The sequence below is a fragment of the Engraulis encrasicolus genome, chromosome 5 (assembly GCF_034702125.1).
Source record: "Engraulis encrasicolus isolate BLACKSEA-1 chromosome 5, IST_EnEncr_1.0, whole genome shotgun sequence".
Lineage (NCBI taxonomy): Eukaryota > Metazoa > Chordata > Actinopteri > Clupeiformes > Engraulidae > Engraulis > Engraulis encrasicolus.
In genome coordinates, this window is record NC_085861.1 from 23,539,132 (window position 1) to 23,611,220 (window position 72,089).

The 72,089-nt window shown below is 44.2% G+C and overlaps 8 protein-coding genes across 8 annotated transcripts in view; 7 read left to right on the plus strand and 1 right to left on the minus strand.

Moving 5' to 3' along the window:
* Positions 1-5,318: 5,318 nt before the first annotated feature.
* LOC134449738 (integumentary mucin C.1-like) lies at positions 5,319-11,361 on the plus strand (the record flags this gene model as incomplete). The annotated part of the gene is made up of 2 exons (XM_063199847.1): positions 5,319-5,536; positions 10,605-11,361. Coding segments are annotated over exons 1-2 (975 nt in total), but the record flags the coding sequence as incomplete, so codon positions are not given.
* Positions 11,362-13,275: 1,914 nt separating this feature from the next.
* LOC134448413 (uncharacterized) lies at positions 13,276-14,542 on the plus strand (the record flags this gene model as incomplete). Its single annotated transcript, XM_063198088.1, has 2 exons — positions 13,276-13,402; positions 14,076-14,542. Coding segments are annotated over 2 exons (594 nt in total), but the record flags the coding sequence as incomplete, so codon positions are not given.
* Positions 14,543-15,622: 1,080 nt separating this feature from the next.
* On the plus strand, positions 15,623-16,174 carry LOC134448414 (integumentary mucin C.1-like; the record flags this gene model as incomplete). Its single annotated transcript, XM_063198090.1, has 1 exon — positions 15,623-16,174. A coding segment is annotated over one exon (552 nt), but the record flags the coding sequence as incomplete, so codon positions are not given.
* An 11,350-nt stretch (positions 16,175-27,524) lies between these two features.
* On the plus strand, positions 27,525-33,544 carry klhl38b (kelch-like family member 38b). Its single transcript, XM_063198091.1, has 4 exons — positions 27,525-27,719; positions 28,618-29,998; positions 30,794-30,899; positions 31,107-33,544. Exons 1-4 carry the CDS (start codon positions 27,703-27,705, stop codon positions 31,391-31,393), a joined length of 1,791 nt encoding a protein of 596 aa, XP_063054161.1. The 5' UTR covers positions 27,525-27,702; the 3' UTR covers positions 31,394-33,544.
* A 10,088-nt stretch (positions 33,545-43,632) lies between these two features.
* On the plus strand, positions 43,633-54,401 carry fbxo32 (F-box protein 32). The gene is made up of 9 exons (XM_063198963.1): positions 43,633-43,886; positions 44,491-44,603; positions 44,693-44,742; positions 44,872-44,964; positions 48,944-49,037; positions 51,007-51,191; positions 52,376-52,558; positions 53,301-53,444; positions 54,232-54,401. The coding sequence occupies exons 1-9, from the start codon at positions 43,768-43,770 to the stop codon at positions 54,319-54,321; spliced, it is 1,071 nt and encodes a 356-aa protein (XP_063055033.1). The 5' UTR covers positions 43,633-43,767; the 3' UTR covers positions 54,322-54,401.
* A 47-nt stretch (positions 54,402-54,448) lies between these two features.
* prelid3a (PRELI domain containing 3A) lies at positions 54,449-65,043 on the minus strand. The gene is made up of 7 exons (XM_063198964.1): positions 64,927-65,043; positions 63,650-63,818; positions 62,938-63,027; positions 62,617-62,687; positions 62,358-62,460; positions 59,601-59,678; positions 54,449-59,224 (listed from the first exon to the last, which is right to left on the minus strand). Exons 1-6 carry the CDS (start codon positions 64,956-64,958, stop codon positions 59,607-59,609), a joined length of 537 nt encoding a protein of 178 aa, XP_063055034.1. The 5' UTR covers positions 64,959-65,043; the 3' UTR covers positions 54,449-59,224; positions 59,601-59,606.
* Positions 65,044-65,378: 335 nt separating this feature from the next.
* Positions 65,379-68,231, plus strand: si:dkey-29h14.10 (uncharacterized). The gene is made up of 5 exons (XM_063198092.1): positions 65,379-65,448; positions 65,587-65,841; positions 66,046-66,129; positions 66,316-66,516; positions 67,443-68,231. The coding sequence occupies exons 1-5, from the start codon at positions 65,415-65,417 to the stop codon at positions 67,670-67,672; spliced, it is 804 nt and encodes a 267-aa protein (XP_063054162.1). The 5' UTR covers positions 65,379-65,414; the 3' UTR covers positions 67,673-68,231.
* Positions 68,232-69,893: 1,662 nt separating this feature from the next.
* The window catches only part of LOC134448417 (zinc finger protein 706), an 8,655-nt gene continuing 6,459 nt past the window's right edge, over positions 69,894-72,089 (plus strand). Inside the window, exons 1-2 of the mRNA XM_063198093.1 lie at positions 69,894-70,060; positions 71,176-71,322. Coding sequence (XP_063054163.1) covers positions 71,188-71,322 — 135 coding nt within the window. The 5' untranslated portion in view covers positions 69,894-70,060; positions 71,176-71,187. The remainder of the gene's footprint in view (positions 70,061-71,175; positions 71,323-72,089) is intronic.

The following is a 72,089-nucleotide window of genomic DNA, read 5'->3' on the forward strand; positions in this document are numbered from 1 at the left end:
TTATGTGCAAGCAATTGAACAAAACTGTAAACTAGGTGGTGGAATTGAGTGAGGTTATTGTCTGAACATGAGATGGATTTCATTTAGAAGAATTCAATGCAATTAACAATTTACACCTTTTTTATACGCTCATTTAAGATTGGGACAATGCTGGTGCCATTTTTGATGGTGCTGAATGCACTGGGAGCATTCAGTCTGGTAGGAACTATTTTTATTGATATTTCCTCTAATGGCATAACTTAATATGTTTGCTCTGTGCTTTTAAATCTTCTACTGCTAGGTGATATATCTAAATCATTTGAATAATACTCTCCTCTTCCTCCTTCTCTCCCTCTCTCTTAGCCAATTACTGGGGTCCTAAGTAAGTACTACAGTTTTAATCCCAAGTTAAGTTAAAGTGATACTGTACCATTTTTTGGAAATTTTGGAAGTTAAATGATTGCTTTTTACCTTTCTCTGTAATATGAGCTTATTTCCAAAATGGTACTGTACACTTTAAAATAAATTCGGTAGATTCAGAAAAAAATAGGGATGAGAATACAGTAAATGTGTGCCATTTATCCAGATTCATACAGATTGGAACATTTACTAATAAATGTATGGACTAACCATTATTATGATCATGAATGAATGGCTCTTTAATGACCACTCTGCAGGCAGGTGGAGTTTGACTCCAGTACAGCTTGGTGCCGGTTCTAACATGCCATAATGACGTTAAAACTAGAGGCACAAACACAAACTGAGACCATTAGGACACGACAGCTGGGCCTACAACATTTTCTAGTCCGTGATCAGGGGTGAATTTCTCAAAAGCAAAGTTGCTTACTATAGCTACTTTGTTGTTTTCAATGCATTTCCCCATTGGCAACTACCGAAGTTGCTAACAGGCTAACAACTTCTCTTTTGAGAAACTCACCCCAGGGTTGTCTGCACGAATTGAGAAGGTTTATGGCAGTGGGGGATAAAAAACTGTTCTCAAACAGCATGTGGTTAGGACCTGAAAACGTCACAGGTATGAATCCATTGAACCGGTATTTCATTCCACTGAAGATGAATCTGAATCCGCATTCTGTCTACAGCAGATGAAGATGCCGCTGGGAGCCGTCATGATCCCCTTCAGCTGGAAGGCAGTCATGGTGAGTAGGCTACTGTAGACAATGACTACAGCCTGCACCACAACTTCAATTTGTGTTTTTGGACAATTTTGTCAAAACAGCCGCTGTTTTTCTGAACGATTACCCTTCGGAAACCTTCGAGGACACACTGTAATGCTCTTCCTTAACATTCTTTTCCGATCTTTCTTTATTCTTCAAGTGCTTATTTATGGCTTAATAAATCCTTAATACCCTTTCTTGATGTCTTTTTCAGATATTAGGCCTCAGTCCTCAAGCCACTTTCTGCCCTGCCCCACCATTTCTCTGGACATGGTCACGTCAGAGATCAGTGATTATTCATGTTCAAGGTACACATAGCTGCTCATTCACTCATTCATTCATTCTACCACTCAGAAATGTATAGAAATGAAGTAGAACAACTTACCCCATGCAGCACAAAAATGCCGAAGGCCTACCTGTCCTTTTATGGAGTTTAATTTTAGTCCTGTTTTTTCTTAGTTAGCCGTGCCTAACAATTCACCCCTTGACATTTTTAACATTTTGCCATGTCATGACCACAAACTTAAAGGTACACTGTGTATGGTTTTTAGTTTATTTCCAGAATTCATACTACCCATTCACTAATGTTACCTTTTTCATGAATACTTACCACCACCACCAAATTCTAAGTATTAATTGTGACTAGGAAAATATTCTTCTCCATGGCCGGAATTCATGCTACCCATTCACTAATGTTACCTTTTTCATGAATACTTACCACCACCACCAAATTCTAAGTATTAATTATGACTGGGAAAATTGTCTTCTCCATGGCCGGCCATTTTTAATTTCCAGAAATAGACATTTTTAGCTGCAAAAGTGACTGCACTTGGGCCATACTAGATACTATTAGTTTATTACTTAGTAAACTTTCACGAAAAGATCAAATTTGGCAATAGGCAACCCAGTTTCAATGAGCAGCATAGTTGGACTTTATTGACCATTTCTTGCACAGTGCTCCTTTAAGTATATTTAATTGATGTTAAAAGTATTTAATAAGTTAAATACAGTAACACGTAAGTTGAGATGGAATGAAAATGTTAAACTTTTTATATTTATAGGCCTCCAAACTGAAAAATATGGTTGGCACAAGTATTCAGCCTGCTTAATGTTTAATGTTTTCCACAATGACATTTTGGTGAAACTCTATCTCCAAGATTTTTTGGAATAGGCTACTGTATTCCCATAACTAGCCTACATGTGGAGACTGAAATTCTAGCCCATTTCTCTTTGGAGAACAACTTCAATTCAGTTAGGTTCGATGGTGAGCGTGTGTGAACAGCAATTTTCAGATCTCTCCACAGGATTTGGATCAGTGCTTTGACTTGGTCCTTCTTTTTACCTGAATATGTTTTAGTTTTTACAAATCTATTGCAGCCTTAAAGGTTGCAAGTGCACTATTTTGAACATTAAAGGGGTATGCCACTATTTTGGGGCTTAATACAGTTAAAATCGTTGGCCAGGGTTTATAAAGGTGGTAAAGTGTCTTATTTTTTATGTAAGCCGTTGTCTTGCTTTAAGACAAGTTAAAAGAGGGAGCATGTCGCTAAGCTAGTGAAAGTCAATGGATCCGTGTAGCATGCAATGTTCTTAAAACCACCATAAACATTTGTTTTAAAGAATGTGCAACTCACCTAGTGTTAAGTGGAATTCACTTGTATTCCATAAGGATTTTTGTAGTGAAATATGGCTTCTGTAATGTTTTATGTGGGATTTTGTAAATACCGGTACTTTTTTTGTTTCTTTCACAAAATGCAAAATAAAAAGTGACACAAAGACTTACTTTGCTATCAAACTATCATACATTTTAAATATGTTATCATAGGCCTACATTTTTAATAATAGACCATTACATTTAAAAATGTATGATAATAACATATTTAACATTCATGATAATGATAATATAGCCATATATTATATTATATTATATTATATTATTGCCCTGATGCCACCCCCACACCATCCGCACAACACTTGCCCCCCAAAATGTGCACGCCACTGCATGAACCAACCATTCTCCTATCAAATTACAGTGAAAGTCTTAGTACCCGGAACAGTGGCACTTCTGCACCACTGATGCCACTTCTCCACAACCAGTCAGACAAAAGGGAAAGACGTGCTGTGGACTTGAGGACCGGGTAAGTTACACGTGTATATGATGATGTTTTTCAGATTGCACTGGTTTGTGTGGTTAAAGTCACCTGTGATAACGCACACTACATCAGGGTGCCTGCTCTGTCGGCTGCTAACATTATTATTTAAAAGGCTAAAGAAATATGTCAGTGTTTGCATAAATAGCCGTGATTCAGGACAATGTTTACCTCTCTGGCCAGGTAGATGGAGAAAACGGCCCTCTTCTGAGGACCTGTGCAGTACCCTGTGCAGTACTGCTGAAAGTATGAGGATTGCTTAATTTCCTTGTACTTGTTACAATAATAAATAAAAACGATTTTCTATTATAGATATTCTATATTCTGTTGCTTGAAAACACTATTTAATCACAATACTTTGTCAACTCCACAAGTTAAATGAAAGCTATCAATTGTGATTGGGAAAGAGATCTGATATTTTTAAAAAGACAATCATTTTAGACAGGAAAAGGTCATCTACATTACAGAGGACCCTTTTCAAACCTTCAGCTCTACTGCATGCTTCACCACAAGTTTATTATTTTCTCTTCATCTTGTTTATGGGTTTGGACATGGCTACTGTCACAATGAATATCTCAACACAGTAACTTTTGTATAAAAAATATTATGTTACATTATAACATTAAAGGAGTCATCCGGTGTGAAATGACTTACGTTGGGATAAAACGTGATGCTTCCGAGCGCTACTCAGAATCCAAGAGCTTGGTAAAATGTAGCTTCAGCTGTGATGGACAGGCACCTGTTTAGCCATCGTTATAAATCTCTACTTTCCTCTCATTTACAAGGCTCAAAGTTGCCCAATACTTCATTCCGCAGAGTCGCATGGTTGTTGACATGTAAAACGAGGCATAGAGAACTTTGCTAGTGTACAGTTCATTTAGAAACAGGGCCGTTTGTAGAGGCTGCGTCACAGCCCGGCTACAGCCTGCACCACAGAAGGTCTACAGTACAGGTACAGACACTTCACTCACCACATTTCCGGGTGGTACTGCACTCTAGGGGCGCCAACGGGTGAGTGCGGACTCCATTCGGAATGAATTGACTGTGCTCTCATGACAGCACTCTCTAGGTGAACTGCAGGCATGGATCGAGTGAGTGAAGTGTGTGTAACTGTAGACCTTCTGTGGTGCAGGCTGTAGCCGGCTGTGACGCAACCCCTACAAACAGCCCTGTTTGTAAACTAACTGTGCAAGGCTAGGACACTTCACTTAGTAGGAGGAAGGGTGGTCCATTCAGAGATTTTTGTCCCGGACCCAGTGTTCCCTACACAGTGCACCTTTAAAAACATGGAGCTCTTGTGTAGCATGTGCTAGTCTGTAGCAGGTTTGTAGCGCTCAGTTGACTTGAAAAAGGAATGTTGTCTTTTGTAGCAGGAGTAGGCCATCTAGCAGAACGGCAAAAGGCAATGAACATTTGTTTAACTTGTCCTTCCAGGCGTGAAACTTTGCACTGCAAACCACCGTGCACCGTCACCCTAAAATTTGGAGATGATTCCGTGGAGTGGTGTGGGAGTTTTGCGTGGAACTGACAGAACAGACATACATTTCTTGAATTATTAGATACGATAGATTGGAAAAAAGCTAAGCCCCTTTGCGTCAGATAGCCTACTACGCAAAGTGTGTGTGTTGTATATGTGCGTAGCTGCCTGTTGTGTGTGTATTGCACTTTTACGGTACATGCACACAGGGACGGCACGTTTCCTTAACGTCTCCTTGAGCAGTGCGAGTCCGAGAGGTTCACGGGCTGCCTTTCACACTGCACAGTTAACGTCCACGTTCTATCCGCTGGTAGCAGCCATTCATTTTCAATGGGAGCTGCGCATTGAACGCGGCAGTCCGCGCAGGAAAATAGACTCGAGTTCTATTTTCAAGGAGCAACCACATGCACCATGCTTACACCGCGTTCCTGTGTGCAAGGCATGATTTGTTTTCATGCATTGTAACCGTTTCAGACTGATAATGGACACGTTCTGTGGACGTGCTGTCGATGTCTGCGCCGTTGGTTTGCATGTACCATGAGACTAAAGGGGTCTCTACACCAACCCGACAGTTGGATATTGTCACGCGTCGGGAGTAGTTGGGACAGAGTTGGCTCGGTGCGTCTGGGGGAGTTGGAGGACGTTGGTGGTCGTGGGTCTCCGTCGGGTGACTTTGAGCATGTTCACAGTTGGGTTGTGGAGAGCGTCGGAGGTCGGGCTCCATGCAGGACTCTGATTAGTTTTGCAAGCATGAGGTGAGAGGGCTATCGAACTCACGTCTACTTGAGTTTCATTACAACATACACTGGCCCTCATTTATCAAACTTGTGTAGAAACCATCGCAGAAATGAGCGCAGATCTTGTCGTACGACGAGGCTCACGTGAGATTTACTAAACATGTGTACCTCTCCAATCTCATCGTAAGAGCGAGCGGCTGTTGATAAATCCAGCGTCTGAAAACCATCGTAATTAGAATAATCACACCTTCTCTAAACTGGCGGGAAGGAGACCGCACCCCTGAGTTTGCGACATGGAGAGACGCAAACCGGCTAAAACATCCACGTTTCTGGTTGATTGACAGCTTGAAATTAGGCTTTACGCGAGGTAGACAACAAAATAACACGTGGAAATAATCAACAGCAGTAGTCAACACTGTTTCGGTTCTCAATATGGAAGGGGTAGAGGTTGATTTCCAAATAATGATGGTTAGCCCTCAATGAAATGTTTGATTGACTGTAGACATAATGAAGATATTTTTAATGAATATTATTTAAATATATGAAAATTAAATATGATTATCTTTTGTAAACGAGGTCAAGAAAAGGGTCCTACGTGAAACTGGCCAACAAACAGTGCCCAAACAATTGGTTGGGGAAGGAGAGTTGTACATGTCCAGTGCGCTACATCCTTCTCGCGCTCATGTGCGCCCTGCTTCTCTCCAGCGCTCCAGTCCTTCGACCGGATAGCCCTTTTACCACCTATGGAGTGGACGACTATAAAATGTTATAGGACACACACGTGGTGTAGCCTATATTCGGATAGTAGTTGTGTGCGATCAAACGTTGAAACTCAACCGGGAGATTATTAGGCTACTGTCTGTAGGTTATTGATTGATGTGCGCATGAACTCCCAGCTGTTAAAAAGAACGGACGTTGGTTATTCATCCCACGACTGAAGGCACATTCCGCGGCTGTAGGCCTAGAATTGCACAAATATTCACACATCACGTCAAATCACAAATTAGAAGTCTCTTGTTCCTATGCCAAATTAACGCAGCGCTCTCAGGAAGGGTGCACCAATTCAAACAGGTAGACGTTGGCTTATAGCCAAAATATATACAATGTAAAAACATTTTGTAATTATGTAGGCCACATATTTATGATAATGAGTTGTTGCGCTACAACTGCTGCTGAAGTTGGTGATCATAGTCATCTCAAGTCCAACTTGAAAACGGCGTACACCGTCTGAGAGCAGTCGTAGGATTTCATCTTTCCTGCGCTTACGATGAGATTTGATAAATGCCAACTGGTCGTAGAAAAAGAACGTACGCACGACGTACGTATGATTCTCATCGTACGCTGCTTTGATAAATGAGGGCCACTGTGTTTGATTGACAGCTTCTAACACAATGCACAGTATGTCTTTTTCCTCTTTAGTGAACTAGGTTGCAGTGAGAGAAATTAAGTCTAGGTTACAGTGAAGTAATGAAACCGTGAAAGGCATAGCATTTTGTGAGCAAGAGACCGAGATAGAATGTCTTGATGGATAAATTCTGAATGGGAGGGGGGCTTTTGACCATGAGCATCGCAGGATAGCCATTTAGAGTCATTAGTAGTGTGTCCTTCTACTATCAAGGCTACTCGTGAAAAGTAGAGTTGACTTCGCAAAAACATGAAAACATCTGGCTACTACAACAGGGCCAGCCGAACCGCAGGCTCTCAAACGCGGAAGTTACTATAACAAAATTCCTTCGGTGCTGCTTGGGGGAGTGGCCACGGTGGGTGAAGTCATCTTGCTGTGTTCGGGGAGCGAAGTGAATGAAAATGAACCAAAACTGACTCAAACTCGGGTCTCCTGCAGATGGTACCCCAGAGTGTCTTAGCGTGCTGCACGTGACTGTATAATTTACTGTAATTTGCTATTTCATGTACCACCATGTAACATTGCTCACACTTTTTAGCATATTCAGCAAAGGCCTACTTAGCATTGCTTGCATGATTAGCATAATTGTTAGCATGCATGCTAACCTTGCTTAACAAAGTGAAAATGAAATCACAGTGACAAATGTAATATTAACGGCAAATTAGCATATCAACATGTAAGCATTGCTGGCATGTCTGCTAGCTTAAGTATCCTTAGGCTTGTTCTTGATGGAGCAGTGCTGCTTTTGCTCTGCAGCGCGCATGCACACTGCCATTATAAGTGCATGCAAACTTTGGCACACTGATGCAGCACTGCTTCATCAAAAAATAGCTCCCTGGTTAAGGTTCAATGACCTCTAGAGGTCAACAGTGGCCAGATAGAGCTCCGCATATGGCAGATTGAAATTCAGCACACCCAAATTGACAATATAAGACTATTTGCTGACTTTGTCTCAAATGCTTTTAACTCCTTAAATGAGCCCTTTTTTAAATTATTGTCTTAGTCTAATGATGACAGATTATTTATCCAATCACATGCAAGGGTTTTCGATAGGGAGTATCACTCACAAATGTGTAATTTATGGGCGATACCCAAGTGGTATTTTGAAGACGAAATTGAAACATACCAGCTGGAGAGTGTCAGGTTGACTGGTTCTAATTTTTTTCCAGGATTTTCAAAGGGCTCTACTTTCCATATATGAACCATTCAATGAATTCAAGCCAATTAAATGATTTAAAAAACTATTTTATTTGACTTTGTCAGGAATTCAACAAATCTGTAGATACAGAGTCAAACCTAAATCTAAAGAATACTGCCTATGGCGTTTGATTTTTTATTTTTCTGAAATACTATAAGAACATGCAATGACTCTAAATTCTGTTACCACCAGCACCGCCACCACCGGCACCGCCACCACCACCACAACCACCGGCACCACCGCAACCACCACCACCACCACCACCACAACCACCGGCACTGCAACCACCACTACAACCACTCCAACCACCACTACTACCACCCCAACCACCACTACAACCACTCCAACCACCACTACTACAACCCCAACAACCACCACTACAACCACTACAACCACCACTACAACCACTCCAACCACCACTACTACCACTCCAACCACCACTACTACCACTACTACCACTCCAACCACCACTACTACCACCCCAACCACCACTACAACCACCCCAACCACCACTACAACCACTCCAACCACCACTACTACAACCCCAACAACCACCACTACTACCACCACAACCACTACTACTACCACTCCAACCACCACTACAACCACTCCAACCACCACTACTACAACCCCAACCACCACTACAACTACTCCAACAACCACTACTACCACCCCAACCACCACTACAACCACTCCAACCACCACTACTACCACTCCAACCACCACTACAACCACTCCAACCACCACTACTACCACCACAACCACCACCCCAACCACCACTACAACTACTCCAACCACCACTACTACAACCCCAACAACCACTACCACCACCCCAACCACCACTACAACCACCCCAACCACCACTACAACCACTCCAACCACCACTACAACCACTCCAACCACCACTACTACCACCCCAACCACCACTACAACCACTCCAACCACCACTACAACCACTACTACCACCACAACCACCACCCCAACCACCACTACAACTACTCCAACCACCACTACAACCACTCCAACCACCACTACTACCACCCCAACCACCACTACTACCACTCCAACCACCACTACTACCACCCCAACCACCACTACTACCACTCCAACCACCACTACAACCACTCCAACCACCACTACTACAACCCCAACCACCACTACAACCACCCCAACCACCACTACAACCACTCCAACCACCAACCACCACTACCACCACCACTACCACCACTACCACCAACCACACAACCACCCCAACCACCACTACCACCACCCCAACCACCACTACCAACCACTACCACCACCAACCACCCCACTACACCACTACAACCACTCCAACCACCACTACTACCACCCCAACCACCAACCACCACTACCACCACCACCACTACAACCACCACTACAACCACTCCAACCACCACTACTACCACTACTACCACTCCAACCACCACTACAACCACCCCAACCACCACTACAACCACCACTACAACCACCCCAACCACCACTACAACCACTCCAACCACCACTACAACCACCACTACTACCACCCCAACCACCACTACAACCACTACAACCACTCCAACCACCACTACAACCACTCCAACCACCACTACTACCACTACTACCACTCCAACCACCACCACCCACCACTACACCACCAACCCCCACTACTACCACAACAACCACCACTCCAACCACAACTACTACCACTCCAACCACCACTACTACCTCTCCAACCACCACTACCACCACTCCAACCACCACTACTACCACCCCAACCACCACTCCAACAACCACAACTACCACCACTCCAACCACCACTACTACCACCCCAACCACCAGTACAACCACTACAACCACCTCGACGACCACTCCAACCACCACTACCACCACTACTACCACCCCAACCACCACTACAACCACTACAACCACCACAAACCACCACTACAACCACTCCAACCACCACCACAACCACCACTACAACCACCCAACCACAACCACCACTACTACCACCCCAACCACCACTACAACCACTCCAACCACCACCACTACTACCACCCCAACAACCACACAACCACCACCCCAACCACCACTACCACCCCACCACTACAACCCCAACAACCACCACTACTACCACCACAACCACTACTACCACTCCAACCACCACTACTACAACCCCAAACCACCACTACAACTACTCCAACAACCACTACCACCACCCCAACCACCACTACTACCACCACTACAACCACTCCAACCACCACTACTACCACCCCAACAACCACCACTACAACCACTACAACCACCACTACAACCACCCCAACCACCACTACAACCACTCCAACCACCACTACAACCACTCCAACCACCACTACTACCACCCCAACCACCACTACTACCACCACCACCACCACTACTACCACTCCAACCACCACTACTACCACTCCAACCACCACTACAACCACCCCAACCACCAGTACAACCACTACAACCACCTCGACAACCACTCCAACCACCACTACTACCACCACTACAACCACTCCAACCACTTCGACAACAACTTCAACCACCACTTCTACCACTCCAACAACTACAACTACCACTCCAACCACCACTCCTACCACCACTACTACCACTCCAACCACCTCGACAACAACTCCAACCACCACTACTACCACTCCTACCACCTCAACTACCACTCCAACCACAACTACTACCACCCCAACCACCACTGCAGCCACCTCGACAACCACTCCTACCACCACCCCAACCACCACTACTACCACTCCAACAACCACAACTACCACCACTCCAACCACCACTACTACCACTCCAACCACCACTACTACCACTCCAACCACCACTACTACCACAACCACCACTAACCACTCCACTACAACCACCACTACAACCACTCCAACCACCACTACAACCACTCCAACCACCACTACTACCACTACTACCACTCCAACCACCACTACAACCACTCCAACCACCTCGACAACCACTCCAACCACCACTACAACCACTACAACCACCACTACAACCACTCCAACCACCACTACTACCACTACTACCACTCCAACCACCACTACAACCACCCCAACCACCACTACAACCACTCCAACCACCACTACTACAACCCCAACAACCACCACTACTACCACTCCAACCACCACTACTACCACCCCAACCACCACTACAACCACTCCAACCACCACTACTACAACCCCAACCACCACTACAACTACTCCAACCACCACCCCAACCACCACTACAACCACTCCAACCACCACTACAACCACTCCAACCACCACCCCAACCACCACTACAACCACTCCAACCACCACTACTACAACCCCAACAACCACTACCACCACCCCAACCACCACTACAACCACCCCAACCACCACTACAACCACCACTACAACCACTCCAACCACCACTACAACCACCCCAACCACCACTACAACCACCCCAACCACCACTACTACCACTACAACCACTCCAACCACCACTACAACCACTCCAACCACCACTACAACCACCCCAACCACCACTACAACCACTCCAACCACCACTACTACCACCCCAACCACCACTACAACCACCCCAACCACCACTACTACCACCCCAACCACCACTACAACCACTCCAACCACCACTACAACCACTCCAAGCACCACTACTACCACCCCAACCACCACTACAACCACATCGACAACCACTCCAACCACCACCTCAACCACTCCAACAACCACAACTACCACTCCAACCACCACTACTACCACTCCAACCACCAGTACAACCACCTCGACAACCACTCAAACCACTCCAACCACTCCAACCACCACTACTACCACTCCAACAACAACAACTACAACCACTCCAACCACCTCAACAGCCACTCCAACAACCACAACTACCACTCCAACCACCACTACTACCACTCCAACAACCACCCCAACCACCACTACTACCACTCCAACAACCACAACTACCACTCCAACCACCACTACTACCACAACTACTACCACTCCAACCACCACTACTACCACTCCAACCACCTCGACAACCACTCCAACCACCACTACTACCACCCCAACCATCACTACAACCATTCCCACCACCGCTACTTCCACCCCAACCACCACTACTACCACCCCAACCACCACTACAACCACTCCAACCACCACTACAACCACTCCAACCACCACTACAACCACTCCAACCACCACCCCAACCACCACTACTACCACCACTACAACCACTCCAACCACCACTACTACCACCCCAACAACCACCACTACAACCACTCCAACCACCACTACTACCACCCCAACCACCACTACTACCACCACAACCACCACCCCAGCCACCACTACAACCACTACTACCACTCCAACCACCACTACAACCACTCCAACCACCACTACTACCACTCCAACCACCACTACTACCACTCCAACAACCACCCCAACCACCACTACTACCACTCCAACCACCACTACTACCACCACTACTACCACTCCAACAACCACCACTACTACCACCCCAACCACCTCGACAACCACTCCTACCACCACTACTACCACCCCAACCACCACTACAACCACTTCGACAACAACTCCAACCACCACTACTACCACTCCAACAACCACAACTACTACCACTCCAACCACCTCAACAACAACTCCAACCACCACTACTACCACTCCAACTACAACAACTACCACCACTACTACCACTCCAACCACCACTACTACCACTCCAACCACCACTACAACCACCACTACTACAACCCCAACCACCACTACAACTACTCCAACAACCACTACTACCACCCCAACCACCACTACAACCACTCCAACCACCACTACTACCACCACAACCACCACCCCAACCACCACTACAACTACTCCAACCACCACTACTACAACCCCAACAACCACTACCACCACCCCAACCACCACTACAACCACTCCAACCACCACTACTACCACCACAACCACCACCCCAACCACCACTACAACTACTCCAACCACCACTACTACCACTCCAACAACCACTACTACCACCCCAACCACCACTACAACCACCCCAACCACCACTACAACCACCCCAACCACCACTACAACCACTCCAACCACCACTACAACCACCACTACTACCACCCCAACCACCACTACAACCACTCCAACCACCACTACAACCACTACAACCACCACTACAACCACTCCAACCACCACTACAACCACTCCAACCACCACCACCACCACCACCACCACCACTACTACCACTCCAACCACCACTACTACCACAACAACTACCACTCCAACCACCACTACTACCACTCCAACCACCACTACAACCACTCCAACCACCACTACTACCACCCCAACCACCACTACCACCACTACAACCACCCCAACCACCACTACAACCACTCCAACCACCACTACTACCACTCCAACCACCACTACAACCACCACTACTACCACCACTCCAACCACCACTACTACCACTCCAACCACCACTACTACAACCCCCAACCACCACTACCACTACCACCACTACCACTCCAACCACTCCAACCACCTCTACTACCACTCCAACAACCACAACTACCACTCCTACCACCACTACTACCACCCCAACCACCACTACAACCACTACAACCACCTCGACAACCACTCCAACCACCTCGACGACCACTCCAACCACCACTACCACCACTACTACCACCCCAACCACCAGTACAACCACTCCAACCACCTCGACAACCACTCCAACCACAACTACTACCACTCCAACAACCACAACTACCACTCCAACCACTTCTACTACCACTCCAACAACTACAACCACTCCAACCACCACTACAACCACTCCAACCACCACTACTACCACTCCAACAACCACAACTACTACCACTCCTACCACCACTACTACCACCCCAACCACCACTACAACCACCTCGACAACCACTCCAACCACCTCGACGACCACTCCAACCACCACTACAACCACCCCAACCACCAGTACAACCACTACAACCACCTCGACAACCACTCCAACCACTCCAACCACCACTACTACCACCACTACAACCACTCCAACCACCACTACTACCACCCCAACCACAACAACCACCACTCCAACCACCACTACTACCACTCCAACCACCACTACTACCACCCCAACCACCACTACAACCACTCCAACCACCACTACTACCACCACAACCACCACTACAACCACTCCAACCACCACTACTACAACCCCAACCACCACTACAACCACCCCAACCACCACTACTACCACCACAACCACCACCCCAACCACCACTACAACCACTCCAACCACCACTACTACAACCCCAGTAACCACCACTACAACCACCCCAACCACCACTACAACCACTCCAACCACCACTACTACCACCCCAACCACCACTACTACCACCCCAACCACCACTACAACCACTCCAACCACCACTACTACCACTCCAACCACCACTACAACCACTCCAACCACCACTACTACCACCACAACCACCACTACAACCACCCCCACCACTACCACAACCACCACTACTACAACCCCAACAACCACTACCACCACCCCAACCACCACTACAACCACAACCACCCCAACCACCACTACAACCACTCCAACCACCACTACTACCACCCCAACCACCACTACAACCACTCCAACCACCACTACTACCACTCCAACCACCACTACAACCACCCCAACCACCACTACAACCCCAACAACCACCACTACTACCACCACAACCACTACTACTACCACTCCAACCACCACTACTACAACCCCAACCACCACTACAACTACTCCAACAACCACTACTACCACCACTACCACCACCCCAACCACCACTACAACTACTCCAACCACCACTACTACAACCCCAACAACCACTACCACCACCCCAACCACCACTACAACCACCCCAACCACCACTACAACCACTCCAACCACCACTACAACCACTCCAACCACCACTACAACCACCCCAACCACCACTACAACCACCCCAACCACCACTACAACCACCCCAACCACCACTACAACCACTCCAACCACCACTACAACCACTCCAACCACCACTACTACCACCCCAACCACCACTACTACCACCACAACCACCACCACAACCACTACAACCACTCCAACCACCACTACTACCACCACTACAACCACCCCAACCACCACTACAACCACCCCAACCACCACTACAACCACTCCAACCACCACTACAACCACTCCAACCACCACTACAACCACTCCAACCACCACTACTACCACCCCAACCACCACTACTACCACCCCAACCACCACTACTACCACCCCAACCACCACTACAACCACTCCAACCACCACTACAACCACTCCAACCACCACTACTACCACCACTACAACCACCCCAACCACCACTACAACCACTCCAACCACCACTACAACCACCCCAACCACCACTACAACCACTCCAACCACCACTACTACCACCCCAACCACCACTACCACCACTACTACCACCCCAACCACCACCACAACCACTACAACCACCACTACAACCACCCCAACCACCACTACAACCACTCCAACCACCACCTCAACCACTCCAACAACCACTACTACCACTCATACAACCACCTCGACAACCACTCCAACCACCACTACTACCACCCCAACCACCACTACAACCACTACAACCACCACTACAACCACTCCAACCACCACTACTACCACCCCAACCACTCCAACCACCACTACTACCACCACTACAACCACCCCAACCACCACTCCAACCACCACTACAACCACTCCAACCACCACTACAACCACTCCAACCACCACTACTACCACCACTACAACCACCACTACAACCACCCCAACCACCACTACAACCAATCCAACCACCACTACAACCCTAACTACTACTACCACTACTACCACTACAACCACCACTACAACCACCCCAACCACCACTACAACCACTCCAACCACCACTACTACAACCCCAACAACCACCACTACTACCACTCCAACCACCACTACAACCACTCCAACCACCACTACTACAACCCCAACCACCACTACAACTACTCCAACCACCACTACAACCACCCCAACCACCACTACAACCACTCCAACCACCACTACTACCACCACTACAACCACCCCAACCACCACTACTACCACTTCAACCACCTCGACAACCACTGCTACCACTACTACTACCACTCCAACAACCACTACTACAACCCCAACAACCACTACCACCACCCCAACCACCACTACAACCACCCCAACCACCACTACAACCACTCCAACCACCACTACAACCACTCCAACCACCACTACAACCACTACAACCACCACTACAACCACTCCAACCACCACTACTACAACCCCAACCACCACTACTACCACCCCAACCACCACTACAACCACTCCAACCACCACTACTACCACCCCAACCACCACTACAACCACCCCAACCACCACTACTACCACCACAACCACCACAACCACCACCCCAACCACCACTACAACCACTCCAACCACCACTACTACAACCCCAGTAACCACCACTACAACCACCCCAACCACCACTACAACCACTCCAACCACCACTACTACCACCCCAACCACCACTACAACCACTCCAACCACCACTACTACAACCCCAACAACCACCACTACAACCACCCCAACCACCACTACAACCACTCCAACCACCACTACTACAACCCCAACAACCACCACTACTACCACCACAACCACTACTACTACCACTCCAACCACCACTACTACAACCCCAACCACCACTACAACTACTCCAACAACCACTACTACCACCACTACCACCACCCCAACCACCACAACAACCACTCCAACCACCACTACCACCACTACTACCACTCCAACAACCACAACTACCACTCCAACCACCACTACTACCACCACTGCAACCACCCCAACCACCTCGACAACCACTCCTACCACCACTACTACCACCCCAACCACCACTACAACCACTACAACCACCTCGACAACCACTCCAACCACCTCGACGACCACTCCAACCACCACTACTACCACTCCAACCACCACTACTACCACCCCAACCACCACTCCAACCACCACTACTACCACTCCAACCACCACTCCAACCACCACTACTACCACTCCAACCACCACTACCACCACTACTACCACTCCAACCACCACTACTACCACTCCAACCACCACTACCACCACTCCAACCACCACTACTACCACCCCAACCACCACTCCAACCACCACTACTACCACTCCAACCACCACTACTACCACTCCAACAACCACAACTACCACTCCAACCACCACTACTACCACTCCAACCACCACTACTACCACTACCACCACTACTACCACTCCAACCACCACTACCACCACTCCAACAACTCCCATTACCACTCCAACCACCACAACTACCACTCCAACCACCATTACCACCACTCCAATCACCACAACTACCTCTATTTCTCCTGCCATCACTCCATGCACAATGACCACTAACACTACCGAGCCACCCACCGAGGACCCTGATAAGGAAGGCGGGTAAGTCACAGCTCCAAGTTCTAATTTTTCATTTTGAAACGCATAGTAATTTGAGCATTTGTTTTGTTAAAAGACACTTCAAAATTAAATGTAATCATTCAAAACACATAGGATGTACACAATTATTGCCACTTAAATGTATTTTGATAACAGTAATGAATTGTGTAATTTTTCATTTTTGTAAATTGCTTATTACATAGCTGGACATACAGTGTGTTTTCTTTTCCCAACGCAATGCAATGTTTTGATTGACTATGATGCCTAACCAGTGTTAATTTCTTGACGAAATATTTTCGTCATAATTAACGTTAACGATTTTCCCCTGACGACAATAAAATGATGACGGAAAAAACAGCATGCGTTTGTACGAAAAATATAACGATATTGATTTATATTTTCGTCAACAACAACAAAATGTGACTACAATACCAACGGAGACGAAAACCAATAGGAAGCATTTTTGTTAATATGTCACTGAAATATTGAAAAAGAATTGCCTGCTATTTCGCAAGTCGCAAGTATTATAGCCCATTTATCCATGACGAAGAAGTTTATGCAGTCATGAAATAGTGGTGGTGCTGTCGCACAGTAGCAAACATCTTTCTCTAATGATGTATTTTTGCTGAACTTCTCCACTCCCTGTCGCTTTAATGAACAGCTACCCGACGGTCGTTGTCTGATCTTTTTTCAATGTTCGCTAATGTTTGTAATTTAAGGATCTATGCGTAGGCACAAGCCTTCCGATAAGAATCACTTTAGTGTCGATCGCAAAGGATTTGGAAGTTCAGAGTTTTGCGACTTGTTTCAGTCAAGGACACTGAAATAGGAAGTGAACGGCCCTTCCACGCTTTCACATGCATGCTTATTGCAATAACGACTTGCGAATGCATGCAACCATGCACACAACCATGTCAACGAGAGCGCCTAGGCCTATGCCATCACAACTTTGCATCACGCAAATAATATGCAACAGCTTGCAAAACACGCACGAGAGAGAGGGAGAGAGAGAGAGAGAGAGAGAGAGAGAGAGAGAGAGAGAGAGGGAGAGAGAGAGCGAGACGTCTTCCAACAGGTGCCATTGTAACGCTTGCATACAGTAACCTAGCTGTACCCCGCGACGCTCTTGATTACTGGTACCCAAAAGTAGCCTATTTTTTCATAACGTGCAGTCCCGTTTTCCCCCGAAGTCGTTCTAAAATATTGACAGAGATTTAGTGTTGCGGCCATGATTGGGCGCACTGGCTTATAAGACGCTCTGGCAGTTTTTGACAATATTTTATGATTTCAATATGTCATTTTAATCATTGATTTCCCCAAATGGTGTTTTAGTTTGACAATTTTATAGAGAAGTGTAGACAAGAGGAAATTAATGTAATATTTTAGTTGACTAAAATTATTTTAGATTTCGTCGACTAAAATTGTATGAATTTTAGTCGACTAAAACAAAAATGATTTAGATGACTAAATTGTGACTAAAACTAAAATTACATTTTCGTCAAGAAACTAAAACAAAATAAAAAATTCCTGTCAAAATTAACACTGTGCCTAACCCATTTGCCACCTTCTTTGCAGCAGAAAGAAAAATGTCCCATCCGGGGTAGTAAGCAAAACATCCCTAAATCTAACTAGTCAGCATCTATGTATTTAATTTGTTTTACTTTTGTCAGTACCAACTAACCAACCAAGAAAACAAACACCAAAAACTGTGCCTATACCAAAAGATTTCCTAACCCTAACCAGTGTGTATAGATGTGTTGTTTTGCTTCGTTGTTTTCAACGATAGCATTTTTTAGCATGACCAAAACTAAATGTTAAGCGGTTGAACGGCACTAATGAGTGCACTGCCCTGCACATTTGATGTTACAGCGATTCTATGGCTGGAATTACGTTCACCATTTCAGCGCTTAGCTTACGTAGGCTATTTGAGCAGTGAAAGGCCGCCAGATGGTGGATTTGTAAAAAAGACTTGTTGTTTTGCTTCGTTGTTTTCAACGATAGCATTTTTTAGCATGACCAAAACTAAACGGTCATTGTTGCCACCACCCTTTTTAACCATAAAACCCATAATGATTCCTAATTCCAACCTGTCAGGACAAAAAATGTTTTATTTACTGTAGGCATTGTAGTTTTGTGAACAGCGTGAACTGTGAACTGCAGAGGCTAATGCTGTCTGTGCGTCGGGATGGGACCAGGGCCGGATTAACATTGCCTGGGGCCCCTAGGCTACAGGTTGTTGTGGGGCCCCCTTAAAGGCTAATTTTACAGGAAAATTACATAGACAATGTCGTAATTATGAGCTAGGAATTGAGGGCAACTTGTCTACCAACTGGACGGAACACAATAGATACATTTTTCAATTTTGCATTGGGTCAAAATTCTGTATTTTTTCACTTCTGGCCAATCAGGGGCCCCCTGGCAGATGGGGGCCCCTAGGCTGCAGCCATATCTAGCCTGTGCGTTAATCCGACCCTGGGTGGGACAAGAAGGCTCCCGCACACTGTTCACATGAGCAGCATTTTACTTGCGACGTTTCTTCAAGCAATTCAATCTGTGTGCGGGTGGGGTGGCAGCAAATGGGTTATGCATTCAATCAAAACGTGTCAGGCGCTATGTCATGGCAGAACTGTGTTGGGGGGGAAAAAAGGACGCAGACATACCAATATATTTCCGAGACTCTTATGTAATTGTAAGCCACATTCATGGCAGATCTGTTCATATTGAAATATTTTCTATTTAGACATTTATGTACTGTATGCCCATATTGTTTGTAATAATAATATTAATATTGTTAATAAGAATAGTAATGACTAACAGAGTAATTCATGGTTTGTTTGTTCCAGCTGTGACAGCATTTTGTGCTTCTCTACCAAGATGGCATGTTCCCCTCTCATGCTGCTCTTCACCTTGCTCCTGTTGTTGAGTCACTGATGCCCAGGACAGGCTATGTATCCACATTTTGGTCTAGGCCAATGAAGAGAAGTATATGTGATGGCACTGTATATAAAGTTAATGCAATGAGCTACCACACCTTTTGCAAGGTGTTACAGATAGGGCTACTGTTCCACAATCTTACTCTGGAAACATTCTGAATTATTTTAAATGAGGCAGAGAATGAGAATGAAAGTAAATAAGCAACAAAAAGTAAAGAGTGAGAACCTCTGTTATAAACTTGTCACCGAAATGGTAATGAACAAGTCTTAATCTGTTATTCTTGCATTGTCATGGCTGTGTTGTTATAATGTAGTTGAGTGTTTTCATAAGAGTAAATAGGCCTGTCGGCGGGCCAATCTGCAGTGATCTTCATTGTAATCCTGTGTGATGAACCTGCGATGTCAACACTTGGATTCAACTTCCAGATGATATTTAAACATGACCTATACTTGATTGTTTTAAATTTAGACTTAAGACAAAGCTGTTCTTGAAAGCTGTCTTTTAATGATTTAACTTTTAATTTTAAATTAATTACTGTATTTTTACATGTGTCCTGTTTTATTATTAAACTATTACACTTTAATTCTTATTTATATGCTTGCCTAGATAAGGGATGTCAAACTCTAAATGTGACCTCATTGGGCTTTTGCACAATTACATGTCTGCAATGATACAAGTTTGTGTTGACAACAAACTTGTGTCTCCCAAAATGCATTCCAATTACTACCCATCAATGCAGTGGAAATGCGAAAATATACACAAAGCCTTAGCATATCAATGAATAGAAACAGTAATTGAGACAACAGTTTCACAAAAATGGGGGTAAGCTCTGTGTGTGTCTGACATGAGGTGATGGCAGAGGTTAAAAAAGTCTTACCTGTGATCTACTTTACTGCGGTGCAAATGCCATTTTTAGAACTACCAGCATAAGGAATGATCATGTTGGTGCAGTTTCACTTGCTGATTGCTGGCCCAGATTTGACTTGATCGTCCGTCCTCTTCTTGACAAATGTCACTGCTCTTGTCTTTGTCCAGTTCGCTGGTGCTTTTGTGACAAGCTTTAGGCTATTTTTTGCTGGTTGCCATGGCAGTGGGGAGGGTGTCCTACCTCACATTTAAGGTCATTTTTTCATCTTTTTATTTTTTACATTTTGCTGGTGATTATCCCAGTTTTTAATTTTGGCCTCCAATTGAAGTTTGACACCCCATGTCTAGGTGTTGTGTCTTTTGAAAGAATAATAAGGATTAATGTGCATTAAACAAAACAGTTATTGACCTCCAGTGTGTGCCTCTGTTGTCTGTAGTCTATCAGAGGCTAAGGGAAAATGTCACAACAAACTTTCCAATAAACAAGTTTATTTGGGGTGTTCACAGCCTTTTTCTGTATATCATTTTCTACAAAGTGACAACGAAAGTGTACTCTTCAGGAACTTGGTAAATATTATTAGTCACTTGAAGAACCTAATCATACGACACATTGATATCTTCACTTCTAGGATGCATTCAGATGGGAAGGCAGTGGCTCGATGACTCCCCTCCTACATAAACAGGTCTCTGATCAGATAGGCCCCTATGCAGGGTGCAATTTGTCGGAAAACCAGAAGGGGGGATATGTTTCAGATTGTACGCAATATCAATGGAATTACATTGAACTGTGATAAAATCATGTAGAAAAATTGGCGATGTCAAGACCAGAAGGGGGGACAATCCTCCCCATCCCCCCCCTACAAATCACACCCTGCCCCTATGTGAATTTAGCTGATGAGGCGGTCGTTACGCGGTTGACGGCACTAACGAGTGCACTGCCCTGCGCATTTGATGTTACAGCGATTCTATGGCTGGAGTTACGTTCATCATTTTAGCGCTTAGCTTACGTAGGCTATTTGAGCAGTGAAAGGCCACCAGATGGTGGATTTGTAAAATAGGCTATAAATAGATCTAGCGAACACATATTTAGATACTACAATATTGATTTATCCCTTCGATTCTCATTATCTAAGAGTACATAAGTGTCAGAATAAAGAGCATTATAAAGTATTAGCTTAGGTGGTAGCCATGTTTGTTTTCAGCTTCCTGTTTGAGAGGGAGGTGGCGCACAGCATTTTGGGTATAAGGCAGCACCAAGTCAGCATCTGATGTTGCCCTCAACATATCCCCATTATGCCAACAAATGCAGTGAACTGCCAAGGGAGGAAATAAAGCAATTTTTGTTTCGAATCACACTTGATGACTCAATGTCCAGTTAGCTCGCTGGAAGGACAGCTACCTTTCCCGATTCGAACGCAGCCCTAGTTCCCCATTCCCCCCTGCCCCTCTCCCTTCGTGGGAGAGGACTAGCAGTGAAGATACCAATGCGTCAAAGTCGAAGTACTCCAAATGTGTTGCTACGCCTTTCATTACAGTGCCATTTCTTTATCATTCTTCTTTATCTTTGTGACACAGCACACAGTGCTCACTGCACATAATAAAATGTATGCCTCACCATGCAAGGGGGCAACCCCAAAAGGCGCCCCAAGGGAGCAGTGCAGTGGGTCGGTACTACGCTCAGGGTATCTCAGTCATGAAGGAGGATAGGGTAAAGCACTGGTTAATTACTCCCCCCACCAAATGCCAGGTTGGGAGTCGGACCGGCAACCTTTGGGCTACAAGTCTGACATCCTGCCCAACCGTTCACTCTTGACTGGACTCAAGAGCAGTGGAGATGCATTCTCTGGAGTGAGGTATAACACCTTTCCATCTGGGAATCTTGAGTTTGAAGGTTGCCAGTAAAACAGTAAGTTCATACTGAATTGTGATGAGTGTGAAATTTGATGGAGGAGGAATTGTGGTGTGGGGTTGTTTTTCTGGAGGTGAGCTTGAGCCCTTCCAGTGAAAGGAACTTTTAATTCTTCAGGATACCAAAACAGGTCCATTGGACAATTCCATGCTCCCACCTTGTGGAACAGTTTGGAGCGACCCCCTCTTCCAACATGACTGTGCACCAGTGCACAAAGCAAGGTCCATAAAGACATGGATGACAGAGTTTGGTATGGATGAATTCAACTGGCCTGCACAAGGCTAGACATTAAGTTTTTGCTCACTGGTTTTCCAGAGTCATTAACCATTCAGACTTTCTACTAGCCAAAGTTAAGTGATAAAACAAAACAATCAGTGCTGTGGGCATAGTGTGTTAAATGAATCAATATCAGACAAATAGAATCTCAGCACTTATCTGAACACTGACCCATTTGTTTGATTCATAAGTGATACAGCGGCTGGGGGCGGAATATGAGACAATTTTGGGATGGAACAAAGAAGTAGAGCGCTTTTCCTCATGCATCTCAATGGGAGACTTGAAACAATTTATCAATTGTAATAGAGATGCACAGGATCCAAGATCCGGTTCCGGATCCGGCAGGATAATAGGGTTTTTCACAGGATACGGATCCAGCAGGATCTTAAAGGGACACTGTGTGAGATTTTTAGTTGTTTATTTTTCAAATTCTAAGTACTCATTATGACTGGAAAAATTGCACTTTTCATACATGAAAAGGGGGATCTTCTCCATGGTCCCCCATTTTGAATTTCCAAAAATATCAATTTTTAGCTGCAAAAATGACTGTACTTGGACCATACTAGAAAATATTTGTTTAATACTTAGTAAACTTTCATGTAAAGATCAAATTTGGCAATAGGCAGCCCAATTTCAATAAGCAGCATAGTTGCAGTACCTTTTTTGACCATTTCCTGCACAGTGTCCCTTTAAGTAGTGGATCCGGTATCCGGCAGTTACCTAAAAATCAGGATCTGGGGCATCTATACTTTTTACGTAGCCTAGGCTTTTCGGTCAGTCTTTCACAACCCCAATCGCTGCATGGAGAGAAAGCCGTTTGGAAGCGGCCGTTAAAGGCAGTGTGGCAGTAAGCCAATGAGTCTTAAAAATAGTTTGCGCCAATGTAATAAAAAGGGCCCACATGTGCGAGTAGGCTATGTGTTTCAACCCTTTCGTAGGATCCGGTTCCGGATCCGGCAGGATCTTAAGCAGTGGATCCGGTATCCGGCAGGATCCTAAAAATCAGGATCCAGTGCATCTCTAATGTAATGTTTGAAATTCCTCCCTTCTGAGTCGGCTCTGTTTCGTTCAAATGGTAGTGTCCCGTCCCTTTCAAACAACAGAAATGTTTTTTTTTGGCCTGGCCCTTTATTTTAGAGAGCTATTAAATAGTTTAAATGACCAAGGAGCATTGTTAGTTAACTGTTGATTGACAGTTAGAATTATTTTAGAATTCTTTTGATAGACAGTCAAACGCAACAAGCGGGCAGTGTTGGCCTATCAGCGCTTGTTCTCAGCATTGCTAAGTGCACTTCTGAACATTTGTGAGGAAGTATTCTCGCAGATCAATTGCAGACGCTTCAAAACCATTGAATGGAACACAGTAGAAGCCAGCTGTCCATACATATACTATATTTGTCAGTGAATCTGAAGGATCTGCCTTGAACTTAAAAATAGCACAAGTGGCATAAACAGAATATAGGTTACTGAGATATGTCACACCCAGGAATTAGTTACCTGTTAAAGTGGCGAGTGAGAGTGAAGTAGTCATTGCCAGGTTTTACCTACATTTTTGGCCTGTTGGCCGGTGCCAATGTCAAGCCCTGCTGCACAGACTCCTAACCTGAATCCAACAGAACACCTTTAGGACTGAGGACCGGGACTGAGAGCCAGACCTGCTCAAACCAACATCAGTGTGTGACCTGACCTCACCAATGCTCTTTTGGAAGGCTGGTCAAAAATTCCTCTACTCCTCAACCTTGTGGACCGCCTTGCTGGATGCAACAGGTGGCCTGATATCATATTAAACCCTATGTACTAGGGGTCGACCGATACAGGTTTTTTAATGGCCGTTGCCATACCAATTTTTTTTTCATCACCCTTGGCCGATACCCAATATCCGATTCCCGATATTTGGGGCCGATATGGGTTAAAAAAAGGTTAAAAAATGACAAATATTCCAGGTGTCAAGTTAAAGATAAACATTCCTTTAACATTATCAAATTGTGGTAGAACTTGTAACATTTAAACACCCACTCTAACAATCAAGTAATACAAAAATAAAGTGTCTTGGTGCTTTAAAAAAAACCCTGAATGACATAAAATAATAAATATTGCGTATCGGCCAAACCGATACCGATACACTTAAAAAATGCAAATATCGGCCCGATATCGGCCCATTCAAGGTCATTTTGTGCTATATGTTTACTGCAATGTGCAATAATCTGAATTATGTCTTCATGAATGTGTGTATCTGTGTATTTTTGTAAGCTGTCAGACACCTTAATTTCCCTCGGGATTAATAAAAGTACTCTACTCTACTACTAGTGGTCTAAATAATATCGAAATGTATCGATATATCACAATATATTCTGATGATTGAATCGAATCGCATCGTATCGTGGGGCATTCGTAAGTATGCAAAATAATCGAATCGTATCGCATCGAATAATAAGATATCGATATTGAATCGTATCATCATGGGGGCTGTGATTTACTCCCCTATCTACTACACACACACACACACACACACACACACACACACACACACACACACACACAAACACACACAGGGTCGCTGACAGCTTTGGCCAGGCCTTGGAGAAAATCATCTGAAAGGCCCCCATACTGTGTAATGGAGACCGAATTCTGGGTCCATCCTCACACCGGGCATTCACAATAACCTTCCACACAAATAGTTAACTAATAGTTAACTAATAGTTAACTAATGGTTTACTGTACATTTGTAGTTACATACTAAACACTTACAAAGTCATTAAAATACATGTATTAATAATTTATCATCACTAATCATTTATAGAACATAATCATTTATAGAACATAATAAGTTACTTAAAATATTATTTAAAATATTTTAATTATTAATTTATTACAATATTAACAATAACTTCAGCATAATAAGACACTTATAAACTATTAACACATTATTTTACTTAATATATTACTTACTATAAAATGTACAGTAAGCCATTAGTTAACTATTTGTTAACTATTTATAGCGGAAGGTTATTGTGAAGTGCTACCGACAACAGAGCTGATACTTAGTTATCAGATTCCTGACACCCCCCCCCCCCCCAAAAAAATCAGGAGTATATACATAACATCACGTGTTTCATCATCCATGACCTCCCCTCTCAACATAATATAACACCCCCACCCACACACACACACACACACACAAACACAGACATACCTACACCCAGAAATGATGCACACACACACACACACACACACACACACACACACACACACACACACACACACACACACACACACACACACACACACACACACGCACACACGAGTGCCAGCCATAAAGTCACCGTTCTTAACTCAGCCCTAGCATGAACTATGCAGACAGAACTAAGTCCCCAGGCAGGTCGGGAAGAGAGTGAGAGGGGCAGGGAGTCATGTGCGCCTCCGCAGCTCTTCCTTGGATACAGGGCTGGACAGACCGTCTGGCATAGCGGGCGTTTCCCGGTGGGCCTCGCACCCTTGTGGGCCCCTATTTTCAGATTATTATTTTTTTAAATAAAAAATTCAAGGGTGCGGGGCCCAACGGTGAGTCAGTTCTGCTGCGCTAATTATGGGGTGGGAGGTGTGGGGGTTGCTTTAATCCAAAAGTGCCCAGGCCCTATACCCAATACCCCCCCACCCCCCCCAGTCCAGCCCTGCTTGGATAGGAAGGCAGCTATTCCTGGAGCTGGAATGTAGTGGCCTCGTGGAGGGCGAAGGGCCCTGCCACAACAACAACAACACCATCAGACACACTTCTCCCTCCCTGTAAACAGCCAAGCTGACGAAACTGCATCAGTTTGCTATGGAGGTTTAGAGTCAGACAGACTGAAAATGCTTGTGCATGAGAGAGAAACATAGATAATGATCTTTTGTTTTCCATACTTCCATAATTTTGGATCAAGTTTGACGTATCACTAAGAAGACAAGAGAACAACATTTGAAGCGACATGTGCCCTGGAAAAAGGTAAGGCTTCATTGTAGTGCTGCAAAAATATAAACTAGCAAAAAAGTATTTTAATCTTGAAATTGAGGGTCATTGAGGGAGAAAACAACCTAGAAATGGTCCGAATGTGCAGGACTGAAAATTTAACTTAAACAGAGTATGAATCTGCTAATGTAAAGATACCGGTAGTTAAAATATTGAATGGAGAAAGACGGAGGCCTACTTGGTCAATCATACAGTATATAATACAATTGATTTTTATAACACTTTATAATAGGCCTACAAAAAGGACTGCAATCCTGTTATCCGTTTGAATTGCAACGTGTAGAATTATTGTAAGACCCTCTCAAAATGCATCGAGTCAGTACACGTATTACGGGTATACTGTATGTTAGTAATCTGCCCTGATGCCTTTTTTTTGCTGGTTCCATCTGTATGTGGTCTAAGAACTGATTAATATAGCAATCTTCCACCTAACCTGGTCAGGATTAAATTCACCATGCTGTCTCCAAACTCTGTCTGCAATAACAACACAGAAGGCTCTTGAAAACCAAATTATCTTTTAAAAATAGACAAGCAAATGGTGTGTTTCTGTTACGTGATTCTTCCATTGTTCAGAATGTGCCCAGAGGAAGGTCATTGAGAACCGAAAAACATGTCAATTAAAATCTTTAAAAAGGCTGTAAGTTCGAGGACTCTGGTTTGATATTGGGTCTGAGGTCATTTCCCAATCATCCCCAACTTCTCTATCCCACTCGTTTCCTGTCACAGTCTGTAACTGTTCTGTTTGAATACAGTCTGAAAGCCCCCACCCCTCCCCCCCCACACACACACACACAAAAACAACCAACAACTTTTATATTAATCTTAAAAAAAGGGCTACAAGTGTGCAAGTTTTTTTTTGCTTTTACATTTCCAGAATGGACCCACAGCCATTGGCGGATGTGCTCCACTTCAACGACAAGGAGCTGGTCTCTGGTGGTCTGCTGTCACAGCTGGATCTCCTCAGGAGGGAAGGGCTTCTCACCGACGTGGTGCTGTGTGCCGAGGGCACGGAGCTGCCCTGCCATCGCGCCGTCCTGGCGTCCAGCAGCCTCTACTTCCACGCCATGTTCTGCAGCAGCTTCCAGGAGAGCTGCCGGCCGCGGGTGGTGCTCGGGGGCGTCTCGGCTGAGGCGCTGGCCGCCCTGGTGGCCTACGTCTACACGGGGGTCGTCGGCATCACGCCCGAGCTGGTGCTACCGCTGATGCAGGCGGCGTCCATGCTGCAGTACGGCCGGCTGTTCGAGGCCTGCTCGGCGTTCCTGCAGACGCAGCTGGCCGCCGACAACTGCCTGGGCATGATGCGGCTGGCTGAGTCGCTGAGCTGCGGCAGCCTGCGGCGCCAGGCCTGCCAGGTGGCAGCCCGCTGCTTCCCCGCCCTGCGCGCCTCCGACGACTTCTCCGCGCTGTCCCCGTCCGAGCTGGCAGACGTCCTGGGCGACGACCGGCTGTGCGCCGGCGAGGAGCAGGCGTTCGAGGCCATGCTGGCCTGGATCCAGCACGACCTGACCGGTCGCCGCAGCGCCCTCCAGGAGCTCTTCCGGAGGCTGCGTTTCCGCCACGTCCACCCCACCTACCTCTTCCAGTTTGTGGCCAGCGAGCCACTGGTGCGGGCCTCTCCGGCCTGCGCGGAGCTCATTGAGACGGCGCGCCGCCTGCTCTTCTCCATGGACGCCATGGCGACGCCATGCCCGGGCAGCGAGATCGAAGAGGCGTGGGTCGCCCCGCGCAGAGAGGCCTGCCACGAAGCCTTGGTGCTGGTGGGCGGCCGCAAGGACAGCCGGCAGACGTCACGTGAAGCGCTGCTGTACGACCCGTCCAGCGAGCAGTGGCGGCGGCTGGCCAAGGTCCCCGTGCGCCTGTACGGGGCCTCCTGCGCTTGCGTGCAGGGCCTGCTATACGTACTGGGGGGGGTAGCGGTGTCCGCTGCCGGCCAACACGCCACCGGCGCCCCGACAGACACCGTCTACGCCCTGTCCCTCACGACCAACCAGTGGCGGGCGGGGGAGCCCATGCTGGCGCCGCGCTATGCCCACCAGAGCGTCTCCTCCCTGCACTTCCTCTTCGTCCTGGGCGGGGTGGCGGCCGACAGGCAGCTCTCCGGCGCCGTGGAGAGGTTCAACACCATGTTCAGCCAGTGGGAGGCCATGGCGCCCATGCCCTGCCCCGTGCTGCACCCTGCTATGGCTGCCCACGGCCAGAGGATATACGTCTTCGGAGGGGAGGACAGCAAGCAGGATCCGGTCCGCATGATACAGGTACATGGCTGGATTGGCCATAGGGCATACAAGGCATTCGCCCGGTGGACGGTTGTGGATTTTTACATGGCCCACCTCCCCTCGACTGGGTCTGTCCTCACGCTACTACACAGGCGTCTCCAAGTCATTCAGATTTAAATAAAGCATTTTGGATGTTGCAGTATAAAATAGCTGCTATTAGATAGATCATATGCGTCATTGCCCCTCTCAATGCCGGGGGGACTGGTCTTCGCTTAAAAATGCCCGGCCCAGTTTTTATTTTATCCCAGGCTAGTCCTGTGTGTACACAGGTACCACTTGAGGCAGTTTATGTTTATATCATGCAGAGTGTCCCAAAAATGTGTATACACATTTAAAAGTAATTGTACTGTAGATGTTTGTTAAAATTCATGAAATGTTTCAAAGTGTATTTGAATTTAGGGACATCTCTTTGTTTTGTCACTGCCTATTCTCAAATTGATGTCTAAAGTCCACGCAGTGATACCTGAATGCAGCCTTTGTAAGAGAATACTCAAAAATTGCAAGAGAATCACTTATCCAGTCTCTCTGGTGTTACTGGTGCGATAAAACAATGAAAATGATGGCTGTACATTCTACGATGGGTACATTCTATAATCAGGTCACTGCTAATGGGTACCAGTTTATGTAACAAAGCAAGGCAAACATGGCAGACAATATGACCTCATACGAGAGACAAATGTGTAACCTGTGTGTGTGCGTGCGTGTCTGTGTGTGGGTGTGTGTGCGTGTGCATGTGCATGTGCGTGTGTGTGTGTTTGTTTTGGTAACGTATAGGTGTACCACATGGTGAGGAATTTATGGTGTAAAATCGACACAAGGATGGTGAAAAACGTGTGTGCCCCTGCTGCAGTTATTGACAACAAGATCTATATTGTTGGAGGTAAGCTTTCTTGCTATTCCTTTTGATCGCTTCAATCAATGTAATATAATGAATAATACAATACCGTACTTAAACATTTTATAATTTTCCTTAACACATCTACTGCACGTATGACTATATAATAACCTATGAGTCAGATATGTACACGTAATGGTAGCGAAAACGAATCATAATAACCTAAAACTTTCTTTCAATGGCGTTTGGCAGGCTACACTCGAAGAACAATTGCTTACGACACCAAAGACAACAAGTTTGTGAAATGCGCAAGCTTGAAGGACAGGCGAATGCACCACTCGGCCACGGTGATAGACAACAAGCTCTACGTGACCGGGGGGCGCTTCATCAACAGCCAAGACACCATAGAGGACTCAGATGCCTTCGATTGCTACGACCCCTCATCAGACCAATGGAGCTCCAAGGGCAAGCTTCCACATAGACTGTTTGGACACTGCTCCGTTCCTCTGGTCTGCATCTCAAGCCAGTTTCTTACATGATGTGTTAATGTTGGGGACAGAATATGTAGGGGAAAAGCGTTTTTTTTATTTTATTTTATTATTATTATTTTTCGATAATTTATGTGGTCTATAGCATACATGATAGAGCTCCAAGGGCAAGCTTCCACATAAATGGTAAATGGACTGCATTTATATAGCGCTTATCCACTCCTTCGAGCACTCAAAGCGCTTTACATTGTTTGCCTCACATTCACCCATTCACACTCACAATCACACACCGGTGGCCGTGGCTGCCACACAGGGTACCACCCTGCCACCAGGAGCAACTTGTATCCATTAGTATCTTGCTCAAGGACACAACAATGGAGTCAGGCCGAGCGGGGCTTGAACCTGCAACCTTTGGGTTGCCGAACGGCTCCTCTACCAACTGAGCTACCACCTAACACATAGAGTGTTCGGACACCGCTCCATTCCTCTGCTCTGCATCTCAAGCCAGTTTCTTACATGATGTGTTAATGTTGGGGAAGAAGGTGTAGGGAAATGTGTGTGTGTGTGTGTGTGTGTGTGTGTGTGTGTGTGTGTGTGTGTGTGTGTGTGTGTGTGTGTGTGTGTGTGTGTGTGTGTGTGTGTGTGTGTGTGTGTGTGTGGTTTTTTTTCTTTCATTATAATGCGATAATCTGTGTAGTGTATAGTGTGCATACTGCTCAGTTCCTTTGATTTTTTTTGTCTGAAACTAATTTCTTACTTAACGTGTGTGATGTTGGAGCAGAAGATGTAAGGGAAAAGATGTTTTTTATTCTCATTATTATTATTATTATTATTATTTTGTCACATCTGTGTAGTGTGGTGTCTCAGTGGTGATGCTTCACATGTTCAAACCAAGTGTGTTATATAAATATACATGTAGACTTTGCATATAGACTTTGAGGGGCTAGAGAATTGGACAATGATGTCACTAAACTCTACCGGGAAACATTTTGTCTTTGAAAGGTCAGGTAAATTAGGGGTTAGAAAGAATTCTTGAAAGAATTTGCAGCCACACTGGCTTCTCTGGTTTTTCTGGATTTGCCTCCTGTAGGCCTACATTCCTCTTAAGCAACACCTCTTAGTGGTGCTATGAACGTTGAATAATACGTTCAAAACGTTCAAAATAGGAATTCACATTCCTGACTAGTGGCGTCAACAATAATCGATTCGGCGATGCAATGCAATGCGGGGCATGGACAATCCAATTCAATGCGGCAAGTTCCAGAATCGATGCAGCAATTGTTTTAAGTTTCAATTACTTCCGTGGATATTTCAGGAGCAAATAAATGTTAAATTAAATAAATGCACTTCAAAGCATTGAAAACTGCAAGACTGATACAGAAAACAGCAAATAAATTGTTGCTCAGTATCTGACTACTTGTCATGACTGATGAAACATTTGCTTTGCTTTCAGTAGAAATGTCATGCATTGCAATGCATTGTAGAATTGAATCAAATCGAATAGAATCGACTAGAATCGAATCAAAACGAATCGAATTGAATCAAATTGCTACCTCCCGAATCTTAATCGAATCGAATCGTGAGGACAGCCAATGCACACCACTATTCCTGACCCACCAGCCAGGTTGATGGGGAGAGTGAATAACCGGCGCTCTCCCCCATGACTGAGGTATCCTGAGCATGGTACTGTCCCGCCGTGCTGCTTTCTTGGTGCACGAGTTTGGCTGCCTTACAAGGGTGACACATAAATGCAATTTTGTTTTGTGTGCTGTGGAGTCCCGTGTCAGAGACAATGGTTGTGCAGTGTGTCATTCTTCAAAGCAATGGGTCATTCACATTCAAGGAAATAATCCCAAAGATTAAGTATGACATCAGGAAAGCACACATCAAACACATTTGCATGATATGGAGGCTCCCTTTCTTATCATTTCTTTCCCAGTAGGCTACATGATTTTACATAAAATTGAATTGCTCGAAGAAGGTCATTAGACCGAAACGTAGCAAGTAAAACTCTGCAAATGAGAACGGTGTGCGGGAGCTTTTGTTTGTCTCAACGTTGGTGACCCAGTGGTTCCACTCCTACACACCTGGCCTAAGGAGGTGTGCAAGAATTCCAAAAATAGTGCATACCATTTACACAGCACTTATTGTACAGTGTAAAGTACAACATTTTTTTATCATTGTTGTTGGTATTATTATTATTATTATTATTATTATTATTATTTTTTTTTTTATTATTATTATTATTATCATTATTATTATTATAGCAGGGCCACTAATGTTAACTCTACAAGTGGTAACTCTTGTAGTAAAGACCTGTGGATTTGTTTTGTCTTCTTCAAGTTTGTCAAGTCTCTTCTATTATGAAATATACAACCCACTCAGAGTTAACTCAGAGTAAATAAACCACCTTTTTGGAACATGCCACTGCTTCAACAGCTGTTGTTTCTTTTCAAGTGTTTTGTAAATAAATAGACTTGACAATAATAATTACTTGTGTTTTCACTGTTGGAAGAATACTATTGTATGAATTCTAAAACTATTGGGCTTCCTCTCAATAAAAGATGAATTCCAAAGATTCTGCTTGAGACAGAGCAGAGGGGGTAGGGAGAGATGCCTGTGAGCCTAAGCCAAACAGAGAATTGAGCAATGGAACAATGGCGGAGCCTGGTGGCGTTATTGTGGAGGCAACCATCCAAAAGCGGACAACGTAACAGTGGCTGTCACTAAAAACATATACTGTAACACAGTAAAACTGGATCTGTTTGGTGCTGCATGCGTGAGTGAGAGTTTCACATTTCACCATGTCAGATGCACATGTGCCAGAGAGAGGGGTCATGAAAAGGCTATGTTGCCCATCACGCATCACAAACACTCAATTTGGAATGGGTTTTAATCCTTGCAATGGGCTCTTCTGAACGGGAGTGACATCTACTTTACGTCTACATTACATTTACTTAGCTGTACTACTCACTGATTCCATGTGCTTGGTTTTGATACTATATTTTTAATAATTAATTAATTATAAAATAACTTGATGGTAATCCATACACTGAATTTTTATTTATTGAAAAAAATAGCATTGTAGTGATAATATTTATATAATTCAACTATGGAATGAACAAATTACTTCACAATACTCCTACCACTCATGAATAACTGGATTACATTTACTCAAACACACATATCCTGTTGGTAAGTCATGTCTCTGCATATTCTAAATCAGTGGTTCTCAAAGTGTGGTCCAGGGAGCTCTGGTGGTCCACAAGGGGAGCTCTACAAATGTTGTCAGAGTCTCCAAGACACTAACATGAACTATATTTGTAACATTACTAGAAATATGAACATGGGCATATCTTAACTTTCACTACACTAACTGTAACATATAAATAAATGATCTGCATCTGAATACGCAACATTTAATACTTGCAAGAGTGAGCAAACCCATCAATTCAGTTGACAGGTGGTGCATTAAAATATAAACTTTGGGACAAAATGGTCCATGGTCTTAAGAAAGTGTGAGGAACACGGTTCTAAAGTGAAGTTCTTAGAAAAGTAAACAGCGGCAAGCAGCGCCGCTGACAGCTTCGGCCGGGCCCAGGACAAAGTCACCTGAAAGGGCCCCCCACCCAATACATACAATGTAATGAGAACACAATTCTGGGCCCTCTCCTTCACTGGGCCCAGGACAACTGTCCCCTTTGTCCCTCTCTGCCAGCGTCCCTGGCGGCTAGCATCACTCCGGTTGTTGTGGTATGGTATAGGGGGGTGTCGGATGACCTTCGAGGAAACCAGAGAGGGCAAAAGCAGCCTCACATGTCTTGACAGAGACATTCAGACAGTCACGCTTGACTGAGGTGTTACAACATGCCTGGTCAGGAGCTGGCAGTGACAAACAGGGTAGCCAACGGGGAGGGGGGTTGACAAACGGGTCATTTTTCCCAGGCCCAGGGAGAGGTAATGGGAATTGGGTCCTCATTTCATTGTATGTATTGGGAGGCGTTGGGTGGCTTTCAAATGTGTTTGCCCTGGGGCTGGCATAAGCTGTCAGTGAGTGACAAACACAGACACTCTCATCTCGTCACATTCCCAGCTATTAGTCAATAGGCCAAGAAGAGTACTGTATGTATATTGCAATATAGAGACATTTGCTTGAAAGTTGAGCAACGCAGACAGAAGCACAGACCTTAACACTTAGAATAAATCTTAGCATGTGCTTTCGTAAAGGAAAACTAAAAAATATATACATCTTAATGTCTGAAATTATTCTGTTGAAACCAAGTGTTTATGAATGGCCTTCAGGAATGTGTGCACTTTCATTAATAATAATAATAATAATAATATTAATAATAATAATAATAATAATTAAAGCTGCGAGCAGCCTTGGCGGGCCCTCGCACCTACGGCCCAGGGGTCGTGGCATATCGCCCTGCTGTAATACACCACCTGTGAATAATGTATCAAGCATAACAATGAGGTCGGTGAAGGTGTCATTGTAGTAGCACTGCTGTTGCTTCCTTCACTCGCAAAGTCCACACAATTGATAGGGATGGGACCTATTTAGCACACAACCTGATCAATGTTTAGCTCTCTGGAAGTACACACTCATTTTGTCTGTTGGTTTACACTCTCTCATGTGATGCGGTGTGCACTTCCACACACAAAGACACCCCCCTCCCCCTTACACACACACAGACATACACACCTGCTGACACACAAACACAAACACAAACACACACACACACACACACACACACACACACACACACACACACACACACACACACACACACACACTCACACACACACACACAGCACACACACACACACACACACACACACACACACACACACACACACAGAGTCATCTGAAGTAACTTAAGCTCCAAATGTTGCTGAAATGTTGATTGCAGGGGGTTCTATTGAGTCTGACATTTTTGGATTTGTAAATGCGCCATACTGAACAACCATGCCATGTAAGTTTTACAAGCAGAAATTGGGACCTGAAAGTTCTTGTGGGAATTGCCAAAATTGTGTGACAATTTCCAAAAGATTCTTACTATGGGTTGCTGAGATATGACTTCACTTCCTGTTTTGGGGGTGTTAGGAGGATTTTGATAGGCTGTCACGGCCAAACCATAAAAGATGTAATTAAAACCCTTGCACAAATCTCTTCAGAGTGCTCCTGAAATCATATGGTATCAAGTTTTGTGAAAATCAGACCAAATTTGAAGGATAAGGAGCACATTATCGATTTTCACCAAATTCCAAAATGGCGGACATTCTGAAAATGCGGGTATGATGTCATGGGGTTCGTTGGATTTGTCTTGGCCCCAAGGATTTCAACGCTACCACCAGATTTAAAATTGAGCATGCGGTTCAAAAGTTACAGGCAAAATGTAGCTAAAACTTTGGCCTGCTGTTGGGTGGTTCCTTTGAACTTTGAACTGCTGGTGGCGCTAGAGTGTTTGAGCTAGCTACCTGATATTTCTTGTGGGGGGTCATGGGATGGTCAAGGATTCTTTTTACAATTTACAGACTGTTCTGACCATGGGTTCCCAAGATATGACGTCACTTCCTGTATGGCGACTTAATCCCAAAATGGCGGACATTCTATAATGGCGGATATGATTTCATAGGGTTCGTTGGATTCGTATTGGCCCAAGGATTTCAACGCTACCACCGGATTTAAAATTGAGCATGCGGTTCAAAAGTTACAGGCAGAAATGTAGCTAAAATTTTCACCAGCTGGTGGCGCTAGAGAGTTTAAGCTAGCGACCCGATTTTTTTTTTGTGGTGGGTCATGGTATTGACTGAAATGTCTATGACAATTTACAGAACATTGTGACGATGGGTTCTCAAGATATGACTTTACTTCCTGTTTGGCGAGTTTTAGGCGACTTTGAGGTCGTTTTTGATTGCCTGTCACGGCTAAACGATAAAAGATATCCAATATTCCTTGAGACCCCATGTGTACCTTAGTCCAGAGATACTTTATACCAAGTTTCGGGCGAATTGGTCAAAAATTGCGGGAAAAATAGCGTTTTTATTGATTTTCTTAAAATTCAAAATGGCGGGAAAACTATCCTGGCGGAAAATGACGTCATTGTGTGCGTTGGATTCGTCTCGGCCCAAGGATTCCAGGGATACCAAGTTTTTGAAAATTGGCCCAGCGGTTCAAAAGTTACAAGCAGAAATGTCCCTGAAATTTTGGCCTGCTGGTGGCGCTAGAGGGTTGGGGATGAGGACCCTTAATTCTGGTTCTGAGTAGCGGTTGCCATGTCCGACCACCGTGCCAAAGGGCGTCTCACCAAGTGCTTCTCAGACAAAATGGACGGCCCGAACAAGGAGCAAAAAGAAGAAAAATAATAATAATTAAAGCTGCGAGCAGCCTTGGCGGGCCCTCGCACCTACGGCCCAGGGGGCATGGCACATCGCCCTGCCCTAATACACCCCTACCTGTGAAAAACGGATGAAGTGTAACAATTTTCTGACAGGTATGAGGAAGGAGAAGGCGTCATTGTCTTAGCACTGCTATCTTGTCCTCTTCCCCTCTCTGTATCCCCTTTGCATTGCCATTTCAATCATATAGACACATGCAAAATGTTTTAATTTCCACATTTATAGCAATTCATTCGCCTAAAACATGGTGGCACGGCACCTGGTAGCCACTGCAATCATATATATGCCAGCTTCGGACAGGTCTCTGCAGGGGGTTCTATTGAGTCTGACACTTTTGGAATTGTAAATGCACCATACTGAATAACCATGCCATGTAAGTTTTACAAGCAGAAATGGGGACCTGGAAGTTCTTGTGGGAAGTTATGGGACAATGAGAATGTGTGTGACAATTCACAAAAGATTCTTACTATGGTTTGCTGAGATATGACTTCACTTCCTGTTTGGGGGTGTTAGGAAGATTTTGATTGGCTGTCACGGCCAAACCATAAAAGATCTATTAAAACCCTTTTACAAATCTCTTCAGAGTGCTCCTGAAATCATATGTATCAAGTTTTGTGAAAATCAGACAAAATTTGAAGGATTAGGAGCACGTTATCGATTTTCATTCTGAAAATGCGGGTATGATGTCATAGGGTTTGTTGGATTCGTCTTGGCCCAAGGATTTCAACGCTACCACCAGATTTAAAATTGAGCATGCGGTTCAAAAGTTACAGGCAGAAATGTAGATAAAGCTTTGGTCTGCTGTTGGGTGGTGACTTTGAACTTTGAACTGCTGGTGGCGCTAGAGTGTTTAGCGACCTGATATTTCTTGTGGGGGGGCATGGGATCGTCAAGGATGTCTGTGTCAATTTACAGATGGTTCTGACCATGGGTTCCCAAGATATGACGTCACTTCCTGTATGGCGACTTAATCCAAAATGGCGGACATTCTATAATGGTGGATATGATGTCATAGGGTTCGATGGATTCGTCTTGGCCCAAGGATTTCAACGGTACCACTAGATTTAAAATTGAGCGTGCGGTTCAAAAGTTACAGGCAGAAATGTAGCTAAATCTTTGACCAGCTGGTGGCGCTAGAGAGTTTGAGCTAGCGACTTTTTGTGGTGGGTCATGGTATAGATCGACATGTCTGTGACAATTTTCAGAAGATTGTGACAATGGGTTCCCAAGATATGACTTCACTTCCTGTTTGGCAAGTTTTAGGCGACTTTGAGGCTATTTTTGATTGGCTGTCACGGCTAAACGATAAAAGATATCCAATATTCCTTGAGACCCCATGTGTAGCTCAGTCCAGAGATACTATGTACTAAGTGTCGGCCGAATTGGTCAAAGATTGCGGAAAAAATAGCATTTTTATTGTTTTTCACAAAATTCAAAATGGCGGGAAAATTATCCTGACGTCATGGGGTGCGTTGGATTCGTCTCGGCCCAAGGATTCCAGGGATACCAAGGTTTTGAAAATTGGCCCAGCGGTTCAAAAGTTACAAGCAGAAGTGTCCCTGAGTTCAAAAGTTTCAGGCAGAAATGTATTTAAAATTTTAACCTGCTGGTGGCGCTGGAGAGTTTGAGCTAGCGACCTGTATTTTTTTTTGGTGGGTCATGGTATGGACGGAAATGTCTGTGACAATTTACAGAACATTGTGACCATGGGTTCCCAAGATATAGCATCACTTCCTGTTTGGCGACCTTTAGGCCGTTTTTGATTGGCTGTCACAGCCGAACGAACACATTACCGCAAAATCCATTCGATAAGTTTTGTTAGGCTCATTTCAGAGATGCTATATACCGACTTTCAGAAAGATTGATCAAAAATTGAGGGAGAAATAGCATTTTTACTGATTTTCGATGCGCTGCTTGGCCCCTAAATATCTCACTTCCTGTTGGGTGTGGCCATGGCAACCCATTGACTTTTTTGTTTGTCTTAGTGAGATACACACCCCCAAAAAATTTGGAGTCTGTAACTTGTACTTATATCGGCACTAGCTTTGACCTGCTGGTGGCGCTAGAGGGCTTAAACTGGAGACCTGATATTTCTTGTGGAGGGTCATGGTATAGACAAGAAGGTCTGTGGCAATTTGCAGGAGATTATGTCCATGGGTTTTCAAGATATAGCATAATTTCCTGTTTGGCAACTTTAAGTCCGTTTTTGATTGGCTGTAACGGCCAAACAAAAACATAATCGCAAAATCCACTCGATAACTTTTGTGAGGCTCAGGCAATAGATGCTCTATACCGACTTTCAGAAAGATTGATCAAAAATTGAGGGAGGAATAGCATTTTTACTGATTTTCGATGTGCTGCTTGGCCCCTAATTATCTCACTTCCTGTTGGGTGTGGCCATGGCAGCCTGTTGACTTTTTTGTTTGTCTTAGTGAGATACACACACCCCAAAAATTTGGAGTCTGTAGCTTGTACTTTATACCACCCCCGCCCCATAGGCCTACGCATTAGGGGGCGCTATTCTGTGCCCGGACCCAATCCGGACCCGAGCTTCTGGTTCTGAGTAGCGGTTGCCATGTCCGACCACCATGCCAAAGGGCGTACCACCAAATTCTTCTCAGACAAAATGGGCGACCCAAACAACGAGCAAGAAGCGAAATAATAATAATAATCCGAGCAAGAACAATAGGGCCTCGCACCCTCCGGTGCTCGGGCCCTAATAATAATTTAACGGAGAACAATAGGGCCTTGCACCTTCGGTGCTCGGGCCCTAATAATAATAATAATAATTGATGCCACATATATTTAGATCCTGCCTTGTATGTCACAACACTTTAAACCATAGACATAGTACACTTAACTTCAATTAAATTCACGTAGAAATACTTATGACATACTAATACAATATCATGTTAAAAACAGGCCGCAGCTGATTGGGCACATGTGTGTGTGGGTTCATGACTTACCTGGAACTGGCTTAAAATTCCCGTGCCATGGCACGTTCTGTGCCAAAGGTTGCTCAGTGCACGAGAGTGAGGGACAGAGACAGGCAGGGGTGGGGTGAGAAGCTGGTGGGGAGTCAGCAGTGGTGGAGGGGTGGAGGGGCTTGGGGGAATGTTCCGGTCCGGGGTCTGGAAACTATAGGTGATCTCCAGGCTATTTTGGGAAACAAACAAGGGGGGGGAACATTACACCCCGAGAATCATGTGTTTGACCCAGGGCCTGCAGATGTGGCGGGCCCAGAGGGTGAACTGAAACGTTTCGCTGGCTGGCCAGCCTCGCGGCGGGGAATGATGAAATTGGTTGGAGAGGAACGGCAACAGGTGTGTGATCATCAGACACAACTAGTCAGCTGGCACTTGCCATCAACAACCAACCAAAAAAAAAAACCCAAAGCACTTAACCCTCTCTTTGTGAACAGTGGCATGGAGAAATTGCATTTCAATCACATAACTGGGCTGCATTGAAGGGACTGATTTCAGTGGCTGCAATGGCAATGGCTGCAATCTCAATGGCTACACATGCTTCGGGAAAGTCGTGTTATAATTGAGGCCAAACGCTGAATACATTTCCCAAAGTTCTTAAATAGCCACAAGTCACTCGCTCCAGTATGTACTCCAAGGGGAGTGAGTAACCCTGTGATGTTTTGTTGCATCTCTGAGGCATCGGGCCCTGTGACTGTCTAGGAAATCCCCCTCTTTGAGGCCAGCCTGTGGGCCAAACACTAGGCATAGCATGGGAAAGGATATTTTGGGATGTAACAAATGTCACATGTTGTTGTATGTTGTCTTACCAACATCTCTAGTGTATCTGACCACCAGTGCTATTCCATGGGGGCAGAAGTTGGCTATCATGAAGTCTTTTAGGAGCCTTTAAAGTGACATTTTTAAACCACAGGCTAAACAGTGGCTCTGACACAATTTATTCTGGATGGGTGCAACTTTTATTTATGTTTGATGTGCTGTAAATGGGGGACTTTTCTTCGACAATGGCAACTGTGAGCCGGACCTTTTTTGTGATGCCTATTTTGAATGCATGATCAATAATGCGCTGCAGAAAGGCTTTCGTGGAATGTCCTGTGGTCCGTTACATGACAAGTTGGAGTTAGGTTACTCCGGCATTCATCCTTTTGGTGACAAGGGTGTATGTTAGGACACTGTGTACCTACGGCCAAATGACAAGCCTCCTCTTTTTCCCCTATGCCATTCACTTCTGTCGTGCCGTGTGTTGTTGTTGATGTATTTTCCTTCCTTGCTCCGTGGCGAGGATGACATCTGACCTTTCAGTTCCATGCAACAAAACTAGACAAGACTAATCTCCTGGTTGTCCGTCCCATGCAGGACACCTGCTCCATGGCACCCGCTTGCTTTTGAGGGGGTGTCATGGGGTATGGTGTGGTGTGGAGACAGGGGACAGGGCTGGACCAGTAATCTGGCATACAGGACATTTTCCTGGGGGGCCACCGGTCCTTGGTGGATGATGCGGTTGTTTTGATTTTGTTGCTGTTGTTTATTTCCCTTAGAGACCAGGGGCCTATACTACAAAGCTGGTTCCGGATAAGTTAAGGTTAAGTTAAGAGGTAAATCACCTGATAGAAGAGCCTGGAGTAGTCCTCATTTTCTTAAGAAAGGCTCTTGTATTGGGTGATCTTACATCTTACATCTGAACTTAACCGTAACTTATCCTGAACCAGCTTTGTAGTATAGGCCCCTGCCCACCATTTAGATAGGGCAGCCCATTAGTCCATCTTTATATGTAGGCAATGGACTGTGCCAATCATGATATTGAAGAAAAACAGGGGTGCTGTGTCAATGGCTGCTGATCTACGTCAAAAATGCCCCGGCAGTTTTTTGGGCCCATATCAGCATTGGATGCGGGTAGGGTGGGTGGAAGGCATGTATTCTTTCTATGCAAAGCAGAGTGTTTTAGTCTGTCTGTCTTTGCTTTCCTGTTCAATACAAAGAACAATAAGTGAACTGTGAATATAGGCACTCATGGTCACATGGTGGTACCTTTGATTATGTAATGCTGGGGCCTTGAGTTTCTACCTGTGTGTCTTTCGACGTGTGAATGGACAAAGGGCAGGCTACTCAATCCACAATGGGTTAGTAACAAGGTCATTAGTATTTATCAATTCCCCACACTCATGTCCTTCCGTATTGAGTTAATTATTTATGGGACTAATATATCTCTCATGCCCTTCATCTTCTCAGCAAACAAATTCAACCTTTGACCACTGAGTGACTTCTTACATCTTAACATCAAGATGTGTCCTCACAAGATAACTGTATTTTTTGTTTTGTTTACCCCTCTCTGCTCCGGCATGGTTGGCTCCCTGCCCAGGCAGCATACCGGAAAATGTCAGTGGGGAGGTTATAGAATACCTGTCCTGTAATATCAGGTTGTGTACTTACAGCACCAACCCATCTAACCTTGTTTCACAACAGGCAAAGATATATAACACTACAACACGTCTAAACATGACCCACTTCCTCTTTCCTTTGTTACTTTAAAAGCAATTCCACTGCTTGAATTTTGAGTTTATATGTAGCCATAGCCTATGTAGCATATGCGTTCCATAACAAGGAAGATGTGGCATCAACTCCTGTCAAAATTAAGACATAACTTATTCTAAACATTATTTGCTTATTTTATTTAGCTAATAGAACACTTCATACCCTGATGATCAACAAGAAAGAAAAATCTCCTAGGTCAGCATTAAGTGTGGGCTTTGGGAAAAGGGCGAACGCATCCACTACGCAGGGTGATAATATTTCTAAGGACGTTTCGCAATACTGTGGAAGATGATAAACAAAGCCACGTGTTGTGGGGCTGTCTCCAAAGTGGGCGGGTACCAACACATTTCCGGATTGTGAGGGCACGTATAAAATGCCACTGCGCAGTTCCCACATCAGAACAGTTTCCATAGGACTTTAATATAAAGAGTACCACACAGCTTAACTTGAATCCACTCGTTTTACTTTTAATCATTCAACGGCACTTGTTAGTGATAAGAACTAGAAATGCCATTTCTTGGACAAGACTGGCGTTCCCCCGGTCAAAGCTGGGTGAAAACAGAGGAGGGATGGAAAAAATCCACTGAGGACGAGAAAAATAACAACCTTTCCGAGGTGGTGCAGAGGTCAGTGAACACAACAGTGTCCAGTTGATTGGTATTACGCGAATGAATACGCACGTGGCGATTGTAGCCAATTGTCAGTTCATCCTGAATACACCTCATATTTTTTTGTGCCTTACCTTCTGACGAAAATAAGCTTTCTTTTTTTGTGCTGTAGATTCGCAAACTCCCTGCTCTTCCAATTTTCCTTGGCAAAATGTCTCAGTACTCACCAAATGGTTGGAATATTTTCACTTGCAGATATATTTGTTGTAAAACTTAGACAACATATTGATAGGGCATAGTTTCATCAACAATCATCAAAGTCTTTTGTATGCCTCCTCTGTACTTCTTGCATCTGGATGGGGATGAAGGAGGAGGGCCAGTGGAATGGGTAGCCCAGCCAGGGGATTTATTTTCAGCGCATGTAACAACAAAGCACTTTGCCATCAGCTGACAGCAAGGCCTGAGGCAACACTATTTGGAAAAGGAGATTTTGAGGGGGGGAGAGAGAGAGAGAGAGAGAGAGAGAGAGAGAGAGAGAGAGAGAGAGAGAGAGAGAGAGAGAGACGAGGCACATCCAGGTCTATTTGTCATATTGTCTTTCTGTGTTTCTGTTTCCATATAGCTTTTCCAAAGAAGAGGCTTATTACAAAGAAAACTTACTGCTCTCCTTAAACTATGACGCAGCTGCTAAGAAAAGAAAGAAGGACCTTCTCAATAACAACACTAAAGTTCCCTGTAAGTAGTGGCCCAGCATTGGCTACAGCCAGTGAATTTTACAACAGGCGTGTCACATTGATGCCTTCTTGTGTTGTCTTCTGATATAGATTTCCACAAAGACCAGTGGATATATGTACACAAGGGAAGCACAAAAGAGGTAAGGCCATGACTTATGCAGCCTAATGAAGCTCAAGTTGCTCATGAACAAAACTTAATACAACCCTGAAATGTTATTGGACCTTGGATAGTAACAGATCATCACGCTTTCTTTCCATGACATCTCCAGCGTCATGGATACTGCACACTGGGTGAAGCCTTCAACCGCCTGGATTTCTGCAGTGCCATTAAAGACCCCAAGCGATTCAACTATGTCGTGAGGGTAAGTGAGTTAAGACTTATTGGTGTCATTGATTCACATGGACGATTCGGTGTAAACTGCAGCGTTGTCGTGCTGCTACAGAGTGTCTTCAACCACCACAGCCATTTGCAGATTCAGCAGGGGGTTAAAGGCCAGTCTGTGGTGGGCGTGTAGGTTACTGTCTTATCATAGCCCTCCAGACAAGAGGCACTTTAAAGATCTCCTGACCCCACCACCGTGGGCCACAGGCGTTCTCTGTAGTGTACTGTATGTTTAGTTCTTCCTCTTGTTTTGAAGCTGCTCTTTTGCCAGTTTAAAGGCAAGCAAAGTGCAATCAAAGTCAAATCCAAAAATTAAAGTGTATTTGTAATAGTGTAATATAGGAGAACAATATAGAAGGATGTCTATTTGATGGGCTCCAGTTTATAAATGCAGACCAGGGAGACCAATGACCCTGAACCTCACCTCTTGACTCCAGCCTATAACACAATTTTATAAACTCTCAACTCTTAATTTTTAGTTGTTATTAACTGTCTCTTATTAGTCAGGTATTCCACCAATGCTGTGGTTTCTTTACACACACACACACACACACACACACACACACACACACACACACACACACACACACACACACACACACACACACACACACACACACACACACACACACACACACAGAAGTGCCTTGCCATGGATGCACTGCTCAGTGTGTTAACCTCTATAATGTCTTCTGCATTGTGGATTGGTCATCTATTACTCGTGGTCTTCAGAACAAAGAGTCTAGACTGGCCGCGACAAGTATTGCTGATGACTCATTTGTTTTTGTTTAGTGGCTATTTATAGGCCTTCACAAATAGCGCAGGACTTGTCGCTCACCTCAATGCTGTCCTAGTGTCAGACCAGTTTGCCGCACTATCCTGATGTTGATTTACATACAGTGTAAGTGAAAGAGAATCGCAACACACTTAACTAGCTCAGCGAAAATATGCTCCACGTCTTTGAGAGCTATTTGTTTAGACTTGTCCGGGCTGCTGGCTTCCAAGAGGAACTCTGTGTTCTGACTGTCGGAGCATGGCACGGGGGCTGTATCAGGTGTGTGTGTGCAGCAACTGTCTGTCGTCTGGGCTAATAGTGCCAGTGTGTGTGTTTGGTATTTTGTGAAGTGGCCTCCGCAAAGCGTTCTCAGTTACAAGGATCAGGTTTTAATGAGTGTGGAAAAAAAAGGCCGGCCCCCGTGTCTTGCGGCAATACCCAGAGCTTTCTAGACAGGACAGGACAGGACAGGACGGGGACAGGGACAGCACACAGTGCAGCACGTTGTGACTCACGGTGACACACACAGCACACACACACACGCACGCAAGAGGTCCCGGCACAGCAGCACCTGTTGTGAGGCTCACATAGGCCAACATGTGACTTGCTGCTGCCATGCTGTTTTGTTTTGTTTCTGTTGGGGCCTGTGCTGCTGCTGCTGCTGCTGCACGGCGAATCCAGCCACCGTTGCCACCCATCCCCCCCTCCCCAAGAAATTTGGGTCACATGGCAAGTGCACAAGTAAACAGCGTGTTGCGTAAAAGGGTGCTCTGTGAGTGACTGGAAGGAATACTTCTGAATGGTGACCGCGAGTGCTCTCTGGAGTGCTAACAGGACCGTTGCTTTGGCATGGGGCCAGACTTGCAATGCGTGTGTGTGTGTGTATAGGACAGGACCGCTGACAGCTCTGGCTGGGCCCAGGACAAAGTCATTTCAAAGGGCACCCCCATCCAATATATATATATACAGTGCTGGCCAAAAGTATTGGCACCCCTTCAATTCTGAAGGGGTGCCAATACTTTTGGCAAGCACTGTATACAATGTAATGAGGAGCCAACTCTGAACCTCCTCTCTCCCTAGGCCCGGGCCAAGTGATCTGTTTGTCGTCGTCCCACCACCCCCCAAGCCACCCCTCGTCGGCTCCCCCGTGTGTGTCTGTATGTGTCAGGTCTGGGGGTTGGTGGAGGTCGTTGGGGGGTGGTGGTGACTGGATGACTGGTGGTGTGCGGGTGACTGATGGAAAGTCAAGACAGGCATCTGACCCCAGGTTCCAAAGTGACACAATAGGCTGTCTGGTGAGGGACACAATGTTCCAGTAGCCCCAGTGTGTATGGAGAATAGATAGACTAGCCCGAGCAGGACTCTGGTAGGTCAGCATCTTACGACTGTGGTTTAAAGGGACACTGCGCAGTTTTCCTCTTCAATTGCCCTTACAGGTCGGACATAGAATTGTCTCTTATAATGAGCTGCACATGTAGACACTGCGTTTTGACCATTCAAAGATGTGTTTATGACATGAGACAAGAGTCTGACTTTTAGTTTTTTTGGTGGCCTGTCTTGCTTCCTGTACAGGATAGTAGTTATGGCTCGCTCTTTGGTGGTCAGACTCAGGACACTCGTTAGGAATCCTTTGCCTCGGGAAAGTGCAATCATTAAATAATGAAGTGCAATCATTAAATTGTGGTTCCGAAACACAAACTCACAGAAGTTCGATGTAGTCCGTGTTCATTTAACAGAAGTGTTCTGAGGCATTTGTATGGCCACCAACTGTTGCATTACACATTTACACATTTACAAACGATGTCAGGAGAACGAACTCGGGTTTACCGACTACCGAGTTTCAAAAGAAGAACAAGCCCTTAGTGTGATGTTGTGTGTTCAAGACAGAGTCAGGCTGGAACTGACAGCAGGAAGACCTCAGTTGTACCTTGAGCAGTGCTTCATGAATACGGTGCAGGTTGTTGTTTTCACATAAGAGCACTTGAGGAGGAGAAATGTCAATTAAGGTCAGAGGGAAAGGAGAAAGAGAGAGGGGAGGAGGAGGAGGAGGAGGGGGAATATCAAAGATGGTTTTGGGGAAGGGTATGATGGAAAAGAAGGAGGAGAACAAATGAGACATATCAAAGGAGGTCAGGGTCCATGTTAGCCAGGCCATGCCCTCCTAGTGACACAACACCTTCGGCGCTGCTTCTAGTCAGGCCAAGAGCAATGTAAATATTGTTTCTTATCTCCCGAAAAATCTGGAACTCCTCCCACTTTGTCAGCAAACAAACAATCAGTAGCAAACCAAGGGAGGCGGGTCAACCATGCCGTTTGGGAAATGTAACTTGTTATGCTCTTGGTCAGACCAAGTCTTGAAGAGATGTGAAAGTTGATGATAATCAGGCTAGGTCCATGTACCCAGTGAACTACTGTTTCGCTCTTTGGTGTCTGGGCTGGGTCAAGTGGTCCCTGGCATTGCTCCATGACGTCATCACAGACACTCTGAAAAATCACACACACACACACACACACACACACACACACACACACACACACACACACACACACACACACACACACACACACACACACACTAACAAACACCTATCTCTATTGTCTGAACTGTGCTGTGAATATGATGAGAGCAGCTCTGTTGGTGTGGAGGGTGATGAAACCGTGTGCTTGCATTATTGACCTGTATTTCAATTACTGTGTGGAGACGCACGCACGCACGCACGCACACACACACACACACACACACACACACACACACACACACACACACACACACACACACACACACACACACACTGAGCATTACTTGCTACTATTGCTTACTTACTACTGTACCACTGAGTTGGGAATGCCCCTAATACCAAGTCTTAACAATCTGAAATAGTTTATCAGAGAAATGAGGCAAACAGTGGACCACAGGACTGTAAAAATAACTTGTCTTGTGGAGTGAGGCTTGAGTTTACCTCCCTCCTGTCAGTTCAAGGGGAGATATCATGCTCTGAAAAAAACTCTGAGGTTTTCCCCCCCCCTCCATTCCTCCACTTTTTTTTGTTTTGTTTTTAAACTGTGCTCTGAGCCCGACAGACCAAAAGAGAAACACACTGCTTCCTCCGTAAAGGAACGAGAGAGAGAGAACACTGAGTCTGGAACCTGACAAACGTTTTGAAATGTATGTGTCCCTCTGCAGCTGCTGGAGCTGATTGCCAAGTCCCAACTGCCGTCCCTGAGCGGGGTGGCACTGAAGAACTTCATGAACATCCTGGAGAGGGTGGTGCAGAAAGGTAAGCAGAGCACACAGGCCGTTACCTCAAAGGATTTAAGTTGAAAGCAGCCGGGACGTCTCTTTTTTTTTTTGCAAGATTGAAGCTTGAAACTCCTTTGGATAACATGAAGCATTGTGTCTCTGTAATGAACAGTTTCACTCAGTCTCAGTAGTAATAATAATAATAATAATAATAATAATTGTATTTGTATAGCACTGTGTCATACAAGGCATGTAACTCAAAGTGCTTAACAAATGGAAAAAAAACATTTTTAGAGATAGATTTAAAAGATATAGATGTATAGAGGAGAGAAAAAGCAGGAAGAAAAAGCAGGAAGGCAGAGGAAGAAGAGATAGACAGAGAATGTAGAGTCATAAGGTCAACGTAGGATAGGACCAGGATTCTTAGATGTGTAAGGTCCATAGTGGCTGGGCCTATCATAAGTCATAGATAGTCACACAGAGATTGGGCGCTCAGGTGCGGCCCCTGGTGGCATCAGGGGTGAGGAAAAACTCCCTTTCGCTTGATTCATAGTTTGTAGTTTGTAGCTGCAAGAACTGGACTTCACCAGTCATCAGTCTTAACCCTTTAAGACCGGCTACAGCATCAGTGCAACACACACTTTAACCCATTGTGTCCTGGAGCGACATATACGCTGCATTCAAGTTCTTGAGATTAGAGCTGTTTTATTAAAGACATGGGTATGTTAGATCTGAATGAACACTATACTAGTGCAAAATGAACATTCTAGATTTTAAATGTAACCTACAGTATTTCATGTTTGTATGTCCTTCGGAGGCTGAGATATTTAGGATTTAACAGGCAGAGGGCACCCTCTCCCAAAAAGGGCTTAGGACAAAATGGGCTAAGACAAGGCAACATCTATGTGTATTTACCTTTAACAGTGTTGAGAATTTTCAATTTTTTAGACCTTTTAGGTTTTAGTCTGTTCGTCTTTTGACTAAGCAGTGGACCTCAATTTTCATATTGTTGTCTCATTTTACTGTTTTGTTGTTCATTTTCTTGTGTTGAAATGTGGCATGTGTAATAATTACACAACGGTGTCACATGCACAAACTTGGCACATTCTCAGGGCAAGATGACGTTGTATTTATATGAAGTTGTTCTGTCCTGGTTTTGCCTCTTGCCATCCTCTCTACCCTACATGCCCCCTCCATGATTTACCTACCTTCACTGTAAGCAAAACAGATACCAGTGGTAAATGAATGAGACAAGCTCACATAACATAACAAACTCATTTGCAACTTGTGGGCAAGGATGGCTTCGCAGGGCATTCTGCAAGGTTGGCGCTGGCCTAGTTCAGGAATTTCAGTGAAAGGAATCACGGCCCTTTTGAAAGCATACCGAGCTCTGTGGAGTATTGTAAACCAAATGTTCCCTTGGCTAAACAAAGAGGTGCGCTGTTCTTGGGAACATGAAAGCTGTGCTTGTAGATCATGTCTGAAAGGTGTATGTGGGTTGCGTGTGTTTTAACCTGTTAAAACACTGCGTTATAAATTTGTTACCAGAATGGCAATGACCAAGTCGTAGTGCATTACTAAAGGCCCTGTGTTATGTCACAGTAGAGTAGTACTATGGTAATTAACTTTTCAATGACTATCACAGCGTGCCTCAGATGGTACATCGTGCATTATGGGGCTGCAGTCTTTTGCCAATAAAAAATGGCTTCCACGTGGTCCTTATGGTGCCCTGGCTTTGGCCGCTAATAAAATGCGAATTTAATCAAACGGATAATAAAATGATGAACAAGCTAAGGTAATAAAAGGATTATGCATAACATAACCTGGAAGCCCATTTGAAATGCACTGCAATTGCACAGTATTGAGTATTGCCCGTGCCATCTAATGAAATGCATGTTTTTAAAAAAAATGGGCAAATTTATTATTATTATTATTATTATTATTATTATTATTATTATTACTAACAACAACATTAGTAATATCATCTCCTCCATCCCCCATTGCAGTCCTGGATGACCAGCAGAATGTGCGTCCCATCAAGGAGCTCCTGCAGACGCTGTACGGCTCTCTGTGCAGCCTGGTGAAGGACATGGGCAAGTCTGTGCTGGTGGGCAACATCAACATCTGGGTGTACCGCATGGAGAACATCCTGCAGTGGAAGCAGCAGCTGGACAACATCCAGATCCGCAGGGTGAGCAAGCAGTGGCGGAACAAGTGCACACACACGGGGCCCCAGGGGGCGATACACTGGTAGGGCCCCCGGCCCCCAACCCATATGTCCTGCCAAGGTCATAATAGTGCCACAATAAGCCCTGGCTTACATGACTGGGGGGCAATCTGGGTAATTGCCCCTGGGCCCAGGCCAGGGTAGCCTGGCTTACTGAATTGCACGGCTCTTTGAGACCGATTGGCCAGGCTATCCCCATACGGACACACCTCACCTGTCCAGGGACTGCAGATGATATTATATGCAGCTATTATATCTGGTGCACATGGTCTTTTATTGCTTTTTGTAACAAATTAATTTTGTGCATGGTCCCTGTCTCAAAAAAACAAACAGAAGAAATTCAACTAAACTGAACCCTGTAGGGTTCTTCGGGACAGACAGGCTGCAGAGAGAGAGAGGGAGAGAGAGCGAGAGAGAGAGAGAGGGGAGAGAAAAAGAGAGAGAGAGAGCAAGGGAGGAAGGGTTGTTTTGTAAGGTTTCAGAGCCACTGCCAGCAAGCTATTTATCTTCAACCCCCCCCCCCCCACACACACACACACACACACACACTCGTTTAATGGCATACTTTCACCGCTACTTTAAAAACAAAAATAGATCAATGACTAGATGGTTTGTTCACTTCCCCAGACACTCAAGTACACAAAACGGCTCCATGTTTTCTATAATTGCTGTGCGAAGCAAAAAAACAAAATAACTATCATTTTATCTGTCTGTCATTAAATACCCCTTCACTTGTCACTTTTTATGTATTAAGGTGGAAGCAGTGGTTATATTGGCTTTTTATAAGGAGGGGGAAGTTGCTCTTTACTCTTAAACATAATATCTTACTACTGTATCACAATATCAGAAACACCGTAGTACAGGGAGATGGACTCTGGCTGACTTGTCTTGTTCACAATTAGGCTATGTTAAAGTTTTGAAGTTACGCTTGAAGCAAAGCTAGAAAAGCAACCACTGAGTGTGGAGTAAGTTTATGTCTATGCCACCGGATGCCACTTTTCCTACTTCACATGCACTGAATTGAGGATGTCTGACGTCACATGAAAAAGGTCTATTGCTTAGGTGAGGAGGTGAAGCTGATCAGCTTGGAATGTTTTTTTTTTCTCTGACCGCTGACAAATTTGTTATATTTGGTGTGTGTCCCACAGCCAGCCACCACGGGCATGACCCTGACGGACCTGCCAGCCAGCCTGCAGCTCAACATCATGCGTTGCCTATCTGACGGCCGCGACATCGTCAGCCTGGGCCAGGTGTGCCCGGATCTGGGCGTGGTCTCGGAGGACCGGCTGCTCTGGAAAAACCTGTGCCAGTACCACTTCACCGACCGACAGGTAGCTCATTTGCTAGCTGTTAACAAAACAAACAAAAAAAACTTTCTTGGACATTAAAGACAGATGTAATGTAAAGACATGAAATGACAAACACAAACATAACAGAAGGAAATAAGAAGAACAGCTACACCCACCTCACTGATGGGCAAGCCGACAGAAGGAGGACAAGCAGGTCACTTGTACCAGGCCTAGAAAGAGAGGGGGCCCCAGAATTGGCTCCTCCTTTCAGATGACTTTTTCCTGGGACCAGGCAAAGCTGTCAGCTGCCCTGCCTGTTATTGTATAGTGAGGCTCGAGTCGCTGGCTGTTAATACACATCAGACATTACAGTACATTTCATGTTCAGATTAAACTGAGCAGACACTGTGTATCTGGAGAGACACTACAGTTATTATTGGGCCCAGTTCATGCAGTTTAAAGTATTCCTAGATGGCCCACCACCACTATAATACATTTTGAAGTGCAGGCACCTCCTGAAAACTATTGTTATTGTAACTTATATGTAATGGAATGCTTGAAAAAAGAAGAAATATCTGCTACACTGCTGTGATTTTAACATTTCTTCTTTTTTCTATTACCACTGTAATGCCTTTACTTTATACTACATTTAGTTGATACTCTAACCCAGAGCGAGCTACAGTTAAAGGAAGTCAAACAATATGGTCCAGCAGGTAGGGAATACCTTTTTTTTCTTACACAGATCAGTATTTTTACACCCCAATTTTTCTTTCAATCTGTGCAGATTCGCAAGCGGCTGATGGTATCCGACAAGGGACATTTAGAGTGGAAGAGGATGTATTTCAAGATGACTAGGTGCTACCCTCACAAGGAGCAGTACTGTGAGACTTTGCACTTCTGCACGCACTGTCACATCCTCTTCTGGAAGGTGAGCTGTTGTTACACCACGCAGGTTAGAACCAATCTCAATAGATTTTCAGCAAATGCTAAACTTGCTGGCAGTTATAATAACCCATACAAGCAAAAGACGGTGCAATTGATTACATATAGCATTATTAAAGGGGTATGCCACTATTTTCGGGCTTAATACAGTTAAAATCGTTGGCTGGAGTTTATAAAGGTGGTAAAGTGTCTTATTGTTCATGTTAAGCGTTGTCTTGCTTTAAGACAAGTTAAAAGAGGGAGTATGTCGCTAAACTAGTGAAAGTCAATGGATCCGTGTAGCATTGCATGCTACACGAATCCATTGACTTTCACTAGCTTAGCGACATGCTCCCTCTTTTAAGTTGTCTTAAAACAAGACAACGGCTTACATGAAAAATAAGACACTTTACCACCTATATAAACCCTGGCCAACGATTTTAACTGTATGAAGCCCCAAAATAGTGGCATACCCCTTTAAGTCATGACAGCATTATTGTGTAAAAATGTAAGGATTCTGAGTTGGGTGAGCGGATGTTCCTGATATCGAGGGCCTATCCTCGGCACAGACCAAGAAAGCAAGCTATAAAATGCAGTATGATTTGTATTTGTGATATTTGCTGACATGGGGAATGTCCCAGGTTGGAAATACTGGGACATGTCCCTCATTAATTTTTTATTTTATTTTATCTCTGAGGAATGAAAACTTTTTCTGAAGGATGTGAGAGATCAGTTGGTAAACTGACATTATGTTTTGTGTGTTTTTTTTTGTCTGTGTATCATTGTATTCTCAGGACACCAACCATCCATGCACAGCCAACAATTCGGAGAGCTGCTGTGTGCCAGTGTCTCCACAGGGCTTCATCAACCTCTTCAAGTTCTGAGGGGGCCTAAGAACCCTGCCATTGGCCTGTACATATTGTCAATAGTGCAATGGATTCCTGGATGCCTTGAGACGGGGTGGGGTAAACGGGGGTAAGGGTGGGTGGGTGGGCAGGAAGCTGTATGGTTTATTTTGTATTATTTATTGTGTGTTGTCACTCTAGGGCAGTGTTTCCCAACCAGGGGTACGTGTACCACTAGGGGTACGCGAGCACACCTCAGGGGGTACGTGGAGAATGGAGCATAGTCATATTGGGATAAAGGAATAGATATAGAGAGCATGGGCTAGGGGTACTTGAGCTACAACAAAAAAGCTTAGGGGGTACACGAGTCAAAAAAGGTTGGGAAACACTGCTCTAGGGGAAAGAGGCAAATAAGGTATTACAGTAAGTGAATGTCCCCATTCTTGGGGATGATTTTGCGTTGATGATTTCAGTCAAGTGTCGAGGCCTCAAAGGTCTTCCTCAGCAAACAGAATGTATCGTCAGACCAAAAAGGGAGTTTTCGTTTTGCTTTTGTTTCAAAGAGAGATTTTGTTTGTATGGATTCAGGTGGTCCGATTGAATAGACACCCATGGAACTGATTGTACCCAGACATTTGGGAGGAAAGTTGTTATTGTTTGTTTTTTTAAGGAGCATGATGAGTGTTATAGAAAACTGTTTACCTAAAACATTTGTTACATAATTGTGTGCAATATTTTTCTATTGTTTTTGGTATTGTTTTTCACTTTTATACATTTCGTATTGAGTATGAATGTGTTACTTTGCTGGAATAGCAGAGGAGTACTTCAGTGCATTGTACACAGTTAAAATACGAGATTCACCAATGCCTTACAAAATGTTGCCGATAATCCATGCTTTTATTTTACCGTTATTAGCGAGTGGTACCAACTGTGCTGTGGAACATTAACAATTATGAATGTAGAGCCACCATACCCACCAAGAATATCTTTCTGTGGTAGTGGGTATTTTCATTTCACTTTGAGTTAGTCATGGTGGCCATATGCATGACTCGGAAATATACCCAAAATCATTTTCTGTTTTCTCATTGTTTCTATCTAAACAGTATTTGTGTTGGGTATGAATGGATAAAAACTCTTGAGTGTAAAAAAAAGGCAACTGCATTAATGCACGACTCGAGTTCCCTTGCAAATGCCATGTGGAATGTAAAAATGAGTATCTGAGGGTGGTATTTGTGAAATAAATAACAAGCAAACACCAAGTGCTGTGGTTCTTTTGTCTGCAATGTAAACTGGAATGTATTCAGGCACTCGTCTCTTTATCTGCAAAGCTTGACATGCTGGCAGGGAGAATGAAACTATTATTACACTTCAGTGTCCAGTTCCAAGGCTGCGGGGTATTCACAGTTGGAGCACAGTTCAAACCTGAGTCTACTGCCCTCTGCTGGTAACGTGTGACAGAGAGGAGAGTTGAGAACATACTGAGTGCGTTTTAATATGCCACCTTGCCTCCTCCACTTGAGCTTGTCTCCTCGTCCCGCCTCCTGGCCCCTCCTCCGTGGAGAAAACGATAAAGTTTCCCAGCTGTCAGCCTAGCCACAACAAATTTTGAGGGACTGTTTTTCATTCACCATCCCAATTGCAAATGAGAAAAAGACTCTACAATTGAGCTTTTGCAAGATATTGAAATATAATGCTGTTGTCAGTGATGTCATCATGACGAGAAGCAAGTGGAGGAGGCAAGGTCGCATATTGCAACGCACTCACTGTGCCTCCCAGATGAATAGTCATATCAGGGGATACATTCAGCTTTTACTTTGGTCAGGGACTTGTTACATCTAGTTTTAAACAAGAATGACTCTGGATGGATGCTTTAAAATGTGATTAGTAACATTTGTATATTTTAGGTAAAATAAGCAAAAGAACAAAACAGACGTGATGAAGTTGGGGGCTTACAGAGGCTTTTACTTTACTAATGTCAGAGCATGAACTATTTTCACCTTCAATTGCAATAAATATCCTGTGCTCCATTTTAGATACAAATAACATCCTATCACATTCAGCATTAACAAAACGTAAACAAAACGAATCAGTGATGGCTACCTGTGGCATTCGTGTTTAACTATGCATAGAATGTAAACAAAAATAAAGTGCTAAACCAGTCTTTTTCTTTTTCTTTCAAAAAGTGCAAACAAATATGTATGAGCAATCTACACATTGCATTCAGCCAGTAGTTCAAAGTTTGTAGTCATGTCTCATTTATAATCAATCCATTCAATTTATTCTCTTTATTACTTGTGAATGGAATGGAACTACATGTTATTATGCTATATGGATATCATAATCATACTGATAGCGTCATCTTTGAAACTCTGCTGACTTTACCTGCTGGTTCTGTACTTAACTGGCTCTAGTCCTTGCGATCTCCAAGCCCTACCACAGGTGTTTCTGACTTTTAAAATGCAGTGGTTGATGTTAGATTAACATAGACACCTAGACATTCCTGGGGGGTAATTCCAAGACCATGGTTACGTGATAGGAAGTGGCAAACCTAATAATAGATAGAATGCAGGCATCATTTAGTAAATTAACAAGATGACTCCATGCTTCTACTAGATTTACCACATCTCAAGGTAGGGATGCAAACGATGAATCGATTAATCGACTTTAATCGATCAATGTGTTAATCGGTTAAAAAAACATTAATCGCAATTAATCGACAATTCAACCTACAAGAGACCCAGGTGAAATGGCCATGTGAAGAGTGTGCGTGAACAGGGGTGTGAAAAGTGGGAATATTTAAAACGCCTTTGGATTAAAGAATTGAAATAGAACTCATTTAAATATGGTATTTTATCTCAATTTGTAATTAAAATGTTTAGATTTAGTCGTTTTTTTTTCAAGAAACATTGAGATTTCGGGGGGAAAACGCCGCTTATCAATTAATCGTAAGTCGATCGATAAGGCTATCAACTAATGATTAATGAATTAATCGATAATTTGCATCCCTATCTCAAGGTCAACCTGGCTTACAACAACAGGCAAATCCACTGCTGCGTCCCACCATTGACTTCAAACGCACAAGACAAACCAGTGTCCTATCGACATCCAGTGAATATGGATCCCCACGGTCAAGGGTTCATTCTGTGTCTACGCCAAGCGTTTAGACATACTGAGTTTGATTACGATTCACATCAGACCAGGTGCACGGCCGGCAACAATTTTACAGTTTGTCAAAACCTGCGTTTATGTGGATGGCATTCACTATCAATGCATAATGTATAGTTGTATAGTTCCGCACAGCACTGCCGGAGGTGAGGGTAAGGGTGGTGGAGCCACCACCCATTGAAAGTACATAGAACAGCACCACCTAGTGTTCGTATTATGGCATTACTTTGAATTGAAATTCTTTCCATTCGGAATTTCGTACAAGCCTGCTACACACTTCTGGTTTGTTAGGATTCAGGAAGCTTTTTGGCCTGGAACTTGACGACTTGGCTGTGGTTTCAACAACAATGGTGCATTGAGGCGTCATGAGATAACTGTATTGTAATGTCAACAGTTTGGAAGGGATTTGTTGGTGGCACGGACGGACAAATGGTCGATGAAGCTATGAGTTCTGAAATTGAATCCCATGCACTCTCCGGGCAGACCTGTAGTTCATAGGCACAGCTCACAACACAGTTGTCCACTCACTAGGTCAGGCCGGAGTCAAGGGAGACCACCAGATAGCTCATGGAGGGACAACAACAGGTTGCTACACATGGAATGCCCTGTATGCAGTGGCGATCCTTCACTGACGAGCGCCATGGGCAACGCAACCTCCAATGCCCTGCCCCTTCTGGTGCCCCGCCCTCAGTGCTTCTCCACCCTCTCTCCTGCCCCGCCCCCTGATGAAAAACTGCCCGGTCAGTGACGAACAATTGCCCGGTCAGCCCGCCCCTAGGATTGACCCTGACTGTATGTCAGCTGACTGCCAACTTTATCATGAAAGTGACCTGCACTCTTGCAACAGACTCTACTGTCACCTACCATGACTCAGCGGTGTAGTCTACTTTTTTATGGTGGGTATACTGTATATTTGAGATGTTTTTGAAGTGGGTATACTGTACATATATGTGCTATTCAAAACAATGGATCAATCAATTTCAAGTGGGTATACTGAAATCCCTGAAATTTAGAAGTGGGTATACTCCGTATACCCGCGTTCTACGTAGACTACACCACTGCCAAGACTACTTTATAGCTGCAATCTGACAGTACATTAGGAAGTTTGCGTGGATACCCTGATAAAAAAAAACAGCATGATGAAAGCTAGAAAAGAAAACCTTCCATTGTTTGGCATGCATAGCTAAGCAGTGTTCTTTTTTAAAGTACAGATCAAAATACCGCAACAGACTTCAAAACAAAAGTCTGTTGTGGATCGAGACTGCGTACCAGTGTAGTGCCAGTGTATCAAAGTCTTTTTTACAAAAAAAATAATGTGCACAGCAGAAAAAAAAGTAAATCCGTGCTTTCAGTGCGCACTTTGCCAAGAAGAGTCTGTGTTTGACTGATTCCATTTAGAAAAGCTTTTTTCCTTTGAATATTGTCCATGCTGTAACGGCAGAGGCTGCATGTGTCGCGTTGTCCAATGTCCTCCCTGCCTGCCAGCGGCCACAGGGACAGTCTGCAGCTCCAAATTTGTCCCAATTGGTCTCGAGTGGCACTCATACGTTCACATTCAAGCTGGAGATCCACGGCACTCGCATGTTGTCCTGGGTTCGGTTGTCACTCTTGCACTCTTTAGCTTTAGGTCCTGCAAAATAACGTCTGCGTAACTGAGGCAGCGTGTACTGTACGTAGTCCACTTGGCTGTGTTGTGGTAATCAGCTCGTTGTGGCTGTCCGTCTGCTGCTGCTGAGGTTTCTGTTTGTCTGGTCTTCCGCTAGACACTGTTATAAGGCTTTGAAGGCACACACAGACACAGACACAGACACAGACACAGACACAGACACAGACACACACACACACACACACACACACACACACACACACACACACACACACACACACACACACACACACACACACACACACACAGGGTTTACAGTTGCAGGACATGACAAATAAACAAATAAAGAATACAAAGAACACAAGAACACACAAACATACATGTTTGCAGACATTTGCACTTTGCACTCACACACACACACACACACACACACACACACACACACACACACACACACACACACACACACACACACACACACACACACACACACACACAAACAAATGCAGTCCAGTACATGCAAAGTGAAGTGTAGGAAAGCAGTCACCCGTGTTTAGTAGAGGTCGCATAGAGGGACATTTTCCCGCTCGGAGTTCTGAATGATCCACTCGATGGCATCCCAGCCCTGTATCGGACACACAGAGAGCACAAACAGACACCAGCCATCAGCATGCAACACAACATCACCTTCAAGTCATTTAACCTTTGTGCAGAGCATCTGTCCGTCACCAAAGAAGCAATAACCAAGCCTTAAACAGTTACATGCTCTCTGTAACGCCATAGCAATGTTAATGTGGTGTGATGAGTCTTCCCAGTAAAGAGTAAACAGGCCGCCTACGGGCGCCTACGTCTCCCCAATAACTTGACTCTGCTCAGATTCATGTGGTTCCACAAACGTCCATGAGGGGATGTAGCTCTGCACATCGATCTGGACGAACAATCTATTTGGGGAGCCTGCCAGGGGCTCTGACATGGCAAATAACCATGATAAACAATGAGAGACAATAAAAACACAGAAGGGAGATTACCACAAACACACACGCGCAGGCACGTACACAAGCACGCATGCACGCACACACACAGACACATCTGACTTAACTAATACTACCATGCAGGGACCACATTTTCTCTTCCCCTTTTTTCCTAGAACTAGATGTATTTTTCACAAAATACTACAAAAACAATGATCTTGTGGATCTTGTGGACAGTGGCAATTCCATGAAAGCAGAAGGGATTGGCTCATCTGGGCAAAGCTGATCTGTATTCAGAACTGTTTTTGGCAGTGTGAGAGTGTCACAATATTTTCCAAGACCAATTTAGCCGCATTCCCAATGTGAGGACACAGAGGGAAAACACACAGGAACACAAAGGAAATAAACAGCTGGTCTACAAATGACCAACGCGGCCACTTCAGTAGGAATCTCCATTTCCCTTTTTTTGACACAAAAACAATGAAATGTCACAGGATGTGTCATCGGGGAAAGGCTAGATTGTGGTTAGTTTGTGTCATCAGTAGCAGTGTACATTGACTTCTCTGTTTTTGTAACTCATACAGTACCCATGTCCACAAAGGGTATACTCCCAAATACATAAACAAGGGTGAAGAGAGTAAATCGATTCACTTTACAAAGCCTTTCAGATTTTGAGAACACTGTGTTTTAAGTCCTAACACTTAATGACTGAACTTGCTTTGACAATACAGAGTGTCGGAGCCTCTTTCTACAGATAGACCCGCGGGCAGGCTCATTCAATCATTGCTGAAAAGACTCAACTACATCATAACAACATTACCAAGAGCCGTAGCCCCTTAATGCACACGGTTCCACCGGTGTAATGCTGTTACACCACTATGACAGTACACGGTGCCTTTGGTAAAACCTTACGACTTGGTCATGGCCATTCTGGTGACAGCTTATTTATAACAGGCCGTGTCTTACTGGGTTAACTAACAGATTAAGCCTTTTATAGGGCAAATGACTATTTGATCACTTCCGATTACTTGCACGCCTATCACAAATTCCCCCGCCATGCCTCTCTACAGCCTGATCTCCAAAAATTCTGTGCTCCTGGACACGGACGGTTAAGGACACGAAATCCGTGTCCAGGCGCACGGATTTTGCCAAAATTCCGTGCTCCTGGACACGGAATTTTTTTCTGTGCTCCTGGACACAGAATTTTTTTCCGTGCTCCTGGACACGGAATTGCTTTCTATAGGCTATTACCACAGCACTGTGTAACTCTATCATTAGAAAATACATACCAAATGCTAATTCTAAACAAAATAATGCTATAGCAATTTAAGTTGTGCCCTGACCAAAACATTCCCTAACCTTAACCTGTCATTAAAGACATATTTTTGAGAAATATCTTTTCCAGTTGGTTGCTAAGCTATCAAATTCATATAATGAATGAAACAAAACTAGCTGTGCCCAGACCAAAACAATCCCTAACCCTAACCTGTCAGTAGGAAATGTTTTTTTTTTTTTGAAAAAATATTTGAAATTAGAAAAATCCTGAAAAAACACAAGACTGTGGAAACAAAGAGCTGTGGGATTAGCCTATAGAGAGAGCACTTCCCTGTGTCCATCACGGAAAACAATTCCGTGTCCAGGAGCACGGAAAACAATTCCGTGTCCAGGAGCACGGAATTTAGGCAAAATCCGTGCTCCTGGACACGGATTTTGTGCCCTTAACATCCGTGTCCAGGAGCACAGAATTTTTGGAGATCATGTTGCTCTCTACAAGGGTGTACAAGCAAGTGGGTTATATCAAATTGATCAGGGGAAATCAGGCTTTCACACAGATAGAGCAGGGTTTCTCACAGCACTTTATTGCTAAGGCGGCCGGCCACCTTGACAAGAAACACCAACCACCTTGACTAGGTCCCCTGAAAAGATAAAGATTTCATGATGTGAATGTAATTTCTAAAGTTATTTAGCCACAAAATATATACTTTTAACGTCCCACCACAAATTCTGAGGAAAATACTGTAGTGACATCATGACATTTGACCAATCAGCAGTAGCCCGAAGCCTGTCAAACTTTTTTTTCAATTGGGAACTGAGACTTGAGACTTGGTCATTACAATTTCGGTGGCAGTAAGTTATATTTAATAGAGGTTCGACATTACGTTATAGAGAGGGGGGGGTCCTGTTAGAAGTTTTTTGTCCATGCCATGTCATGCTGCTATTTTCAGGCATTTTGAGGCACCAACACAGAACAATATTGTGGTATACAGCCTAGTCACTGGGTAGGATAAATTCTCCCAAATAAAAAATAAGAAGCAAAAGGGAAGCGTCATTACCTTTCTGGCATTGGCGGACATACTGAGGGCCATCAGGCCTTCGAGGTAGCTGCTTAGGCTAACGCCTTTCACTGTGATGATAGCTTCCTGGGTTAGAACGGTGCTGCATGTGCATTGTTTGAAGGAGAGGGGAAAGGGTAGTTTAGCGATGTTGAGTACACAATGAAATAGACTGGAAATAGAAAAATGGCAAACAACAAAAAATGTCAACAGACTGGAAAAATCTGTGAAAGAGACATCAACAATGTGTGTGCCTTACATCTCAGGGTTGTCAGGGTGAGGTCTGTAAAGAAGACGTTCGTCAACCGAAACAAGGTTTGTGAGGGTTATCTGAGAAAGAAGAGGGAGAAATTGTGTTTGACAGAAAAATGAAACCATTATGAGATCTTTTCTATGCTATTTTTGTGTAGAGTCTAATGTTTTGTTGTTTTGAATTGGCACTGTAGTTACATTGTCTAATGTGCACGCAGCAGTGAAATTGACAGGATTTTATGCTACAGTGATCACCCTATACATCCACATTTATCAATCTGACCGACATTGATCAGTCTTACATTGGGACGCTATTATAAATACTCACATTTGTAGAGCAGAGTTCCATTTTCTTTTCTTCTGGATCCACAATGGAATGCTCTTTCACGTAGGTAACTGTCTGACTTGTTCCCAGAATCTAAGGTATAAAGGCAGGATGGGAAATCAATTTAATGCTACAATACTCTTAAAAAAAAGTGCACACATAGAGCTTTTAACCAAATGAATGATGTGACACAATTAGTGATCACAGAAACAGTAACTAAATCCTCTCACTTCCTGAGCAGTTTGTTTACTATGACATCATCCTATGTGTGCAGGTGACAGGTGGTTGTGGTTTCCCCATTTCACTTTTAAAGGTCATTCACTTTTGCTTACTTCTCTTTTGAATCACAATGACACTGGAGGAGTTTTAAAAAAACATTCAGTGTTCTGCTGCAATAATTTGCCTTCATGTCCTGGAGGCAGAGATGCTGTGTATTTTTTAGGAGAAGGATTTAAGATGCTGCATCTAGTTTTCGAGAGGATCCTTACCAGAAGGACAAATGACAAAATGTTTAGGAGCCCTTCTTGGACTCAGAGAAAGTTTGGTTGAGGCGCTCTATGGATAGGGAAAAGTGAGAATGAACAAACCGAAGGAAATCCAAGTATCCTTTGCCTTTACTTCTTGCAAAGGGGGGGGGTCGTCTTGGATTTCCCTCTGTTTGAGCAAGAAAGACAAATAAAACAAAAAAAGCTGCTGAAAATTGAAGGCAGCTGACCGCTCGGACGATGCCTGGCAAGCCCCACTCCGTACTGAGCAGCCTGTGACTGTGCAGCCGGCCATCCGTGTCCAGCTTCCTGTCCAAGACGTCCACTCCCACCACGCTGGGATTCATGGGATTGGGGTACTTCCTCATGGCCGCCTTGATCACCGTCTCCCACGGGTAGCTACAGCATGGACACAGTCAAGCAAAGCAAGCCCTTCTCTAATAATACTGTAATGCTGTAGTTTTAGCAGGATTGCAGTATTTTTATGAATTAGAATTAATTTATTATTTAATCTTACGTAATATATTTCTGTGTCCAAATTACTGTGCTGTACTACATTCACTACCTCGAACTACATCAGAACAGTAGTAATACTACTGTAATAATGCAGAAATACAACAGCAAAACTGTTTTATAACACATTATAGAATGGTTCTGTCTTTCTTCTTGTTTCATGTCACATTGCATTACAATTGGCACATGTTGCCTATTCTGAACCAATTTGCCAGTCCAAAAAGGACACAAACGCCACTAATGTGTGGAGGAATTTAAAGTAAACAAAGCATAACAAAGGAAATGTAGATATGGACTTGGTCAGCAGACAGGTTAATATGAAGGTACATTTGCTTTACACTATTTTAAGAGCTTCATTGCAAAATAGTGTAGGCTATATCCATTTTGGAACATTTTGGGGAAAATTACATTTTTGTCTGGTGCTAACCAGGCAAATCTTTGTCAACACAAAGTCGTGGTGGACGGACGCACAGGCCACATGGCTAGATGGACGAACTGCTTCTGATAACATAAAGGTATTGCTCATCATAAGGTAGGCTACAGAATGCAGTGGTCCACTCCAGATTTTGGAAGTTTGGCTTCCATGAATACCTAAAGCTGTTCAAAGTCTGACATCCATGACTTTCAATATAAATCTGGTAGCCCCTTAATGCGCGCCGTACCTCCAGTGGCACACTGTAATAGTCATTGAAATGTAACTACAATAGCACTACAATACTATGACACAACACATGCCCTTTAGTAATGCACCACGACTTGGTCATTACCACACTGGTAACAACAAATGTATAAAGCCGTGTCTTAAGGGGTTAATTCATAATACAAAGACAAGAATATTCGCTGTTCAATGACATTGAACCATGTCGATACATACAAATGGGACGACAGGGCGACTCTTTGCAGGTCGCTAGTTCTTAGCATTTAGCTATGATTTATTGCTGCAAATCATTCGTGTTTCACAGTGGGCTACAGCAAAACTCTTTATATGTCATACCTGAATATATGCTCCGTACTCCAAATCTTCATTTTTCCATCAATTATTCCTGTGTGCCCTTGTATTAGGAGGTTTTCGTCAGCAGGCTTAATTTTGACGTAATTCACCTGCCGGTTACATCCTCAGGACAGCAGACTAGCATCTTTCCGGCAGCAAGAAAGAACCGCCCAGCCCAGAGTCACGATAGCCAATCATAAGCGAGAATGAGCCAATGGATGCTGAGGAAACCAAAGTATCTCCAAAGGAACCTTAAACAGAGTGGAGGACCTATAATTCAATAAATAAGTGTTTTTAGCTGTCATCTATGGCAGGGATTGAGACCATGCCTGCCACATGCAGTGCAGTGGTGGTGGTGCACGAGATAGGAAAGTACATGCGGAAAGCACGCTTCTGTGAAAGGGACTTCCCCAAAGACATGGGTAAAACTAGGGGGAAGTTCGGGCAACCCTCTTCTGATGCAGCCATCACAAACCATTTACTGTTGACGAATGGATATACCCAGACGTGTCGATATTTCACCTGGTGAGTAACAATTTGCTGCTAGCCTGTATGGAATTTCAGCGCGATATGGCTATATTCACGTCAAAATCTACGATTTCCTTTCCTCTCTGGTCGGCGTTCTAATTGGTTATGTTTGGACATTAACACACTTCTTTGCAGATAAACGATTGAAAGCTCAGTTACTGACGCTCAGTCGATCTTTACCGCTTTGCCTGGTGGAAAAAATGGCCACGGAGTTATTCCATACCCGGACCATCACCGGTCATGAAGTTGAAGTTATTGCATCTCAACGCACAGACCGTGAAAAAGCATCGCAGCTAATTCAGATTGTGCTGCGAAAGGGCCGAAAAGCATCTGAGATATTCTACCAATGTTTGAGAGGTTGTTGTCCAGATCTGCAACTGATGGGCACTGGTGAGTTGCAGTTTCCATTCTTGCACAAAAGCAATGGTTTTGTATTGTTGTCAAATTTGATGAACGGGAGATTGATAGGCTATCTCTCTTTATTCCATGTTGTGTGTTTATCTTAGTGTAAGATATTTGTATTTGTTTCTTTTCTAATCCACATGAACAAAATGTCTTTCTTTCTTTCTTTCTTTCCTTCTTTTTAAATCACAGCCACATCACTAGATCCTGTTTACGAACAATCTATATCCAAGACAAATAGAATCAACAAACAACCGGTCAAGGACACTTCTATTGGTATGAAGTGAAATGTTTGTGTCATCAGTGAGTTATTATGATTGCATCAGAAAATGACAGCACTGAAGTGCCTTTAACCACTTCCTGAATGAATTGTTTACTGTGACATTAATTAATTCGTGTGTGCAGGTGTAAGTGGTTTCCCCACTGTACATCTAAAGGTATTTGTCATACTTCTCTTCACAGTAATGCCGGGAGACTACAGAAGCATACCCACTTCTGACTGTCATTGTACCAAAAGAGATTTCACTCCTTATGCACCATCCTATGTCATAAACATCCACAATTCTGTCTTGTGCCACTGTGTCATTGGGGACAACAGCAGCCAAGTCATTTCCACTGAAAGGGACCAACTCTTACATCAGAGGCAATACGGTGGCCTACAAGGTGAGAGCCACATTACTGCTTTCAGTAGAGCATAGAAGAGCTATGCAGCTATTACATGATGTAAAGGAGAATTCCTGCCAATTCCAAAATGCAATTGTATTGCATGCTGCCCTTGACTTGCCAGTACCTGACGGAACAGCCTTTTTTGTGCAAATTTTACCTCCAAGCTAGCAGTTAACATAGGCCTCAAGCCTATGAGACCAGTTAGCCGCCAGCTGGTCTCGTAGGATTTAATGTTAACTGCTAGCTGGGAGGTAAAATTTGCACTGCCATACCCAGAAAACGGTTGAAAGTATAGGAGAACGGTAAAACCCTATTATTTAACTCAAGTATCACTTTAAATATAGAGTATGTGATTTGCTTATTTCCAGAATTTATGCTGCCTATTCACAAATGTTTTCTTTTTCATGAATGTTTACCACCACCATCAATGTGATAACATTCCTTATGACTTGGACATAGGTGGATCTCCTCCCTTTGAACTATCAGTCACAAACATCTTTGGCTGTGAAACTTACTCTACTTAGTGTCAGACCAGTAAATATTAGTTTATTACATAGTATTCATGAAAAGATCACATTTGTGTATGGGCAGCATACATTTTGGCCAATAGACAATTGAATTACATCCACTATCATTTAGAATGTATAAAGACTGAAACAGATTAGACAAATGTAATTCCTATGCACGTGATGGGCAAACTGGACTGTTACAATCCAGTGTGACATATTCCAAAGGAACTGATTTTACCTGTCTGTTCAACCAGGTGATCATTCAACCAGGCAATCGCCTAGTTGAATTGGACAGGTAAAACCAGGTCATTTGGAATATGTGGGGCACTGGACTGCAACTAATGAATCGAGGTTGAATCCATCACTGCTCAAATGAATACCAAACATCAACCATGCCCATACTTGTTTTGACAGACGTGAGAAACAATTTGATAGACGGTCAGCAGGGGGCATCAGAGGTCTCAGCAGGAGAACCTCATATTCAGGTGCAGAATTCCCACATGGAGTATGTCATCATCGGTGATCACAGTTCAATGGTGGTCACTACGTCAGAAAGCGAGGAGGAGGAAGAGGGAGAAAGAGAGGAACATGAGGAATGCCCGCAGGAATGCCCACAGGAATGCCACGACGACAGCTCAACATAGTGTTCCATATGGACTTTTGGACAAATGGACCCAAACAGGATTTTGGGTGGGGACGGATTTGTATTAATGGGGGTTTTGCACTTGTGTATTCTTTCTCCCAGAACACTGATGTCAGTTTCTTATGTTGTAAATGGGATCTCAGGTGCTTTATGACATTCGTCTGTTATTTTTGTATATACTGTACTATAAACTGTATAAGTAAGAATACTGTGAACTTACAACTACCCAAAGACACAGACAGAGAAAACAGATATTCTCTTTTCAATGTTTTCCTTTGACTTTTTCTATGATCTGTCAGTAGGAGTACAACTGATTGGATAACAGTGCAGAAAATGTTTCACCATTTCTGTTTTATATCTAAAACCATGTAATCGATCGTGAATCTTAAACATAATAATGGCACTTATCTAGTGACGAGACCAGTGACAATGCATTTTACCTGAGGCTGAGGAGTTGAACATGTTTAAGAATGTCTTTTGGATGTTTTTTTTTAATCGGTGCACCTCATGGTATGTAAAAATGCATTTGAGGTCTGTGAAAAGTTCAATGAATTCTATGATCATTCTGTATCCACTATTGTGGAAATTAACATATTAAATTACTATAACCAAAAATACTGAATCAAACCAAGATAACGCAAAACACGCCCACTCGATGCAAAAGCGTCTGCTCAAGTTGGGTCTCCTAAGGGGGCGTTGTCCCCTACTTCTTCTCTTTTTGAGGTGTTTGCGCAAGACGTGCGCTACCGCCATCTACAGCGCTAAGGGGACTTCATTGATTCTCAACCTCAGGACTCCGAAGGTCTCCTAACCGAAGGTCTCCTAAAGGGGCGTTCACCCGACATAAAGTGGATACCGGAAAAGAAACAAAATGACGCTTCTTGTTAGATCCACCTTCTTTGCTATAACTCTTCATGATGATCATGACATGTGAAGGTTTTTATTCGTGTCAAGTTGTAAACCTCAATGAGTGGAGGTGCAAAAGGCACACCAGAAAAAGAGGCGCTGGCAACCAGTAACACACTTGCAGGAGGAGAGAAGTGCCGCACACTCTGGAGTGACCTGAGGAAGGCCGACAGGTCGAAACGTTGTCACATTAAAAACTTGTCTATACAACTCCTCCTTCTCTCCTCCTGCAAGTTGTAAACCCCAATCTAACTTCCCGCCTTCTCCTTTTGCTTGTGGCCACATGCTTTGCTGATTCCCCATCTACGTGGAGAAAACAAGAATGTTTGCCTGCTCTCAGTCTAGGCCCAACAACATTTGGGGGGCATTTCCCCATTCAACATTCCGATTGCAAATGAGGAAATGACCTGAGTTGTGCTTTTGCAAGATATTGAATAAAATTCTGTTGTCTTTGACGTCTTGCATTGCATCACAAGGCCACAATTGAAAGGAGAGGATAGGAGGTTAGATATTGAGTTTAACACGGTCTCTTCTTGGAGTTTGAAGAAGTTCCTCCTTTCATCCATAAGGCATCATGACTCCAAATAGAAGTCTAGTTGCTGTCTAAGCCTATACTCAACCCCTTTGCGCAAAGCCTATGTTATACTGTCACCAAAATTGCAACATCCAAGTCCTAATCTGTAGGCTACAGTCATAGCAATGGTGTTATGGTTTTACGGTGTAGTTGAGTATTTTCAGCAATGAGTGAACAGGCCCACTGGTGGGCTTGTCTTTGCAAAGAGGCTAAAACTGATGTTGAGAGGTATGAGAGTTCAAACAGAGCTGCAACGTATAAGTTCTTGGACAGTTCAAAAATGCCTTCTCTATGTCACTAACCTTTCCATAACCACAATGTCCTTGTCAGACATTCTGAACTCCATCTGTTATAGTAAAGTTTCAAGGATCGACTTCATAGCCAATTTCAATTCAATATTAAATCACTTATATTTTTTTCAGCTGGGTAGGCCTAAGCCTTCCACAATCACAAATGACAATTACTTTTTACAACCAACATGCTAATGTAGTAGTAGCAGCAGCAGCAGCAGTGAGACTGCATAATACTATAGGTCTACTCTTAAAATCTCTGGTAGCAGTATTCAGAGATCACTCAGACATTTGTTTCTACTGGCCCACTGCTATCCTACCAGAGAGACTGGATAATCTTTCAACCTTTGCTTCTAGTCTACTGCTTGCCAGAGTTGCTTGTTACCCAATGGCTCCCCCTGCCGACACTGTGGACACTTCTCAAGCGTCAAAACGCGCATGCCTTCTGGTTGCTAGTGCTACTAGCAGCAGCACTGATATTAAACACACTGAACTGTGTGCACAAAAAGCTCGGTGTGCCTCGACCGTTACTTTAAAGTTGCAAGCAAATCCAACCACCTACGACACCGGGAGATTGAGGACACCATATTTTGAGTGTTTTTACGTCGAACTGCTGAAGGTTGGTGAAATATTAACTTCAAGAATGAAATGGAAAGAAATAATCTAACAGGAGTAAAACCCTGGTCAATTAACCTTTGCTCACATAAGCTCAAAGCTCTATGTCTATGCTCCAAGCTCTACGTTGTTGCTTCTGTGGCTACCGTATGTAACATTTCTATCACAATGGCCGATTGGAGATGTCAGAGTGTAGAGCCATGACTGGGACGTGTAAATAGTTTATTGTTCCAATTTACCATTAGCTATTCTCATCTGCTGTCATGAACTAGAAACTAACGACCCTGTTAGCATACGCTTGCCCTGCCAGTGTGTCATCCGCTAGCATACGGTAGCTCAAGATTAGAACTAGTTCTAGAGAGCTATTACAGGTTGCGGTCTGGTCACCAAATTGCATTTTATTCCAAGCCAGGTGGACACGCATTGGATGGTGACGATCTCTGCGCACGTGCATGTTTACCTGAACTAATTCTATTATGGCACCGCTTGCTAAAAATCAGCTGGTATTGGGGTAACGTTATTTGTTATGGCTGGGTTCTGCTTTTCAGTAGCCTAAAACCATTAACGTATCAGTAAAAAACAGTTATCAGCCGCTATGTTTTGGAGTAGCAGCTGCTCTATATTGACTAACTTTGCACACAACGAAATTGCATTCATGGCTCACCCAAGGGAGCAGTGCGGCAGGACCGTGCTCAGGGTACCTAAATCAGGAAGGGGGATGGGGGGAGCACTGGTTAATTACTCCCCCCATCAACCTGGCTGGTTGGGAGTCGAACTGGCAACCTTTGGGCTACAAGTCTAAGACCTTAACCGTTTACCCATGACTGCCCACCTATCATTAAGCTCAGCACTACAGATGGCCCCACACGTTTAGTCAGTCAAGTCAATCTTATTTGAACTCAGAAGTCTTCCAATATCTTATTAGAATCGTAGAACTAGAACTTGAGACTTTTAGCCATTTACCAATATAAGCAAGATTTTCTTGATCTGGTTATGAGTCACTTGGTCTAACAGCTGGTCTAGGTGGAACAGTGGTATAAAAAGTACTGGAGGAAACCCTGGTCTGCACTTTCCTCCATCACCAACTGAATGCCTTTGCCCTTGCCCTTGTTCTCTTAGCAGGTACCAGCCATGGCGCGTGGGCACCAGAAGCTCCAGTCGCAGCAGAAGAACGCCAAGAAGCAGGCGGAGGCGAAGAAGAGCAAAGGGCACGACCAGAAGACAGCCGCCAAGGCTGCCCTCGTCTACACATGCACCGTGTGTCGGGTACGAGCTCCCATCCCCATCGCATTTCATAGGCTATTTATTAATAATGCTCATAGCTTACTTGGTCACTGATGTTTTATAGTAGCAGACGTCAGGTGGCACAACCACAGTTATTACCACTCTTGTGTAAATTATATAAATTGATTGATAAATCAGAATTAACATACTATTAACGGATTTGCTTTTTTGGTAATCCAGAAAAAACACATTTATACAGTAGTTGCTTTAATTGTGGTTGCACCCAGAGGCGCATCTCGCCACCAGGCAAGGCAGGCAGCCGCTTGGGGCCCCTAGATAGTGAATAGCAGCCCATACTGTACTACAGGAATGGTGATTTTGGTGCAAATGTTCATTCTTTTGCATTTTCGCTTGGGGCCCCACCTGAACCTAGAATCGCCTCTGGTTGTACCACCCTGACGTCGGCTACTAAAAACGTCAATGACCCAACTAAGTGGTAGATAACAGCATGACAGTGTTTTTCTGTTACAACATGATGCTCTAAGCTCAGAAGAGGAAGTGATTGAAAACAAAAAGATCAGAGCTAGCGTAGCTGCCTACCTCAAAATAAATGAGACACAGAGTTGCTGAGAAACTAAGCTTCTTCTTTGACTTAATATTAACAATAGATGCACAATGGACAAGCAACAGCAAATAAAATAGCTACTCTAGTACCATAAATTAGAATAAGATGGCTACTAAAGTGGATAGTGACACTGTGAAATTATTACGCTTACTAGTCACAGCCAGGTTTTGCCAGTGTCTGGCTG

Excerpts from the sequence above, each read along its gene's own strand:
- klhl38b (XM_063198091.1), top strand. Across the intron at positions 29,999-30,793 it reads ATCCGGTCCGCATGATACAG|GTGTACCACATGGTGAGGAA; the intron begins GTACATGGCTGG and ends GGTAACGTATAG. Across the intron at positions 30,900-31,106 it reads CAAGATCTATATTGTTGGAG|GCTACACTCGAAGAACAATT; the intron begins GTAAGCTTTCTT and ends GGCGTTTGGCAG.
- fbxo32 (XM_063198963.1), top strand. The coding sequence starts at position 43,768 with ATGCCATTTCTTGGACAAGACTGGCGTTCCCCCGGTCAAAGCTGGGTG. Across the intron at positions 49,038-51,006 it reads GGAGAGGGTGGTGCAGAAAG|TCCTGGATGACCAGCAGAAT; the intron begins GTAAGCAGAGCA and ends CCCCCATTGCAG. Across the intron at positions 51,192-52,375 it reads ACAACATCCAGATCCGCAGG|CCAGCCACCACGGGCATGAC; the intron begins GTGAGCAAGCAG and ends TGTGTCCCACAG.
- prelid3a (XM_063198964.1), bottom strand. The coding sequence starts at position 64,958 with ATGAAGATTTGGAGTACGGAGCATATATTCAG. Across the intron at positions 62,688-62,937 it reads TGGAACTCTGCTCTACAAAT|ATAACCCTCACAAACCTTGT; the intron begins GTGAGTATTTAT and ends CTTCTTTCTCAG. Across the intron at positions 59,679-62,357 it reads TGTCCGCCAATGCCAGAAAG|GGCTGGGATGCCATCGAGTG; the intron begins GTAATGACGCTT and ends TGTCCGATACAG.
- si:dkey-29h14.10 (XM_063198092.1), top strand. The coding sequence starts at position 65,415 with ATGGATATACCCAGACGTGTCGATATTTCACCTG. Across the intron at positions 65,449-65,586 it reads ACGTGTCGATATTTCACCTG|ATAAACGATTGAAAGCTCAG; the intron begins GTGAGTAACAAT and ends ACTTCTTTGCAG. Across the intron at positions 66,130-66,315 it reads GGTCAAGGACACTTCTATTG|TAATGCCGGGAGACTACAGA; the intron begins GTATGAAGTGAA and ends TTCTCTTCACAG.